At 37.5% G+C, this 72,089-nt stretch overlaps 2 protein-coding genes and 1 pseudogene across 2 annotated transcripts; 2 read left to right on the top strand and 1 right to left on the bottom strand.

The window, feature by feature from the left end:
• The first annotated feature begins 14,813 nt into the window (after nucleotides 1–14,813).
• Nucleotides 14,814–18,953, top strand: LOC143568824 (uncharacterized). The gene is made up of 2 exons (XM_077054879.1): nucleotides 14,814–16,269; nucleotides 17,044–18,953. The coding sequence occupies exons 1-2, from the start codon at nucleotides 14,814–14,816 to the stop codon at nucleotides 18,951–18,953; spliced, it is 3,366 nt and encodes a 1,121-aa protein (XP_076910994.1).
• A 10,151-nt stretch (nucleotides 18,954–29,104) lies between these two features.
• Nucleotides 29,105–31,039, top strand: LOC143568823 (uncharacterized). Its single transcript, XM_077054878.1, has 3 exons — nucleotides 29,105–29,746; nucleotides 30,149–30,478; nucleotides 30,806–31,039. Exons 1-3 carry the CDS (start codon nucleotides 29,105–29,107, stop codon nucleotides 31,037–31,039), a joined length of 1,206 nt encoding a protein of 401 aa, XP_076910993.1.
• A 16,084-nt stretch (nucleotides 31,040–47,123) lies between these two features.
• Nucleotides 47,124–47,864, bottom strand: LOC143568822 (secreted RxLR effector protein 161 pseudogene; annotated as a pseudogene).
• Nucleotides 47,865–72,089: the final 24,225 nt, after the last annotated feature.

The raw sequence follows: 72,089 nt of genomic DNA, 5'->3' as shown, positions 1-72,089 counted from the left end.
AACACAAACATGCGGATTATTTTCAATGAACAGACCCAAATATTTACCTTATGAAAAAGGGGCGGTTGATGTAGGTGATGATGGTGGTTGATGCATGAGAGGGAGGTTGACGATGTTGGGTGGTAATTGGAAGTTAACCGGTGATAAATCAGAGACGAAGAATATGTAAATGAGAGAAATTAAATTAGGGTTTGATGATGAAAGTGTTTTCCATTTTCTCCAAATATGCATGCTTCCTCAAAACAATTCAAATCTCTGTAATTCAGAATTTCAAGAATTATGAAATCTTGCATATATCTAGTTTTTATCTCCCGTATTGCAGGTTCCTTTTACATCATTCGTTTCTAATATCATATATTTTGTTTTGATTTTAATTTAATTTATTGTAAGGAAGTTAATAGTATACTACTAGGGTTTAATGATAAAAGAGTTTCACAAATAAATAAAAAATTATAACCCGGTTTAAAATCTATCTAGGTTTGGTGAGGTCATTGTTTGCTTAGTGTTTTTTACAAAAAATTGTTTCTTAAATATTAAAAATATATTTTTTAAAAAATCTAATATTAATTTTTAGCATATCCCTATTTTATAAGATTTTCATATCAAATATTTGCTAAGATTAATTTTTAATTAAATGAGATGTTATAACCCGTTTAAGAGATACCTGGGTTTGGTGAGACCCATACCCGTGAATTAGGGTCAAATGCATGAGAAGCCTCCATTTACAAATAAAGCAATCTAGTGGCTTGAGAGTATGTAGGCAGCAAACCGAGAGTTTTTAAAGGTCTCGTTTATATATATTTAAGATAAATAAATGATAACTTTCGCACCAAATTATTCAATTTGGTCCCTAAACTTTGGATCTCCATCAAACCGCCCCTTGAGATCTTACGTACCACTCTTATACTTTTTGTATTAACCTTTTGGGTCCTTCAAGTTGGTATTGCACTATGTTTTACACTCCCTCTCAATGCCAACTTCCATTTTTCCTCCAAGATCTTTCATATATTGTAACGCTCGCACTTCCTTGAGCTTAATTCTTGGATTCAACTTTATCACACTACATGCAAGTTTATTTTATCACCGTTTAGAACCACATTACCTGGTTTCAGATGGGAAATAAAGTTTGCTTTCTCAACTTCATGACCAAATATCATGGTACTCAAAGCAATTCTTCCATCCCCACTCGATGCATGCTCGCTCCCTCTAGAACTCAACTTCTTTATTCGTTCATTCATTCGGATCACCTGAACTTTGCATGAACTTCATGCAAACTCCAACATCAACTTTGTTAGTTTTCTGATCTTCAACCTTTTCTGTTCCACCATGATAACCCGTAACATGACATGGTGTAACATATCGGATTTTTCAAACCCGTATTCATTTGCGTATAACCCGACCCGGAAACATTTTTAGATCTTTATTGTTATTGGAAATCAAATATTTATAAGACTTTAAGTTTCTAATATTCACTTTAGGCCCTTCATACTTTAAAAGATGTTCAATTCTTAAATTATGCATAAAAGATTCATTAATTATCTAATTCTCAAACTACAAGGACTAAAAGCATCAAAAATCAAATTCCTCCCAATTTGGCCGGAGCACCACGTGGTGGGATGGCCCTCCCCCACCGCGCGGCGCTATGGGCAAGCTGTTCATATCGTTTTGCTTAAAATCGTTTCCTAGTTCGTTTTTGGCTCGAAATCGCTTATTTTTAGACGAAATCAAGTGTTTTAAGCCTCAAGAAGTCCCTCAAAGCCTGGATACATGTCCATATACATTAACCCTTGTCCAAGAATGAAATCATCTGGTTATTCTATTGATTTGATCATTAAAGGCCCATTCGGTTCTTAAACGAGTAAGTTACCATATTTAGTTCGATTTAGTGAATCCTATATAAACATATCATTATTTCTCTGTCACAAATCATCCCTAAACCATAATACACAAATCCCAGCCGTCACCTACCTCTGCCATACTCCATCTTTTTCGGTTTTCATGTTATTGTTGAAGATACAAGTTAAGATGGTTGACTTTGCTTGCTTTAGGATCTTCGACTCTTCATTTCTCCTGATCCTCTCAATTTTCCGGGTAAGTTGTAAACATAGAAATCATTCATATACATTCCCTAGTTAATAACCTTAAATCAATTTCGGTGGTTGAAGAGTGTTGACTGGTCAAATCGTTTAAAACTCGTTAAAGGGCAAAATAGTCAACAAGTTTGACTTAACGTTTTCTCACACTTCTAATCGGATTTAACGTTTGGTCCAGAAGACTTTTATTCTCGTAACATAATTTTAAGGCTACTGATCAAAACCCGACTTCCGAATCGCTGTTCGGATTCTAGTCAGTACCAGCTCGTTTAATGGTCAGGTTACTAATCAGGTTCTGATCAGGTTCTGACTTGTTGTTCCGACTCGCTGTTCGGATTTTAAGGCTACTGATCAAGTTCTGATCATTAATCTCGTTTGACGCGTAGTGAACGACTCGCTTATTCGTTAGCTCGTTTAATGGTATTTACTAATCGTTTGACATTAATCTAAGGTGAGTTTTATCATTCCCCTATTTTACTCAATTTTCACAATGTTTTGGGGACATATGCGTATGTCATACTATATATATATCAAAAATAGCAAACGTGTAATTGTGTGTGATTAATCAAATATACTTGTTATGTGCTTACTTGTTTATGTAGGCATTCGTTTGGCATATCCCCTTGTGGAGGGTTCACATTGATCAACGCCCGATTCGCTTGGCAACGGTCTTATCATTATTTGCTCATGGTTGATTTACCGGTGTCCAATTCGCTTGGTAATGGTTTAATCGACAACTTATTTGCTCATGGTTTGATTTCATTACCGCATTTATTACGTTTTGCTTAATTCTCTTATTTATTATATTAACATTATTTTATTGCAAAACTGGTGATAAACTCACTCAACACGTGTTGTTGACAAACTCTGTTTTCTACGCAATTGCAGGTTGCTATTGAATTGAAGTTGAAGTATGGACACTTAGAAAGATCTTAGGGTTTTAATGAAGACAAACATGAATATAAGTTTGTTATATATATTTATTTGAATTGTTTTGTGTATTTGTATTGTGTGTATTCTTTGAATAAAATAATTAATTAGATATTGTCATTTATATTCATGATAGTATCTTCGAGCTGTGAGCAATCGGATCACGCCCCGGCATTTCCGCCTTAGGTTGGGGTGTGACACATGGAACTATCTCCTCGTGCACTTCATCCAACACGGTTTCTTTCTCGTCTTGTTCGGTTACTGTCATGGTTACGTCTTGATCAACTGTACGTTCTTCTTCAACCACAATTTCGTCATCATCTAGATTCAAGATAGCAAAAGATGATTCCAAGGTTACCTTCAATTGATTCGATTCTGGCACTTCTTCTGGACTTCTCCACCAGCAGGAGCCTACTTCAAACCATTCATCTCTTAGGTTCGGTTTGAATTCGGTGTCAACTGCGTATTTTTCTTGAACCTCGACCATATTAGCCTCCACATTCCACAGTTCTTCTTCTTTAACAACAGAAGCATTACCCTCGTCCTCAGGTTCTCGAAAATATTTTGCCATATGCCCTTTTCATCCACAGTTATGGCACTTAAAAGGAAACTAATTTGGTTGGTACTTTGATTCCTTGTCTCGGTTCTCTTCATTCAATGAATCTTCTTCAGAGTTTTCAACTCGACTCTTTCTGTTCCATTCTTTCTTCTTCGGTTGGTCACTTTTCTCCCATTATTTACCCTTGCCTTTCTCGTCGTAGCGATTCCGATTCTTATTAAAACGATGTTTCTCCTTTCTTCCGGCATACAAGGCCTCGCTCTCGATTTTAATCGACACACTGGCTAACTGTTTGACAAAGTATTATTTTTTGGCAAGAATATTCCCGAAATCAGTTATACTCGGTTGGGACACCACACTTGAATAACAGTATCAATGCTACGATACTCTGGTCTTAAACCGTGGATGAGTATCCGCTTCATATGAGCATCGCTAACCCGAGACTGTGGATCGAGTTCTCATATCTCGCGACACAGATTCTTAACTTAACGTAAATATTGTGAAATTGAAAGCTCTCCTTGGGAAATTGCCATCAAGTCACCTTCGACTACTTGCAATCGAGCATTGTTCTTCTTAACGAATAAGGTCTCTAGTGTATCCCATGCTTGCTTTGGGTATTCGAGATCTTGAATATGATCAAGAACATCATCATCGACCGTTATCTTGATGATTAACATCGCCCATCCCGCTTTCACCTGCCACTTTCCGATAACAACCATTTATATCGCTTGTGGGTTGCTTCGTCTCGGTTCCGTTAGTTACCTGCCAAAGATCTTGACTTTCCAGATATGATTTGATGCATTCGACCATTGTTTGTAGTTGCTTTAATTCAATTTCTTGATTCCTCCTACCATTTGTAATTTTGTCATTATTCTGGTTTCGTGATTCTGATAACTTCTTTTGTGATTGGTTCCTTCACCACGACTGATTACTTCTTCAATCTCTCTCTCCCCCCCCCCCCCTCTCTCTCTCTCGTGAGAAACAAGTTATCTTCTTGTTAAATTAATTGTGGTGCTTGACTACTATCACAATTTATGATATAATTATGTGTGGCGGTAATGATTATCCACACAACTAAACCAACAATATGTTATAAGATTGAATGGTAGCTTGTAAAGCTGTAAGTTAAATCATGTGGACATAAAACACAATTTGTTTTAAGATTGATTGGTGGCTCACGGATTGAGCACACAAAATACCTCTCTGGGTTTTTTCTTCGATGAAGGCCACACAAATAGAAACGAACTTTTCTTTTACTTGGGATTTAATCGAACAACTAAATGACCAACTGACCTTTTCAAAACATCCGGATTTTTTCCTCGCTTCGGATACGTACCTGCGGATGGCTTCTCAATAAATCTTCAAGTAGCCTCCGGTCTTGTCTGTAATTGGTTTCTTGGCTTCTTATGCCTTTGATTGGAAACTACTACTGCAATCAAGACTTGCCGCTGATTGAAACCACACGCCTGGATTGTTAGGCTTTTGATAAACCTTAGACAAGTGAATCAAGAACACTAAAAACAATATTGCATAAAACGTTTATGTGACTCTTTTTATTAATAATTAACAAGAACATGATTCTTACTACAAACTAAAAATAAAACTTTTGATGGGTTTATATATAACACCCAAAATTCTAATCATACTCAAACTAGAAAGATAGTTAAACTAGACTTCTACTCTATTTAATAATATATAAAAGATAACTTTGGCACCAAGTTATTCAAGTTGGGCCCTGAACTTTGGCTATTCACCAAACCGTCACTTGAGATCTTCCGTACCACCCTTCCACTGTTTGTGTTAACCATTTGGGTCTTCCAAGTTGGTATTACACCAAGTTTTATAATTGCGCCCGGAAACCGGAAAATGCTATGTTTCGCGGGATGTTATATTCGATGAAGCTTCATCATGGTGGTCATGAAATCATGAAGCTTTGCCAGACTCTCAGGTATTGAAAGAAGAAATAGAAAACCGAGTCACAGTTAATTAGATGAACTAGAGATCAAATGCGATTGAAGACGATGAAATTGTTGGCGAGACTGAAGCTGGTACATTAGAAAGAACTCCATGGCAAAATGGTGAAAACAATGGGTGTAACACCCCGGCTTAAGCGGAAATGCCCGAGTGTGACGTATAGATTGTTCAAAACACATGTGACACTATTAAGTGACAATATTATCATTAATTTATTCAAGCCTCAATTACACAAGTTCAAACAAAGAAAATACATTCAATAAAAGAAAAACGGAAGCAACTTGTCCGTTATTTTTGTATCCTAATTCTAGTGTCTTCTTTGCTTCAACCTTTAATAATCGTACATGTAGTATGTGTATAAAATAAAAGGTCAACTAACAAGTAGTCAGTGAGACTCACTCAGTTTGATATAAATACGGAAAGAAATCATACAATTCTATGAACATGTGTAACAACGTAAGCTAGGTCCTTTCCAGTTAGTAGCAACCAACGTACTCGGATAAACGCACGCAAGGGTCCTTTCCAGCTGGTAACAACCAACGTACTCGGATCGGGGGTCCCTTTTCCACTCATAACACGACGGTCTTGAGTGCAAGGGGGCGTATGATCATACTTATCGAAATCACAACTTGAAATTGAATCAACGCAAGTGAAAAAATAAACGCACAAGTACATAATATGAATTATAGTTTGAATAAGGAATAACTAAGTAATTGTTTGAGTAGGATATACATGTGATGCTAGACTGTCGCTATCTAGTAAAAAACAATTAAATTCAGTTTCTAATCACCTAAGCAAGCTAGGGTAAGTAGGATGTCGAACCACAAGGAATATATGGTCAGTAAAACATCAGACTAATTCCTAACCTTATGAAGTAAACAGTTATAAGTGCGAATCACACTAGCAAATGAATTGGTTTTAATATCAAACACGTAATTAAGCAAATTCAATCAATTAACAAAGCAAGTCACACCCGGTAATCCAAGTAAGCAATTAACAATATTCTTATGCAACTTAACAGATTAATTATCCTTAGTCAACTAAAGATTGTTTAACGAGCTAAACCGTAGGCATCAACAATCGCTAACACACGGCACTGGTTATCCAACGGTCCTTACCAGTGTGACTCAATTAAAGGCAATTGTTTGCTTTCTTGCAATTAACTAGTCAACACAACTCTAGAAGCAATTATTATAGCAACCGACAAACTAATTGTTTTGATTGACAAAAACCTAAACCGACTGAATGCACAACAATACTAAACATCAATACTCATAGATTAACTAAATACAATTACAATTAGTTATTCTAGTACATGAGAAAAATATTAAAAGATTACAAACTAAACAACCCGGGTATGACTCGAAAGGATTAGCTACAATTCATCATCTCTCGATCTTCAATCTCGATGTTATGGAGCATATAGATGACTTAGAGATGGTTGGAATTGATGAGATACTTCTCTCCTACTCTGAAAATGATGTGGTAACTGCTTAATGATGATTAGGGTCGTGAAGTTATAATATAAATGAAGCCCTAATCTTTCCCGTCTGTGGGACCCATCGAGTACCGCGATGGGTCCTTTCCTGGTCCATCGCGTATCGTGATGGACCCCATGTCAGCATTATTTTAATGATATTCTCCATATCATAGCGCGTTGCCATTCTGCAATCCCATCGCGTACCGCGATGGGTGGCTTCATCAGCCGAACTTGTTTATCGTCTTGTTTCGCGTGCTGGGCATCCCGGGTCTTCATCCCATGCTCGTACAGGTCCAAATTAACCTATTTAAATACATGTGACCTGAAATACAATAAACACGTATGAAGTACCAACGTTCCTCAACTAAACAACTAAAATAAACATACGAACTATGTACAAACTGAACGAACGTCAGCATATTACCCACAAATGTAAAAACATTTTAAGAAGGGGTGTGAGAAACTCACCTTGATAACAAAGGTAAGCAATGAATGAGTTGAATGATTGGTTGGGTGATTCTCAAATGTTTCTTCATAGAAAAATATATAACAAATAAATCACTAATGGAAACGTAAACAAAGACAACTTTTGGGGATTTAGGTTTCATGTGTTGAATTTGAGGATTCGATTAGATAAACGAAAATGATTCAAGAAACTATAAATAACGACAATAAATGAAAATATGATACAACATTAGTAGTTCCTAAACATTTTATATTTTAAAAAAATATAATGAATATATAAATAAATAAAAGAATACGCTCCGACGTTGGTTCGGTGTTACACAAAAATGTCATGAAATCTTATGTTCATGACTTTTACTAAAGCGATATAACCTTAATTAATTTATTTAAATGGTTTTTATGTCTTCGTTTTACAAACGCTTTAACGAACGGATTTGCGTTGCGATACTAAAACACTTCTTAAATTAAAAACCTAACAACTATAAATGACAAATTACATAAACAACCGAAGTTGGGTTCAATGAGACGACCAAAATGCTTTATATGTATATATATTTTAAAACACATGAAAGTAATAATATAAATAAATAAATAAAAATGGATATGGGGGAGGTTTGAACCCGAGTTCCCATAACCACGTGAACCAGATGCCGGTTTGGTTAAATTGTTAGCAAAAATATGTATAATACAAAGTGAAACAAAAGAAATGAAATATAAAAAAAGAAAGAAAGAAAAGAAAAAAAAATGAGTGTGGCACGGTTTGAACCCGCCCCAATACAGACCACTCAACATCAATTGCGTCAACCATCAGGCCAGCATTATAAGTTGATTCAAAAATCGTTTCAACGTAATAGAACATAACACTCCAAAAAATCCCCCAATACCTAAGGGCCCTAGAAATATAAATCCCCCAAATTGAGTATGATTAGCCCCTTTTGAGTTGAAATTGATATAGGGTTAATGATCGGGACATGATTATGAACCAAAAACATTGGGAGATTTGATCATCTCGAATCGGTCTCTATCAATTTGGTCGAATCGGTCTCTATCATGGTAGCTTTATAAGAACATTCATAATCCGTTCCCTATATTTTGTGAGCGGGTTTTGCAAATTAATTATATGATGTGGTTCGGAGTGGTTGTGAGTAGATGAAAGAGAACATCTCTATCAACACACTAGTAGCAATATATATTTTGGTGTTATGCTTTGAATGCAGGTGTTATCTAGAGATGAGGGTCGCTATGAAAGCATCCTCTCTATCTCTTGAGATAGTGGCATTTTACTTTGGTTTTGTGGTGGTTGATTAATTTATCTAAATTATTACAACCCTTTCTGAATAATTTAGAAGCTAAGTTCGAATCCATGACCAAATTTATCATAAACTCATTTGACAAGTTTTGTCCATCAAAGCAATATTTTATTGGCCATCCCCATATATTTTCGGAATAAAACAAGTTGATGTTACAGTAATTTGGTCTGGCCAAAAACCTAATCCCTTGAAGGCTTTTACATAAACATATATACACAAACATTGGACGCATGCATGTATATATATGAATGGTTTAATGGTCATGTGTGCTTACAGTTTGCATTCTGGTCATGTCATTGTCTGCATGCAGATTCTTGATTTGTGTGTTGAAATACAACAGATGATGGAGGATGCAAAAAATCAATGATTTTGCAATCCATTGCTTGATGATTGACTCCTCCCTGACTCATGACCACAACTCACGTGTCCTCTTTGTGTTTTGACCTACTTGTATTTTGTACTATTAAATTACTTCATTTTCGTATGTTAGGTTTTTCTGCAGCCTTTGGCAATTTGCTTTGTACAGTCTTTGGGTTCCAATGGCCCATTCATTAAAGTCCTTTATTCCCTGTGTATATCTTATCTTCATTTTTTGTTCTGTAAAAGGTCATATTGTGTTAATTCTACCAAGTAAAATGTTTCACTAGGGTTATTGTGAAAACAAAGTTCGTCAAGAGAATAAATGTTAAAGTTCTGGAGTCTTGTAATGACCTTACGATACGTTTCAAAACTCCAAATGGATAAACCTTGGGTGTAGCATATATATAAGCGTCTGAAATTTCCTTGTATGTAATAGAGGTCTCATATTCAAATCATGTTTCTACTAGTTTCCTGTCACGTACACCGCTTTAAAACTATGTTCCTAGCCATGGAAAGCCGCGTTCTACTGGGCCCATCGGTATATAGTATTGGCCAATTTTCTAAATTTTCTGGTAACAGGTTTTCATGATTAAAAAAGAGAGACGATTATGGGTAAGCATCAACTGGCAACCAAGTCCATATGAATAAGTCTTGTCTATAATGATATAACCCTAATCAAAATTAGTAAGATTACTCCTTAGTGTAACATTACCTTTATATTTCGCTTTTTGATGTTTTCTAATTTCATTTTGGTATTACACTTTCAAGGGCGGATTTAGTACGGGTTCCCCGGGTTTACGGGAACCCATTGATTTTCAAATTTTTTGTTAAAATGATATATAAAAAGTATTAGTGAACTCATAAGATTTTTAAAAGATAACCCATATCAAAAAGTTTAAGATGATGTAGTGGTAAACTCCTTCTTTAAAACCTTCCGAATCACTTGATAGGTTTCGATTTCAAATCTTTCAAAGACTCATTTTGATTACAATTTTTTTTTTCTTTTTGGTAAACCATCATTGTATTATTAGTTTGGATTTTACTTTAAAGGTCTTAGGTTCAAGTCTTTTTAAGACCTATTTTGGTAACCTTTTTTTTTCTTTTTAGTAAACCATCATTGTGTATTTAGTTGGGGTTTTAATAGCTAAAAAAAATAACGTTTTCGCTTCCAATTATTTCAAAAGTACCTATTCATACATCAAGCATTCACAACTCATTTATTGTAAATTTTTTTTCATTTTTAATGACCTTACATGCGTTTTAAATTAACATATTGTTTTATTATGGTATAGTATTATATCATATTCTCTTATAAGACCTGACCGGCCCAAAAAATTTAACGTTTGGTTGTGTGAAATTTGAACATTAAAAAAAGATGAACCCATAAGAAAAAAAATCATGGATCCGTCACTGTACACTTTAACAACTGTTCATTGCGCTTACTTTGCCCACGCATAGAAACACAAGAAGCATGCCTTTGACGAATCTTTCTTTGTTTTCTTTTAAATGCTTCTGATTTATTGAAATGCCTTCATCTTATGAACCCATAAGTAATAACTGAAAGGGGTAGGGTGGTACCAAAATTTAATTTGTGGCAGGAAGAATGGTTGGCATTAAACATAGGGAGGTAGTTCTGTGGACATTGGTCTTTCGATCACCTCGGGTGGGCTTTTATATCTATTTACAATTATTTTCATCTTGTTTTATGTATTAAATATAGGTTTATGGGTGAACATGGTGGCAGCCTGGTGTACTATAAGTTGATTTCGTTAGTAAAGTTATTTAAAAACTTGTGGTTCTAGCCCTTGAAAGTTATGGTTCTTTAATGGTGGTACCGCCCTCGAATATTGTTTCTCACTCTTTAATATTGTACTGTTCGCATTTAATCATACTACTGCTAGAAATATGCTTATTAATCATACTACCGTTTGACAACTGCTTTATTAGTAAAAAATGTATATTTCAAAATCTATACCTTAATAAAACCTAATTATCATTTTTTAATAAAACACAACTCCTCTTAAAAAAATAAATAACCCACCCAACACACTACACTTCTATAAAAAATGCATTAATTCAACCGTTCGATGCTCAGTTTTGGGCGATATGCATCCACTCAACTCTCGAGCACCAACCAACCGACTCAATCGAGCACCACCCAACTGACTCAACCGACTCATCTAAACTTCCTGATCGGTAATTTCAACCCCAACTTGGTATCATACATGCAACTTTTAGGGATGCCGAACTTCCCGCCCGGTGTTTTTAACCAACCCACTCAATCGAGCTTCCCGGTCAGTTTTGGCTCGTCTATGTCGGCGACACAAGAGGAGTCGGTGTAGGATACGCAACTTGATCTGTTTACACACGAAGAGCTGGTGACACAGCCCGGTTTGAGTAATGGTAAAAAATTCGACTCGAGCAAGGGTAAAAAAGGGCGCTCACGCAAAAAGAAAGACGAGTCTTGATGTGCTAAAAGTAATCTAATAATTATTAACTAAATTATGCAAATCTAGACACTAAGTAATACCCTAGAATCTCTAAAACTACTAACCGGCAAGTGAACCGATCGACTCTAGTAAAGCTAAGTAAGTCCAATATCGAACCCACGAGACTCTTTAAACTACGTTTATTAGCTAGTTAGACTCAACTACAGACCCGACTTATTTATTTATTATTTGTTTAAGGTGGGTTTTTAATTAAAATAATAATTTAAAACTATTATTAAATACTAATATAAGAAAACAAGTAATTTAAACAAAAACACAAGTTTGTTGATTAAATCAGATAATAATGTAAAACTACCTAGACTAGAATCCCCTAAATTTCAGTTGTTAATTAATCGGGAAAATATTTAGTTATGGACCGGGATTGTAAAATAAACACTTAAAAGAAAACCCGAACAGGACTCCTGACCTTTCTCAAGAAGACACCTACGGGTTTCTAATAAGTTTTAACGCACACCAGTAATAAAAATTAAGTTTTCTTACGGTCACCTAATTAATTATGACTTAGTTCCTTTATACGAAATCCTACCTACCAGCGCGGAAATCAAAGACAATTTAATATATTTAATTGATTCAATAGACAATATTAAATAATCAACCCTAGACGGACTCCTTACGAAGAACTAAATCTAGATAGATTAAATAATAAATACCTATCAATAACCTAACACCTTACAGTTATTTATGCTAGCAACACACTTAGGTTTAATTGATTAATAATATTATTCCTATTATCTTAATGCATATCAATCATAAAATAGTCAAAAACACAAAGTAAATGACCTAATAGCAACCTATCATAATGACAAACAATAATCAAGATAACTATGGAATAATAAAACTCAACAAACAATCCTAAGTATCCATATGCATCAACTTAATATGATTAAATCTTTTACTAAATCATAAACCATAACGATATATGAATCCCAAGTCAAAATCAAACATCAACATAGGTTCATCATAAGCCTAGGCAGTCTATAATGTTTAGCCTAGCATCATAAAAAAAAATCATGGTGAAAAATAATGTATACGAAAGATTAATTGTGATAAAACCCGTGGTCTTCGTTCTTGATCGAGGAGAACTTCACCGGCTAATTCCTTGCCTTCAAACCCGCCAAAATATGCAATCCTAAGCTCCAGGAAACTCGAAATTCGGCTCTGGTTCGCAGGGTATTCAGGTTATGTTTAAGGATAATGTTTAAGGATAAGTTTAGGGGTCTTTATATAGACATTATGGGCCCAAAAACCTATTTTGCGTAGAAGTTTCTAGAATCTGATGCCACTGCGCCGCGTGGCGAGGAAGGCTTGTTGTGGTCGCGCAGCGCTCCGGCAAAATGGGAGGGGCCGGTCTGACCGGTCCGATTCAATTCTGATGCGGTCCGGTTCAATTCTGATGCTCCGGTTCACCGGTTTGACTTGTTGTAGCTCGCTTTTCGCCCTTTTTAACCATGATCAACCTCCGGAAATTACATTATTCAAATATGTTAGTATTATACAAATTCTAATAAAAATCGAACAAAAACTAATAAAATATTATTTAAAATATACAAGGGATTTATATATATTTAGCATTATATCAAGTCTGAACGCTGGTCTAAAAAATTATTTCCTTTTAGGCACCAGATGAGTATTTGTCACCTGCAACGTCGTAGACCGCGATCTCGGAAAACTCCGAATGTGGCAAGTGGTTAATATATATTTTTTATATTACTAATATTTTCTTAGAAAATTAAAATATTAACTATTAGGTCCTGTTCGTTTCAAGGATTTGGAAGGAATTCTAAGGAATGAGATTTTAAATCCCATGAATTGATATGTTCGTTTCATTAAATGAAAGAATGGGAATATAAATTAAATCCCATCAAATCCCATATTTCATGGGATTTCAAAATCCCACCTATTTTAAATGATTGTTATAGAAAATAAAAACCCCTAAAAAAATTCAAAAAAATTAATAAAAAAATCATAACTCAAAATATAAATCAAAAACGAAAAATGTAAAAAAATTAAAACGCTTCATTCGTTGTCCTCGTTCTTCAAAAAAAAAACCCGAGAATGAAGAAGATTCTAATTCCAATACATATTAACCAACCAAATACATGAAAGGGATTCTCAAACATTCCATTCCAATTCCAAATCCAATTCCAAATCCTTTAAAAAAAGTCCGTGAAACGAACGGGCCCTTACTAATATATTTTCTAACTTATCTTTTATATCCAACTATCAACGATTAGGCATATTTTAGGACAAAGTTTGGAACCTTTTTTTTCCAAATTATGGGGAAAAGGGATGATTACGGACCGAAGGATTATTATCGGGAAAAGTGGCCAATATAAATAAAAATTGCCAATGCTTCCAAGGGATTTATAACCGAATTTTTTTTAACAGGTGATTAGTAGTCAAAATGATGCAAACATCATTTCGTAAGCATTGGTGGAGTACCAACAACAAAAGAAGAACTTCCTGTTTTTTAATTGTTGGGAGCATCTTCGTGATCAGCCTATGTGGAATTTCGTAACTCTCGTCAGGTCCGGAAGTAGGCCAAGGGCCAAAAGGTTGAAAACCTGGTCTTCGGTTGATCCATAATCGCCGCAGTCCGATGCTCGAAATTTCGACTTAAACAATGATGAAGTCGATTATAACGAGGATGAGTATTAGGAGTTGCCACGACCAGACGGTAGAAGAAGTCGAGGAAAGGGGCGGGGCCGTCGGCGACAGGTGCGAGTGTCGAAATGAGAGAAAAATTCAATGAAATGTATTAGAATAAGAGCTCAATCATATCATTGATTGGCATCATAATATTGTAAACCGCTCAATCATATCATTGATTGGCATCATAATATTGTAAACCATTTACTATAGCATAATTATAGGAGGATTCCTAGGATGACCATTGACTTGTAACCATTATATATTGATTGTAAATAATGAGATGAGATCAGAGAAAGAGTTACAAACTCTAACATGGTATCACACCTCTAAAACTCCTTTCTTCGATCCTGATAACCTTTCTTCTTGAAATCGCCGGCCACCATCTTCTGTTTTCTTTTCTTTACCCTAAACATGGACCCGAAAACACATCCCGCCATTACCGTGTCCAATATCAAAACATTCATACCTATCACCCTCGAAATGGACAACAGCCAATACTCCTCTTGGGCTGAACTTTTCAAAATCCATTGCCGGGCGTTTCAAGTTCTCCACCACCTCTCCCCACGCATCACAGCCACCTCTTCCACTGAAGCCACCTCTACCAACACTACTGATGATGATGTCTGGGATCGGCTTGACGCCATAGTTCTTCAATGGATCTATGGCACCATCTCTAACGATCTTTTAAGCACCATCATACGACCCGACTCCACCGCTTGCTATGCGTGGGTCGCCTTACAACGCATTTTTCATGATAACCAAGCCACTCGTGCCGTCCTTCTAAAACAACAATTCGCCATTCTGAAGCTTGCTTCCTTTCCCAACATGTCCGCATATTGCAAACAGGTAAAAATAACTTCTGACCAATTGGCGAATATCGGGTCCCCTGTAACCGAATGTGACTTGGTCATTCAACTCATCACCGGATTATCCGAAGCCTATAGTACCATCGGTGCAATCATTCAAAATACCAAACCATTCCCATCTTTTTATGAGGCCCGGTCCAAACTTATCCTTGAAGAAACAACTAAAGCAAACCGAGTCGTCACCGAAACAGCCCTACACACAGCAGACACTCCACCCGAGAACCCTCCTCCACAAACTAATACCACTCCTTCTTACACCCGAAACACTAGAGGACGAGGCCGCGGACGCGGTCGCGGTCGTGGCAGACACCAATCTTCACCACAATGGACTCATTACCCATGGTTTTCCCAGCCGACAACTACCCATAACCGCCCTCCAACTTGGTCGCAACCCACTGGTTATTTTTGGACCTCTCCACCTTGCCCCTATCCCACCATTACACAGTCTCGACCACCAACATCACAGCAAGGAATCCTTGGCCCTCGCCCACAACAGGCTTTCACGGCTTCAGAGACTCCATACATGCCTACAGCTCTTGACCAGGCCTTCAATACTTTCACTTTAAATCCACCGGATCAAACTTGGTACATGGACTCCGGTGCAACAGGTATAATGACTCACAACTCTACTAATCTCACTTCTTGTTTAAATAATGCGTATCAACGAAACATTACAGTCGGTGATGGCAAAACTATACCCGTTCATGCAATTGGTAACCATACATTACCACCACCCTTTCCAAACTTCAAACTAAATAACGTCCTTTTTGCACCAAAACTCATTAAAAATTTAATTTCGGTTCGCCGTTTCACCACCGACAACAATGTTTCAATAGAATTTGACCCGTTTGGTTTTGATGTGAAGGACCTCCACACTCGGAAACACCTCCTTCGATGTGATAGCACCGGTGATCTATATCCGTTAACTCCACCATCAAGTTCCAAAGTTCAACCTTCTAATGCTCAAGTTTCTTCCTTTCTAGCCGTGACCCAAGACATTTGGCATCGACGTCTTGGCCATCCCGGAAATAATATTCTACGTTGTTTAAAGTCTACTTTAAATTTGTCTCGTAATATTCAACTTTCTTCTATATGTGAACCTTGTGTGTTTGGCAAACAAATAAAATTTACTTTACATGACTCACATTCACATACACATTTACCATTTGACATTGTTCATAGCGACTTATGGACCTCACCTATTCTTTCCTCAACCGGATGTCGATACTATGTCCTATTTTTAGATGACAAAACAAATTATTTATGGACATATGCTCTCACTTCCAAATCACAAGTTTATTCTAAATTTCTAGCATTTCACAAATTAATAAACACCCAATTTCAAACCACAATAAAATGTTTTCAATGTGATAATGGACGCGAGTATAACAACTCTTCTTTTCATCAATTTTGCACTTCTAATGGCATGCAATTTCGATTTTCATGTCCATACACCTCCGCTCAAAACGGAAAATCGGAGCGTAAAATTAGATCAATTAACAACATCATGCGTACCATCCTATCACATTCATCCGTACCTCATTCTTTTTGGCCCCATGCACTCGAACACGCAACATATCTATTAAACATCCTACCCTCCAAAGTTCTAAACAACTCCACTCCCACTTTCTGTCTCTATCACCGCCACCCTTCTTATGACCATCTACGCATTTTTGGTTGCCTTTGTTATCCCCTTCTACCTTCCAACACAATCCATAAACTAGCCGACCGCTCCACTCCTTGCGTTTTTTTAGGCTACCCTTCACATCACCGAGGCTACAAGTGCTACAACATCAAAACCAAACAAATTCAAATCTCACGAGATGTCATTTTTGATGAAACAGTGTTTCCTTTTGCAACTCAAACACCACCCACCTCCTCTTATGACTTTCTAACCTCCACTCCATATCCCTTTCACTGGTCTACTTCTACAACCCCAACTCCATTTCCTCCAAATACCTCGTCTGTCCCAGCCAACCCTCCTCACATCCAACACCAAACCAGCCCAACACCCACACCAAACAGCCCAACAACCAGCCCATTAACCACCCCTACGGCTCAACACCAACCCACACCATCGCCTTCACCTTCACCACCTCCACCCCCACCGACTCGCACCATGAACACCCGCTCCATGTCGGGTATCTTCAAACCTAAAACTCACTTTAATCTAAACATGTCAACCACACCTCTCCTCTCTCCTCTACCAAAATCAACCACCGAAGCCCTTTCCAATACGAACTGGAAAAATGCCATGACCGACGAGTTTCGTGCACTTATTGATAACAAGACTTGGGAATTAGTACCCAAACAACCTGGTATGAATATTGTTCGTAGCATGTGGATTTTTAAACATAAAAAGAAAGCAGATGGCACACTAGAACGATATAAGGCCCGGTTAGTGTGTGATGGTCGTTCCCAACAAGTTGGTGTTGATTGTGGAGAAACATTTAGCCCCGTCGTTAAACCGGCAACAATTAGAACAGTGTTATCTTTAGCTTTATCAAAGTCGTGGCCTATACATCAACTCGATGTCAAAAATGCTTTTCTACATGGGAACTTAAATGAAACGGTTTTTATGCATCAACCAATGGGCTTTCGTGATCCAACTTATCCTAATCATGTTTGTCTACTCAAAAAGTCTCTTTATGGCCTCAAACAAGCACCGAGAGCATGGTACCAACGGTTTGCGGATTTTGTTTCACAAATGGGTTTTCAACATAGCCAATGTGATCATTCATTATTCATCTTTAACCAAGGTCCTCAAATGGCATTCATATTATTATATGTTGATGACATTCTGCTGATAACATCTTCCGATGACTTAAGAAACAAATTCATGACTCGGCTTTCTAAAGAATTTGCAATGAAGGATCTCGGACCCCTTAGCTACTTCCTTGGAATCTCGGTTACACGGAACTCAAACTTTCTATTTCTTTCGCAAGAAAAGTATGCTCGAGAAATCCTTGAACGAGCCGGCCTCTCGGATTGCAACCCAGCAGCCACCCCGGTTGACACACAGAACAAATTGAGCAGTAATAATGGGACACCGGTTGACAATATTACACAATACCGAAGCCTCGCCGGCGCGTTACAATACCTCACCTTTACCCGACCGGACATCTCATACGCAGTTCAACAAGTATGTCTTCATATGCACGCCCCTAAGACCACTCATTTAAATGCTCTTCGAAGAATTCTAAGATACATTAAAGGCACAATCTCATATGGTCTTCACATTCAACCATCCTCGACATCCTCTCTCACTGCTTATACCGATGCCGATTGGGGAGGGTGTCCCGACACACGGCGTTCAACATCCGGTTATTGTGTATATATGGGTGACAATCTTCTCTCATGGTCCTCCAAACGTCAACCCACTTTGTCCCGCTCAAGTGCCGAGGCTGAGTACCGTGGCGTCGCTAATGTGGTTTCCGAAATTTGCTGGCTTCGCAATTTACTACTAGAACTCCATCACCCTCTACAACGCGCCACCTTAGTCTACTGTGACAACGTGAGTGCTATCTACCTATCTGGTAACCCAGTTCAACATCAACGCACAAAACACGTTGAAATGGATATTCATTTCGTTCGTGAAAAGGTCGCCAAGGGTGAAGTTCGAGTTCTACATGTCCCATCACGGTACCAAATAGCCGATATTTTTACAAAAGGGTTGCCAAAGGTTCTATTCGACGATTTTCGAACCAGCCTCAACATCCGTGATCCTCCCGTTTCGACTGCGGGGGAATATTAGAATAAGAGCTCAATCATATCATTGATTGGCATCATAATATTGTAAACCGCTCAATCATATCATTGATTGGCATCATAATATTGTAAACCATTTACTATAGCATAATTATAGGAGGATTCCTAGGATGACCATTGACTTGTAACCATTATATATTGATTGTAAATAATGAGATGAGATCAGAGAAAGAGTTACAAACTCTAACAAAATGAACTGTCGACTCGCCGAGATACACGAACTTATGAGTCTAAGTTATGAGTTTATACAGCAAAATTCTCAATCGAATAATGTGACATTCGTCAATTTTGTTTTTGTATTTGAATTCGGATTTGTATTCTTTAACCCGACCCATTAGGTCGTTTCGATGTATTTCATTTAAGATCCATTAATAAAATTCATTCTCGATGATTCAAGCATATTATTCGTTCATTATTTTTTTTAAATGATTGACAAGACTCCGACAACTTATAATCGATTCTCGAACTTCACGGGCTTACTTCGTAAATACCTAAATGTAATATAATATTACAAAGTTAATTTATAACATTTAAATTCATCTCAAAGTTAAGGGTTGAAATGGAAATACAACTTAAAATCATGTTTAAAAGGTGAATCAAACTTAAGGGTCTGCTAGTGTAAACTTAGATTCAAAATAATAACATAATAATATTAATAATATAACAGCCAGCCCCACCCCCTTACCCTTGCCCGGTTTTCCAGCTAGGACCTCCGGCCGGTGAGGCTCGAACTTCGGCGACCCTATAACGACCAAAAACGCATGATTTAATACAATTAAATGACTAATATTGCTATCTCCACTAACGTCTAACCTCTTAACGACTCAATTAACGTATATTAACACCGTATAATGTCGGAATTAAGGGACCAACGGCCGGAAATTTTATTAACTCGCAATAACTTCAATTAATCATGCAACGGCTTGATTTACACTATAAATAGGACTCAAATCATCGACCAAACTTGCTCATACCAACGTTTCTCACTAAAACAATCTCTAAATAATCTAATTCTTTCGGCCAAGTAACAGTTCCGGCGATTCCCTGTTCAACCTCAATCAACTTCGTTTCCGGGTAAGTAGGTTAAGGCTTTTACTCGTCTTTACCAGTATAATGAATCCCCTAACTAAAAACAATCGAACATGGAACAGTTTAAGAGAATTGGAATTCTAGGGTTTACTATGAAGAAGATGAACTATTAACCTGTTTATATACTTTTGTTTTCATTTCTATAAGGAATGATGGCTTAGTGCAGCCAGTTAAATGGTGTTTATGTGGTAATGGGTACTCGGGTTCGAAACCCGAGGTCTGTATACATTTTTTGAATTGTTCTTTTTCAGCATTTAATATATATATATAATATATATTTAGTTAATAAATCAATTAAAAATCTTTTAAATTAAATAAAAACTGTTATAAAATAAGTTAAATTAAAACTCACAATTTTCCATATAAAAACCATTTTCTAAACACTTCTAACCGTTAATAAAAATTCGTTTCATTAATGTTAAGTCGTTAATGACAAACTATTAAAAATTCGTTAATTCCGTTAGAGAAGTCATAAATTGTAACTGTTAATACACGACTTATAACTCGTTGTATTTCTCATAGTCACGTAAGAAGTTATTAAAGTATATTAAAATATTATTAAAGTAATCAAAGACTTTAAAATAGTAAAAATTATAATAAAACAATAATTAATTTCCCAATAAATCTATACAATAATCAACCTTATTAATTCCATTAAATCGTCGTTAAAAACTCGTTCTATTTTACTTATAACTCGTGAGGTTCAACCGACTCGATTCACTTGACGCTTTTCGGCATTGACTTACTTTTCACTTCATATCAAAGGTGAGTTTCTCACCACCCGTTTTTAATGTTTTAATGTTTTGGGGTTGCATATGTATCCTTATATAAATTCAAGTATTGTTTCTTCTATTACAAAACTACAACTCGTATATGGACTTGTGTGTTACTCATATTACTTGCACGAATATTACCTGCATGATTAGGAAGCCTCATTAAGTATGATCATACCCCCCCCCCCTTTGCACTTCGGTCCATTTGTATCGAGTGGAAAAGGGCCTCATTATCCGACTACGTTGATTGCTATCAAACGGAAAGGACCTTACTTGCGTGATTACCCAAGCCGTTGGTTGTTATCAATTGGATGGGACTTACTTGCTTGTTTATCACTTGTTCCTGAGTTGTATGGTTTTTTGTATGTATTTAAAACTGTGGAAACTCATCGGCTATTTATAGCTGACTTTATTTTATACATATGTTACAGGTACCGTGATTAGATGTTGAAGCTTGAAGACACTTAGATTGTTTAGGTTATTTAATAAATGAGACAAATTTGTTATGTTTTGAATCAATTTGTTTTATTTGAACTCGTGTTACTTGGCTTATAAATGAATTAATGTTATTATGGTCACTTAATAGTGTCACGTGTGTTTGAGCAATCTGTACGTCACACTCGGGCGTTTTCGCTTAAGCCGGGGTGTTACAGATTGGTATCAGAGCCGTGGCTATAAGATAGGGCATTAGAAGTAGTGTTCTAGTTTAGCTATAGCTTAATTGTTGAACGCACGTACTATTATTGCCGTATTGCTTAATTCGTTTACGCCTTATGTACACAAGAGCACACACAAGTCCAAGGCTTATGCCTAAAAGCAAAAATCTTTCAAAACTTTCAAATCATTTTTTTTACTATGGTGTTCCGATAATTCTCTGCTTAAAGATGATTCGTCATGGCGGATATGTAGTAACTGAAAGGGGGACGTGCTTGTTTCCCGAAATCTTGACACCAATGTTCATTAAACCTAAGGATAAGCAATGCGCATATATCCAATCAGACGTTGGACCCGATTGCTTACCTGGAGAGTTCGGGAAGGGCACGAACATTATTAGGCCAAAGCGTACCACCCAAACGCCATACGAGTCACCACTTTATGTTTTCAACCGTGATCACGTCCTCTTTGTGATAAGGATATGGTTGCTGTCACACCCCAACCTAAGGCGGAAATGCGGGGGCGTGATCCGATTGCTCACAGCTCGAAGATACTATCATATATAAAATGTGACAATATCTAATTAATTATTTACAAATATTACACACATTATTCAAATATTACACACATTATTCAAATATACACAACAATTCAAATACACAAATATGAGTTCATATAACGATTATCTTGATTGTCCGATTCAATCTTCAATACAAGCAACCTACATATGCGTAGAAAATGGAGTTTTGTCAACAAACATGTTGAGTGAGTTTACCACCAAGTTTTGAAACCAAAAATAATGTTAATATAATAAATAAGCAAAACGTAATAAGTGCGGTAATGAAATCAAACCATAAGCAAGTAAGTTGACGATTAAACCATTGCTAAGCGAATCGGGCGCCGGTAAATCAACTAAAAGCAAATAATGAGAATAAGACCGTTGCCAAGCAAATCGGGCGATGGTCAATGAGAATGGGAACCCTCTCCAAGGGGATATGTCAAGCGAATCAATACAATAACACATAAGCACATAACAAGTAGATTTGATTAATCACAGACAATTACACGTTTGCAATTTTGATATGTATGTATATATAGATATGTATATATAGTATTATATACGCATATATCCCCAAAAAGTTTATGAAAATCGAGTAAAATAGGGGAATGATAAAACTCACCTTAGACGGAAGACAAGTGATTAATAAATTCGACAACGAACTAATGATTTAAGCAAGTCGTCCAATACGCGTCCAACGAGATTAATGATCAGAATCTGAAACTTTGGAATATGAAATTATAAATGAAAAAAAACTTAATTCCGCCGAAATCAATCCAAACGGATGGGTAGAACTCTAATTATATTGATTTTAATGTTTAAGCGAGCTGGTATAGACCAGAATCTGAACAACGAGTCGGAAGTCGGGTTTTGGGCAGTAGCCTTAAAATTACGTTACGAAAATAAAAGTCTTCTGGACCGAACGCCGAATCCGACCAGAAGCATGAGAAAACGCAAAGTCAAACTTGTTGACTGTTTTGCCCTTTAGCGGGTTTTCAACGAATTGACCAGTCAACACCCTTCAATCACTGAAATTGATTGAAGTTTATTGACTAGGGAATATTTATGAACGATTTAACAGTTTACAACTTATCCGGAAAGTGAAAGGATTGACGAGAAACGGAATTCAAAGGTCCTAAAGCAAGCAAAGTCAACGAACAAGTCTTGAATCTTTAACAAACATGCAAAAACCGAAGGGTTTACGAGCTGAGCAGAAGGTAGGACGGATGGAGTATGATCTTTAGGGTTTAATTAAAGTTTACAGCAGATGGTTATGTCTTGTTTATATAGGAAAACATAAAACAAACTAATTATAGGCTTTTTGGCCCGTTTAAGCAAGTAAATACGTTTTAAGGAAAGAATCATCGAAATATCCATAAAGATCTGATATTGGGCAAGGGAAAACGAAATAGGGGTTGCATTTTAGTTATATGATGTTTACTAGGACCTTAATTCACTCAAACATGCCTAAAATAAACGATTTTATACCTTAAACGAGTTAGGAAACGAACTAAGGCTTAAATGATCTGACCAGTTGTGCCATAGCGCCGTGCGGCGACCACCACCCATGGTGGTCCCGCTGCACCCGACCCTCTATGGGTGTATGTTTCAATTTTACATATTTAGTCCCTATACTTTGTTAAATGAGCATTACTTGGACTAGTTTTAGTATAATCTGGTCTTGAACCTTGATTGAAGTACAAGGTCCTAAAGTGAACACTAGAAAACTTATTTACTTATATTTATTTGATTTTTATTAATATTAAATGTCTAAAATGTTCCCGAGTCGGGTTATATGCAAACGAATACGGGTTTGAAAATCCGAAATGTTACAGTCTCCCCTACTTTAGGGAATTTCGTCCCGAAATTAAGGAAAAACCAAAACATCATCGTTTTGAAAATGATTTAAACTTTTAAGGAAAATATCATAACATAGAACTTCTAATAACCGAAGCAACGCTTCAAATGACAATCCGATAAGGGCACTTATATATAGGATGTACCAGCGGCGTATCCACCATGTCCTTATCATCTCATCATTCGTACCGTTACCCAAGCTACCTTAGGTTCTAAAACATGACACACAATCTTACGTATTATGATTTCCCTGCGAGGACTTTGGTAATTACGTGTCGACCCATAATTACTTAGATCGTCGGATGGTCCGCATAATCCATTCTATCATGTGGGTTATAAAACGTTTTAAATAAAATTTTTAAGAAAAAACAATTGTTTTGATAATTCTAAATATAATTTCAAATTAATAAATGTTCAAGTTGAATTAATAAAACCTTGAGATTTCGAAAACCTCTTTTGCTTTTAAAAATAAAATTTTGAAAATTGAAAAAAACAGATTTGGTAAAACAGATGTTATTGTGATAATCGAGATTAAGGGAAATGAGATAGAGATACAAGATCCTAATAATTTAACTTTGATAAAGGAATTTTATTCAGGGGATGAATTACGCAATGGTTTAATTTATAACAAATTTTAAAATAGTTAATAGCATGCAAAGTCCTTAACGATCGTATTCTTTAGGAATGAAGTTCTTAAGATCGAGAATATAAGTTAAACATAGTTAATGGAAATTTTGGTGAGTCAAGTTTGGTTAATTTAAGTACTTATGAGTTTAAAGAGAAGTTAACATAGCTTTTTAAGTTGGTGATTTTGAGATTAGATTAATTCGATTAAGATATTCTAAAATATTATAATTGTTAGTAATTACTAATTTAAATATTAATAATAATGCGAAAATATACGTATTTAAATTAAATTGTAAATAGATTAAACTGGGAAGCGGATATTCCCGAATCACCGAGATATTCCTATTCCAATTAAATCCTTAAAATTAGATAAAATATAAAGTAGATAATTAAATTAGATTAAATTGGAAATTCATAGATTTTTCCTTTCTCATAAAATCGTTATAAATATTAGGAAGTAAGTAATTTGAATTATCAATAATGGAAATTTGAGTAATAATAAATTCTAAATTAAAGTGAAGTATATAATAAATTGAGATAAATGCGAAACTAAAAATGCATGAACCACCATGACTATTCTAACAATTACGAATTTATCATTTAAAACGTTCAAAATTTTCAAAAATCAAAGTATGGAGTTGAAATATTTACGATGAATGTTCAGTCAAAAGGTCAATTTAATAATAAAAGTTAAATTAATTAATGGAGAATTTTTAATTTAAAAATGGAAATTAAATTTAGAGAATACATAATTTATTTTAATAATAATAAAATTTATAATAATTGAGTTTTAATAATAAAGATTTATAAAGTGGAAAATAAGTTGTGAAAACCATCATGATATTAAGGAAAAGAAGAGGTAATAAAATATTTATAGTTTAAAGTTGAGAATAAGGATCTAAATGTACTTAGAAATTTATAGTTGAGGATATGGATATAATTTAAATAATATTTAACGGATATGAGTTAGTATAAGATTTCTTGTTCGATGTATTTTAGTTTTGTCGAGATTGGCGGTCGTTTGGTTAAAGGAATACAGCAGCAAACTCTTTGTCGATTCTAGTAGCAGCAAACCCCTTGTCGATTCTAGTAGCCGAATGGAAATCACGAGAAGCAGGCGAACATTGTGGATTGCGATGATTTCCTAGGGAAGACATTCTACGAGGACCAAGGATGGAATTTTAATGAAATGATGGGTAAGTTGTGGAAATGAGTTGTTTGAAATAATGGGGATGCGTATGTATATGTAGTAGTACTAGTGAAGACTCGATGACGAGTCAAGAATTAAAATAATATATATGAGTTGGAAGCATTTAAGTAAATAATGTTTTATAAGATTTTCCAAAAATAAAATAACCAAGCATATCAAACGAGTTGACCTCCCATGAGTTTTCCATAGCAATTTGAATGACCCAACTAAATAAACAACATAAAGTTTGTGAATTGTCCTTCCATGAGCGTTCCATGGCAATTTAATGGCCCAATTCAAATAACGTGTAATAAACAATTGAGTTGTTCAGCCCATGAGCGTGTACATGGCATTTAACTGACCCAACTAATTAACAAATTATCGAATCAATGGAGTTGTTCGGACCATGAGCGTTACATGGCATTTAACCGACTCAACTAAATATCGAATCAACGAATCAAATATAAGTAGTTGGTGTATCTCGGGAACCACCCCGGACGATACGTTCCAACCCAAAAATCAAATTGAAAATGATTCAAGAAATGGATAGTTGGAGTGCCCATGGATTTCCATGAATTTTTCACCCAACTAAGCATTTAAAATAATTTAAAAACATAATTCGGAAGTATAACCGTTTAGCTGGTTATGTTTACCACTTAACCGTTTAGCCGATTATGGGTACCACTTGAAGTTATGGTTATACGAGATTTGTCATACTCTCACGCTTCAAGGTGAAGAAACGAAACAAAACACGGGCATTCTTAAGGAATTTCCCACAATAAAAGATAATCTACCAAAATTAAGAGGATTTAAAAATATTTTGAAAGTTGAGGCGTAATCTCGGAATTTGTGTGTGTGTGCAACAATTAAACAACATAAATACAATTTAAATAATTAATCTAAGCAAGCTGTAAACAATTTATTAAATAGCACGTAAGGCAATTCAGATAAGCACGTATAGGGTTCCTAACATATGTCTAGGACCATTTCTAACGACCTATCTTATAACCTTCGGCTCTGATACCAATCTGTCACACCCCAACCTAAGGCAGAAATGCCGGGGCGTGATCCGATTGCTCACAGCTCGAAGATACTATCATATATAAAATGTGACAATATCTAATTAATTATTTACAAATATTACACACATTATTCAAATATACAAAATTATTCAAATACACAATATGAGTTCATATAACGATTATCTTAATTATATCCTAAGGTCTTGTCTACGTGTCCGGCTTCAATCTTCAATTCAAGCAACCTGCATATGCGTAGAAAATGGAGTTTTGTCAACAAACATGTTGACTGAGTTTACCACCAAGTTTTTACACCAAAAATAATGTTAATATAATAAATAAGCAAAACGTAATAATTGCGGTAATGAAATCAAACAATAAGCAAGTAAGTTGTCGATTAAACCATTGCCAAGCGAATCGGGCGCCGGTAAATCAACTATGAGCAAATAATGAGAATAAGACCGTTGCCAAGCGAATCGGGAGATGGTCACTGAGAATGAGAACCCTCTCCAAGGGGATATGTTAAGCGAATCAATACAATAACACATAAGAACATAACAAGTAGATTTGATTAATCACACACAATTACACGTTTGCTATTTTGATATGTATGTATATATAGATATGTATATATAGTATTATATACGCATATATCCCCAAAAAGTTTATGAAAATCGAGTAAAATAGGGGAATGATAAAACTCACCTTAGACGGAAGGCAAGTGATTAATAAATTCGACAACGAACTAATGATTTAAGCGAGTTGTCCAATACGCGTCCAACAAGATTAATGATCAGAATATGAAACTTTGGGATACGAAACTATAAATAAAAACGAACTTAATTCCGCTGGAATCAATCCAAATGGATGGGTAGAACTCTAATTATGTTGATTTTAATGTTTAAGCGAGCTGGTACTGACCAGAATCTGAATAGCGAGTCGGAAGTCAGGTTTTGGACAGTAGCCTTAAAATTATGTTAAGAAAATAAAAGTCTTCTGGACCGAACGCCGAATCCGACCAGAAGCATGAGAAAACGCAAAGTCAAACTTGTTGACTGTTTTGCCCTTTAGCGGGTTTTAAGCGAATTGACCAGTCAACACCCTTCAATCACCGAAATTGATTGAAGGTTATTGACTAGGGAATATGTATTAACGAATTTACAGTCTACAACTTACCCGGAAAGTGAAAGGATTGACGAGAAACGGAAGTCAAAGTTCCTAAAGCAAGCAAAGTCAACGAACAAGTCTTGAATCTTTAACAAACATGCAAAAATTGAAGAGTTTACGAGCTGAGAAGAAGGTAGGATGGCTAGAGTATGGTCTTTAGGGTTTGATTAAAGTTTACAGCAGATGGTTATGTCTTGTTTATATAGGAAAACATAAAACAAACTAATTATAGGCTTTTTGGCCCGTTTAAGCAAGTAAATGCGTTTTAAGGAAAGAATCGTCGAAAGATCCATAAAGATCTTATCTTGGGCAAGGGAAAACGAATTAGGATTGTATTTTAGTTATATGATGTTTACTTGGACCTTAATTCACTCAAACATGCCTATAATAAACGATTTTATACCTTAAACGAGTTACGAAACGAACTAAGGCTTAAATGATCTGACCAGTTGTACCATAGCGCCGCGGGGCGGCCACCACCCATGGTGGTCGCGTAGCTCCCCGGACCTCTGTGGGTGTATGTTTCAATTTTACATATTTAGTCCCTATACTTTGTTAAATGAGCATTACTTGAACTAGTATTGGTATAATCTGGTCTTGAACCTTGATTGAAGTACAAGGGCCTAAAGTGAACACTAGGAAAACTTATTTACTTATAATTATTTGATTTTTATTAATATTAAAGGTCTAAAATGTTCCCGAGTCCGGTTATACGCAAACGAATACGGGTTTGAAAATCCGAAATGTTACAGTTGCATCCCTTAGGATGTCACACAAATCATGGTGGTTCATGCAACATGTGACTCCGACCCTCTATGTTTTACAATGTGTTTTAACCGAAAGTCTGTCAAGTCGTGGTGATACACGAATACCCAGCTTTTGGTTTGATTTATTTTCAAAATTTCGATTTTGTGTTGGAACATAAGAGTCCATGCTGGTTCATGACAACTCTAAGTTCCTTACAACACTTATTATATTTATGGTTTTCATATTTTAACAAACTTTACAAAAGATTTATTTTCATTATATATATCATGCACTATTCCGAGTCTCACGATTTTCGTTACCTTTGTTCGCAGAATGGCTTCCCGTAACCTTAAGCATCTATCATCTAGAACCTCTAGCCGCAAGATAATTTCCTAGATCACTAAGCACCTGACAGCGGTCCTCCCCAATATCATGACCCAGATGCACCAGAACATCATGGCCAACGTTAACGCTCCTCCTCCTCCGCCTCCAGCTCCTGTTATGACTTTTAAGAACTTTACTGATGCCAAACCTACCAAGTTTAATGGAACTCAAGGTGCCACTGCCCTACTTCGGTGGTACGAAAAGATGGAAAGCGTGTTTCACCAAATTGAATGTCCTGATGATAAGCGAACCCGATTCGCTACAGGTATGTTCGAGGAAGGCGCACTTACATGGTGGGTCAAGGAAAAGACGAAACGTGGTACCGAAGCTGCTATGGCCTTGCCATGGAACGAATTGAAGGATCTCATGACCCAACAGTATTTTCCTCCAAAGGCTGAGTTTTGCAACCTCAAGCAAGAGGGTGGTGAGCACTCCGCTTACACCTCTCGTTTCAATGAACTTAGTGTGTTGGTGCCGCATCTTGTTACCCCTACCTCGCGTGCCATCGAGAAGTACATTAGGGGACTACCGAGACAAATACAAGACAGCGTTTTCAGTAGTTTGCCTAAAGAACTTGGCGACGCAATCAATCTGGCCGCTACATTAACCGACAACCATGTCAAAGCCTGGACTTTGACATTAAAATCATCCAAGAAACCGATTGATAAGCCTACTGCTGAACCCAAAGAACCCAAACCCGAATCATCCAAACCTGTATACTCCTCCCAAAACCGCAACAAGAAGCGCAAGAACTACGCGCTAACCTAACAAACCGCACCGCAGACTCAAGCCAATCCCGCACCACCACTCAAGAAACCTTATAGCGGACCCCACCCGTTTTGTAGCACCTGCCAACGTCACCATCCCGCCTATGCCTCTTGCCGACAGTGCACCCATTGCAACCATTACGGGCATCTTAGCCCCACTTGTCGTGAAACCACCATAGTGGCTCCCCCGCGGGCTGCTCAACCGAATCCCCGACCCTTACCATATGCCCAACCCATCAACCAAATGAGAGCTTGCTATAATTGTGGCGACCCTGGCCACTTCCGCAACGCGTGTCCACGACTCGCAAACGTGAACACACTCTGATTGACTCCTGCTCCACAATTCCAGCTCCAAGCTTACCAAGCCTACCAAGCTATCCAACCGCAAATCCCTCAATTGGCGGCTACTCAACCGTTAGTTATCCAAGCACCCGCACCTCAAGAAGGTCAAGCCGCTCAAGCCGTTCAAGCTCCGCAAGATAACCTTGGGCGTGTTTTCATGATGAATGCCCACCAAGCGCAACAGAACGGTGATGTGGTGAACGGTATGTTTCTTGTAGACGATCACTTTGCATCTATATTATTTGACACCGATGCCGATATGAGTTTTGTGTCTTTTGAATTTGAGTCCTTGCTTGCTAAAACTCGGTCTAAACTTAAGAACTCGTACACTGTTGAAGTAGCAAATGGTAAATCCGTGGCGATCGATTCCATTATTCGAAGTTGCAAGATGAATCTTAATGGCCACACGTTTTTAATCGACCTCGTCCTGATGCAATTGGGAAGTTTCGACATCATAGTAGGCATGGATTGGTTGTCCTCTCACCGCACTGAAATCTTTTGCTTCGAGAAGATTATTCGTATTCCGATTGCCGATGGTCAAACTCTTTGTGTTATTGGTGAAAATCCCTCTCCTTCGAGCCTTAACCTCATAACTTGCTCTCAAGCCCAAACGTACTTACGCAAGAAGTATGTGGCATTTGTGGCTCACGTTGTTAAAAAGAAGGAGAAAAAGATTGAAGACATTCCGGTTGTTCGCGAGTATCCCGAAGTATTTCCTGATGACGTTTCTAGTCTTCCTCCCGTTCGAGAAGTTGAATTCCACATTGATCTCGTGCCTGGTGCAACTCTGATTGCGAAGGCTCCATACCGTCTTGCACCATCCGAGATGCAGGAATTGTCTACCCAACTCCATGAACTATCGGACAAAGGGTTCATCCACCCTAGTACGTCTCCATGAGGCGCACCAGTTTTGTTTGTCAAGAAGAAAGATGGTTCCTTCCGTATGTGTATCGACTAACGTGAGCTCAACAAGCTTACGGTCAAGAATCGTTATCCCTTGCCTCGCATTGACGATCTCTTCGATCAACTTCAAGGAGCTTCTTGCTTCTCCAAGATTAATCTTTGTTCGGGTTATCATCAATTACGTGTACGTGAAGATGATTACCCAAGACCGCCTTTCGAACTCGATATGGACATTACGAGTTTAGGGTTATGCCCTTTGGGTTAACAATGCACTCGCGGTATTCATAGACCTCATGAACCGCGTGTGCAAGCCATACTTAGAAAAATTCGTGATTGTCTTTATTGAGGATATCCACATATATTCTAAGTCCAAAACCGAGCATACAAAGCACCTTCAATCCATCCTTGATCTCTTGAAGAAGGAACAACTTTTCGCAAAGTTCTCGAAGTGTGAATTCTGGTTGAACGAAATTCCATTCTTAGGACACATAGTAAACGAAAAGGGTATTCACGTTGACCACGCCAAAGTCAAAGCCATCAAGAATTGGAAGGCTCCAACCTCTCCCACCGAAGTTCGTTCGTTTCTTGGTCTTGCGGGTTATTATCGTCGCTTCATCCTTAATTTTTCCAAGATCGCTTTGCCCCTAACCGCCTTGACTCACAAGGATAAACCTTACGTGTGGGGACCAAAGCAAGATGAAGCATTCCAGACTCTCAAACGTATGCTTTGCGATGCACCGATCCTTGCTCTCCCCGAGGGCAACGAGGATTTTGTCGTCTATTGCGATGCTTCCAATCAAGGCCTCGGTTGTGTCCTCATGCAACAAGGTAAAGTCATCGCTTACGCTTCACGGCAACTCAAAGTTCATGAAAGGAACTATACGACGCACGATCTTGAACTGGGTGCTGTCGTATTCATATTGAAAATTTGGAGACACTACCTTTATGGCACTAAGTGTGTGGTATTCACCGACCACAAGAGTCTTCAACGTATTTTCGACCAAAAGGATCCAAACATGCGGCAAAGACGATGGGCCGAATTACTTAGTGATTACGACTGCGAAATTTGCTACCACCCTGGTAAAGCGAATGTTGTAGCCGATGCTCTTAGTCGAAAAACCCATGTGAAATCGATTCTGCTTCATAGTGTGACCGTTCAAACCGATCTCCAACTCCGAATCTTTGAAGCCCAACATGTCTCGATCACCAAGGGTAATATGCACGACGAAATGTCCTGTGGCGCTGAGCTTCAACTCGAAACTAAGCGTGATGGTTTGTTGTATTACCTTAATCGTTTGTGGGTTCCCAATCCTGACGATCTTCATACTTTCATAATGGATGAAGCTCATAAGTCACGATATTCTATTCATCCCGGTGCGGATAAGATGTATTTCGACTTACGGTCCACATTTTGGTGGCCCGGCATGAAGAAAGACATTGTGTTGTACGTCGCAAAGTGCCTTACTTGCGCTAAAGTTAAGGCTGAGCATCAGTGACCATCTGGTTTACTCGTGCAACCACACATCCCGATTTGGAAATGGGAAGATGTGACCATGGATTTCGTGTTTAAACTCCCAACCACTCGAAACCGCCACGACGGAATTTGGGTTGTTGTTGACCGTTTGACTAAGTCCGCGCACTTCATTTCGATCAACGAAAAGTTCTCGCTTGATCAATTATCGTGTGTCGTCATGGTGTACCCTTGCGTATTATTTCCGATCGTGATAGTCGTTTTACTTCCCGCTTTTGGTCATCTTTGCAAACTGCGTTGGGAACTCGTTTGGACCTTAGCACCGCCTATCACCCTCAAACCGATGGGCAATCCAAGTGAATGATTCAAACGCTTGAGGATATGCTTAGGTCTTGTGTTTTGGATTTTGATGGAAACTGGGATTCTCATCTTCATTTGATTGAGTTTTCATACAATAACAGTTTTCATATGACCATCGGTATGGCTCCATTCGAAGCACTCTACTGTTGTAAGTGTCGTTCTCCGATTTGTTGGAATGAGATTGGTGAAACCCAAATCACCGGTCCCGAACTTGTCCAAGAGACTACTGATCGAATAGCGCAAGTTCGACAAAATATTTTAGCCGCTCATAGTCGCCAAAAGAGCTATGCTGATAACCGTAGACGACCTCTCGAGTTTAATGTTGGATATCGTGTTCTTCTCAAGGTATCTCCTTGGAAGGGTGTTGTTCGTTTCGGTAAGAAGGGTAAACTATCTCCTCGATATGTTGGACCTTTCAAAATTCTCGATCGTGTTTGTAGCGTGGCCTATACTCTTGAACTTCCGCAAGAGCTCGCGAATGTTCATCTGACGTTTCATGTGTCGAATCTTAAGAAATGCTTAGCCGAGGAAAATCTTCACATACCACTTGACGAAGTGCGTATCGATGAATCCATGCACTTTGTTGAGAAACCCGTGGAAATTATGGACCGCAAGGACAAAGAGACCAAACGTAGCCGTATACCAGGTAAAGGTTCGTTGGGAATCTAAACGAGGCGCTGAATTCACTTGGGAACGGGAAGACAAGATGCGAACAAAATATCCTCATCTTTTTTATACGGATTCTCCTACTAATTTCGGGACGAAATTTTCAAAAGTAGGAAATGTTGTGACATTCGTCAATTTTGTTTTTGTATTTGAATTCGGATTTGTATTCGTTAACCCGACCCGTTGGGTCTTTTCGATGTATTTCATTTAAGATCCATTAATAAAATTCATTCTCGATGATTCAAGTATATTATTCGTTCATTATTTTTTTTAAATGATTGACAAGACTCCGACAACTCATAATCGATTCTCGAACTTCACAGGCTTACTTCTTAAATACCAAAATGTGATATAATATTAAAAAGTTAATTTATAACATTTAAATTCCTCTCCAAGTTTAAGGGTTGAAATGGAAATACAACTTAAAATCATGTTTAAAAGGTGAATCAAACTTAAGGGTCTGCTAGTGTAAACTTAGATTCAAAATAATAACATAATAATATTAATAATATAACAGCCAGCCCCACCCCCTTACCCTTGCCCGGTTTTCCAGCTAGGACCTCCGGCCGGTGAGGCTCGAACTTCGGCGACCCTATAACGGCCAAAAACGCATGATTTAATACAATTAAATGACTAATATTGCTATCTCCACTAACGTCTAACCTCTTAACGACTCAATTAACGTATATTAACACCGTATAATGTCGGAATTAAGGGACCAACGGCCGGAAATTTTATTAACTCGCAATAACTTCAATTAATCATGCAACGGCTTGATTTACACTATAAATAGGACTCAAATCATCGACCAAACTTGCTCATACCAACGTTTCTCACTAAAACAATCTCTAAATAGTCTAATTCTTTCGGCCAAGTAACAGTTCCGGCGATTCCCTGTTCAACCTCAATCAACTTCGTTTCCGGGTAAGTAAGTTAAGGCTTTTACTCGTCTTTACCAGTATAATGAATCCCCTAACTAAAAACAATCGAACATGGAACAGTTTAAGAGAATTGGAATTCTAGGGTTCACTATGAAGAAGATGAACTATTAACCTGTTTATATACTTTTGTTTTCATTTCTATAACGAATTATGGCTTAGTGCAGCCGGTTAAATGTTGTTTATTTCGGAATGGTGACTCGGGTTCGAAACCCAGGGTCTTTATACATTTTTTGAATTGTTCTTTTTCAGCATTTAATATATATATAATATATATATTTAGTTAATAAATCAATTAAAAATCATAATAAATTAAATAAAATCATTTTAAATTAAATAAAAAATTTTATAAAATAAGTTAAAATAAAACTCACAATTTTCCATATAAAAACCATTTTCTAAACTCGTCTAATCGTTAATAAAAATTCGTTTCATTGATGTTAAGTCGTTAAACTATTAAAAATTTGTTAATTCCGTTAGAGAAGTCATAAATTGTAACTGTTAATACACGACTTATAACTCGTTGTATTTCTCATAGTTACGTAAGAAGTTATTAAAGTATATTAAAATATTATTAAAGTAATCAAAGACTTTAAAATAGTAAAAATTATAATAAAACAATACTTAATTTCCCAATAAATTTATACAATAATCAACCTTATTAATTCCATTAAATTGTCGTTAAATACTCGTTCTATTTTGCTTATAGCTCGTGAGGTTCAACCTACTCGATTCACTTGACGCTTTTCGGTATTTTCTTACTTTTCACTTCATATCAAAGGTTAGTTTTTCACCACCCCTTTTTAATGTTTTAATGTTTTGGGTAGCATATGTATCCTTATATAAATTCAAGTATTGATTCTTCTATTACAAAACTACAACTCGTATATGGACTTGTGTGTTACTTGTATTACTTGCACGAATATTAGTTGCACGATTGGGAAGCCTCGTTAAGTATGATCATACGCCCCCCTTTGCACTTCGGTCCATTTGTATCAAGTGGAAAAGGGCCTCATTATCCAACTAAGTTGATTGTTATCAAACGGAAAGGATCTTACTTGCGCGATTACCCGAGCCGTTGGTTGTTACCAATTGGAAGGGACTTACTTGCTCGTTTATCACTTGTTCACGAGTTGTATGGTTTTTATGTATTTATTTAAAACTGTGGAAACTCATCGGCTATTTATAGCTGACTTTATTTTATATATATGTTACAGGTACCGTGATTAGAGGTTGAAGCTTGAAGACACTTAGATTGTTTAGGTTATTTAATAAATGAGACAAATGTGTTATGTTTTGAATCAATTTGTTTTATTTGAACTCGTGTTACTTGGCTTATAAATGAATTAATGTTATTATGGTCACTTAATAGTGCCACGTGTGTTTGAGCAATCTGTACGTCACATTCGGGTGTTTCCGCTTAAACCAGGGTGTTACAAATAAGGGCTTAGCCGATATATTGAAAGACAAGCAAATGGACAAGCAAGACTTCAACTGAATCACCGACAATGTCAGGAGACTAGCCGAAATAAAAGGGGATAGAATTATAAAAAGTATATGGGCTCGTTAAAAAAAAGACTAAATATTTTATTTTATGTACCTTTGATGTATTTTTTTTATATTTAGGTATTTGTTTTAGTTTTATCTAATTTTCTTTTTTTATATGAAAGGTGTTTTTGTATTTTATTTTTATTAAAAAATATAAAAAAATGGGGTAATGACTGAGGGTAGGTTAAAATACAAAGTAAACAAAAAATGAAAATTGTGAGAAATAATTTAGTCTATTTATTTTTAGATTTGAATGATTGTGATTAATTTGAGAATAAAAAAATGATGAAAATGACATACATGGAATACTTCATATTTGTTATACTTTCTCTCTTCGCATGCAAGTCACATGTCAATTCTCCTATCATTTCAATACGTTCGTAACTTTTTCATAACACAATTTTTTAAAAAAAAAATCATCATAATAACAAGCGTTTTTTTATCTTTAATATAAGTATGATCATATTGTTATAACAAATAGTGGGTTTTTATACATTGTGTTATTAGTTGCCATTGTGTTTTTTTAATTGGGTTTTCCACATTTTGTTATAGGTTATAGTCATTGTATTTTTGTTCAATATATCGGTACTCGTATTAAAAATAAAATTTAAAATAAAAATTATGTTCTTGTGTATTTTGTTCAACGTGTCTTTATACTCATCATTTTGTCTCTTGTGCGCTACATGTGTCTGTCTACTCATAATTGTGCATTGCGTTCATTGTGTATTATGTATTTACCATTATGTTTCACGTTTCAATTAATTGTGTATTATGTATTCACCATTGTGTTTTACATTTCATTTTATTTTGTAATATGTATTCATTATTGTGTTTTATGTATTAGATAAAGTTGTTATTTTACCATTAAATTTACGTATTAGGATTACACAATGATGTTATTTCACTATAATAATTCTCAGATTTAATCACTTTTGAAAGAAAAAAAAATACAATAACAAGCATAAAAACACAATGATAAATAGAGACACAATGACAAACAAAAGACACAATGACGTAATTTTTTTCTATAAAACGAAGTCTCATTTAAAGATAAAAAATGCTTGTTATTATGGTGAACTTTTTTTATATAAAAAATTTCGTACATAAAAGTTATAGACGTTTTAAATGATGGAGGAATTGACATGTGTATTGCATGTGTCTAGAGAAAATATGTGTTTTTTCTTTTATGCCCTTTCACCTTTGTTTCTCACTTGACACAGGGCAATCAATTATGGTTTCTCATCCTTTTCATTTTTGTAATATTTTGTAGAATAACTCAACCCATGAATGTGAGGGGCATTTTCCACTACACATCTTATGTGTATAATGCCCCTATGATGACGTGACATCACATGGAGCACAACGCCCACATAGGGGCATTATCCAATACACACGTTCTTAACCGACGACATCCACTCTAAGGATTAGAGGTGCACAAAAAACCGGACCCGAAAAATACATGGAACCGGTTTTTATACCCGAAATACCCGAATCCGTGCCTGACCCTACCCGTAAGGTACGGATAGGGTATGCATTTTAGTACCAATACCCATACCCGGAATCGGGCCCGATTTATACCCGGTAATACCCAAAAACCGGAACCGGTTCCATACCCGGAACCGGGTTTTTCCAATACCCAAAACCGGGTTTTCCAAATACCCGATCTATACCCGAAATTATCCGGAAAATACCTGAAAAATACCCAAAAACACCCTTAAAATCGTAACCCCTTAAGAAAATCCAATCTATACCCGGAGAAAACCCAAAAATAGGGGTTTTCAATACCCGGAAATAGGGTATCCAAATACCCAGTTTTAGAATACTCGGTTCTATACCCGACCCGAACCTGATGCATAGGGTATGGTTTTTAGAGACAATACCCGAACCCGACCTGAGTATTACCAATACCCGATTTTCCAATACCCGGTCATACCCGAACCCGGTTCCATACCCGAGCCCGGATATTTGAAAAACCCGATCTTTGCACCTCTATTAAGGATCATTTTGTTTATGCTTTAGTGTTTTTGAAGTTGGGGACCACACTTGCAATATAGGTAAATCTTAGGAGCCATCTGTGTGGTTAACTCTACAACAACAATCATACTAATTATACTGGTGAAATCAATAGCTATACGTAAGCCTTAAGGAAATTGCCTAAACGGCTCCAAACTATATCCAAGCACACAAGTAAATTAGGAGCATAGGGTGCTACTTAAGAAATCTAAATACTAGAAAAACAAAGAGTACTAAAAAACAGTATTAGTAAGATACTAATAATAGAAAAATGATGAAAAATATAGTAGTAACAGATACAACATCTTAGATAGCGTTTGGTATGTAGGAATGATAGAGGGAATGGAATGATTCATTGTATGGGAATGAAAAAAGTGGTGTTTGGTTGCTCAATGGAATGGAATCATCCATTACACATGGAATCTCATTTCATCAAAACCATTACTTCCCACCCCCCCCTTTTTTTTCATTCCATTCCTTCTACGCCCTACTTTCTCAACATCACCACTACCTAACAACAACAACCACCACTACCATCGTCACCACCAACACCTAACCGCCACCGTCACCACCACCTCCGCCACCACCACCCTACCACCAGTGCAACCACCCTCACCGCCGCCGCCACCATTGTCACTGTAACCACAGTAAACAATTTCACCTCCACCACCACTTTCACTGCTTGACCACCACCACCGTCGCCACCATCACTACCAATGCTATCACCACCACCCCGCCGCCACTGCCACCACCATTTTCGTCGCCAGAGCTAACCCCACCACAGTCGTCATTGATTTTTTATTTTATAATTTTTTTTGCTAAAAAATATTTTTGGATAGGAGTATTTTTATTATTTCTATTTCATTCATACAATTTTTTTTGGATACCAAATAAAATTAAGTAATAATTCATTTAATTCACATAGGTTAACCAAACAAGACAAAGTAATGGAATGATCCATTTCATTCCATTCTCCATTCCATTCCTTCTCTCATTTCATTTCCCCTTCATTCCATTACCTCCAACCAAACATACCCTTAGAGATACGAATACAAGAAGTAATTTGTAGGGGCCACAAAAAAATATAGGAAAAGCAAAGTCTATAAGACAAAGTTTAGTAAAATCTTTATCCTCCCCTTAAAATCCTTACCATTAATCCTATGCATTCATGAATTTCTATCCTTACCACGTAGGGGTGGAAGTTTGGATAAGTAACTCTAAAAAGAAAGAAGTTATAGAAAATCTAAAAAAAATTAAAAAGCATAAAAAGAAAGAACTTTGAGAAACTTTTAAAGAATAAAATGTATAGCTTAATTGCTACTACATATGAAAGTTGGTTATTTCTTTTTAAACATATATTTTATAAAAGTTGGAATTTTACAGCTAAAAGTGTACATAAAGAAACAGTAAAAAAAATCCATATGTTGGAATATTCTTTTCAGTACAATTCTTTAACAGAAGCAATATGATGATTTGGGCCGATGTTTAGTGCATTACAACGTGAAAGCCCAGAACTTGGGGGACCGGGACTTAGAGTTGCACGAATCGGGGTTTTCATATACCCGGTTTTGGGTATAGAACCGGGTGGGTTCGGGTATAACCGGTATTGAAAAATTGGGTATTAGCAATACTCGGGTCGGGTTCAGGTCCGGGAATTGTCTCTAGAAACAATACCCTATGTATCCTGTTCGGTTCGCGTATAGAACTGAGTATTCTAAAACCGGGTATTTGAATACTTTATTTTCGGGTATTGAAAAAACCCTATTTTTCTGCTTTTTTCGGGTATATATTGGATTTTTTAAGAGGTCGCATCTTTTAGGATTATTTTTCCATGTATTCTTCAGGTAATATCGGATATAAATTGGGTATTTGAAAAACCCGGTTCCGGATCTGGAACCAGTTCGGGTTTTCGGGTTGTATCGGGTACAAATCGGGTCCGGGTACAGTTTTAGATACTGAAATGCATACCCTATCCGTACCTTACAGGTAGAGTTGGGGACGGGTTCGAGTATTTAAAACCTGAGTATAAAAGAACCCGGTTCCGGTTTTTTTTGGGATCCTATTCCGGCTATTTTTTTTTCGTGCTCGGTTCTGGTTTCAGTTTTTTGTGCACCTCTACCTGGACGTACTTCTACAACTAAATACAACTTTTTATTCTTTTTAATTTAAATTTTAATAACCCAAACCATTAGTCATTGTCTGATAATAATTTACAATGATAATTTAACAAATGACACTTCAAGCATACACCTTAGTTGCCAAGAGCAAACAAACTCGCATAATCATCATAAATTTCCACCCGATTTCGATCACATAGATGATTTATGAGTGAAATGGGAAACTTACCTTCTTGTGAGTAAAATAGAGTAGAAGCCTATAATGATTATATATTGGAATTGATATTATTTCGTTTTTATTCTTTTGACTTCTGCCTAGATGTGTCCTAAATCACAGCCCATGATATGGGCCTTTCTTATTTTTAGTATTATGTACCCTTTATATCTTTGCTGTAATACTGAATGAAATATAATGATACAACAAGTTTCCTTTGAACCATTGAATTTTATATGGTATCGGAGCGGGACTAACATCGCTCATGCATACAAAACCCTAGCCATCAACCATGACCGGCGATGCTGAAACTCAAACGAAGAACAAAGGGGCGCCGGACATGAATTTACTGTTCTATAACCAGGCCTCAAATTGTCTAAAGAAGAAAGATATAAAGAAAACCGATGCGGTCGATGAATGCACCTTTTGTGGCAGAGACGGTCACTCACGAGACAGATGTTTCAAAAGGATTGGCTACCCGGAATGGTGGCCGGGAAACCGAAAACGAGAAGAGAAGCCTAAAGCAACAACACGTGTCCAGAATGAAACTAGTCCCGTTCCGGGTCTTACCAACACTCAATACAAGATGTTTCTAAAGCATTTTGCGGAGAATGGAGGTACGGTTAAGGAAACTACAACACCACAAGCAAATATGGCCAATAAAAATGATGATGATTGGGTACTTGACTCGGGTTCTACCGAGCATATAACTTATGATGCCAACATCCTTGAAAATAAGATCAAACACCGTTTTGCAAACCCTGTTGTTATTCCAAACGGGGATGCAATACAAGTCGAAGGGAAAGGGGAATGCAACCTACAAAACGGGATAAAAATAAAGGGTGTCCTTTACATCCCTAAATTTACATGCAACCTTCTATTAGTTAGTTGATTGAGCCAAAACCTCCAATCAGCCATAACATTTTTTCCTGATTTTTGTGTCATGCAAAAACTTAATACGAGAAGATTGATTGGTGCGGGTGAATGTAGAAGTGGTCTTTACCGAATGGGGATGTTTGGAAAAGAAAAGAAAGCAATGATGGCTACTGTGGATGTTTGGCACAAAATATTGGGTCACGCTTCCGGTGATAAACTCACTCAAATAAACTTTCTTAGTGATTTATCGTTTAATAAAATGTGTGATTCGTGCTCTAAGGCAAAGCACACTAGACTCCCTTATTCAAACAGCAATACCAAGACGGTCGATTGTTTCGAATTATTACATTGTGACGTTTGGGGAAAATACCGGATTCCCACTTTCTCAGGTAAAAGTTACTTTTTGACTATTGTTGATGACTATAGTAGAGCAGTGTGGATTTTTCTATTAAAATTCAAAACCAAAGCAAGCCAATATTTGATAAACTTCCATAAAATGGTTAAAACACAGTTTGGAAAATCCATCAAAAAAGTTAGAAGTGATAATGGTGGGGAGTTCACGTCAAATGAAATAATAAAATCTTATAATGAAGAAGGTATTTTGCATGAAACGACTTGTCCCCACACCCCACAACAAAATGGAGTTGTAGAAAGAAAACATAGGCATTTACTTGAAACCGCGCAGGCCTTACTGTTTGAAGCTAACTTGCCTAAAAGATTTTTGGGGGAATGTGTTTTAACTGCCGCTTATACCATCAATAGGTTGCCATCAACGGTCCTTGGTAATAAAACCCCATACGAGCTAATTTTTAAAAAGTCGGATTATGATGGCATGAAAGTATTGGGCTGTCTTGCTTACTATAAGAGCACCGAAACCAAAGGAGACAAATTTGAAATGAGGGGGAGGCTGGGAGTATTTTTGGGATACCCACCCAGAACAAAGGGCTATAAGATTTATGATTTAGAACATAGAAAAATCGTGGTATCTCGCGATGTCAAATTTCACGAACCCATTTCCCTTTCGAGAAAGTTGTAAATGAGCAAGAACGGGCCGATACCATACAACCCATTATTTGAAATGGGAAAATATGCAGATGAAGGCCTAGATGAAGTTTTGAGCCATAATGAGACACTTGCCGCCCAGCAAGAAAATGAGACAATGGGCTTGAATCAAAATACAAATGAGGAAGATCAAATTGAAGGGTCTGTTACATCAAATGCTACAACTAATGGCCCAACACCCTTGACCGATGACGTTTTAGTTGAATCTAATAATATACATGTGCCCACAACCGAGGTTTCCACTCATGACCTTCCACAACAATCTGGTCCAAAACCAAGTAGATCCAAGCAACACCGTGTTCAACCAAAACATCTTGAAGACTTTGTTGTCCATCTTCCCCCTTTAGTAGACAATACGCATACACCACCTCAAGCGTCCTCGACGGTATATCCCTTATCCAACTTTGTTTCATATAAAAATTTTTCCACATCTCACAAAGCCTTTCTAGCATCAATCGATGCCACCGGTGAGCCGAAACTTTTTTCATCAGGCCATTAAAGACGAGATATGGAAAGAAGCTATGAAGAAAGAGATACAAGCACTCCAAGAAAATGGGACTTGGACACTCGAAAACCTTCCCAAAGGAAAACGCGCCATTGATTCCAAATGGGTTTATAAAGTTAAAAATAAACCCAATGGAGAAGTTGAGAGGTACAAGGCCCGACTCGTGGCAAAAGGATTCACACAAATTGAAGGAATAGATTACCATGACACCTGTGCTCCGGTGGCCAAACTCATTACCGTTCGGACCCTTTTGGCCATTGCTACCAAAAGAAGCTGGTTAATTCATCAACTTGACGTGAATAATGCTTTTCTCCATGGGGAATTAAATGAAGAGGTATATATGAAGATTCCACAAGGGTTTGCTAAGGAAGGAGAAACAAAAGTTTTCCGCCTTAGAAAATCTCTTTACGGTTTGAAACAAGCCTCACGGAATTGCCAAAAGTTCACCAATGTCCTTCTTGAACTTCGTTTCAAACAATCAAAGGCCGATCATTCCCTTTTTATTTATCGACAAGGACACGTCTTTATAGCGGCTTTAATCTATGTCGATGACGTTGTTATTGTCGGAAATGATCCCACCAAAATTTAACACACCAAAGATGAACTCAACCACAAATTTAGCATAAAAGACTTAGGAAACCTTAAATACTTTCTTGGCATTGAGGTCGCTCGCACTACCGACGGTTTGGTTCTTAGTCAACGAAAGTACACTTAAGATATTTTGGAAGATTGTGGCCTACAAGGATGTAGGACGAGCTCCTCTCCTATTGAACAAAACCACAAACTAAGCAAAAATGAAGATGAACCGAAAGTCGATGTTAGTAGCTACCGTCGAATCGTTGGACGGTTACTTTATTTACAAGCCACTCGCCCGGATATTGCATATGCCGTGAATATCTTGTCTCAATTCGTGGCAGATCCGATACGAGCTCACATGGAGGCTGTTCTTCGGGTTCTACAGTATTTAAAAGCCACACTGGGTCAAGGTGTGCTACTTCCAAAAGAAGGAGGTTACAATCTCACTGCATTCGGTGATTCTGATTGGCTCGGATGCCCATATACAGTGGCGGACCCAAGATTTTTTGCCAATGAGGTCCCATATTTTCGGTGTTCAAATTTTTCGGGTCGGTCGTTGTTCAGGTCGGGTCGAGGCGAAGAACATAATAAAAAACAATATCATAATAAAACTTTCTTTTCAATCATCACTACCTGAACGGGTCAAAATGGGTCGGGTTGACACATAAACACTTTGTTTTCCCTTTCTTAAACATTTTTGAGATAGAACCTAGATCCACCCTTTCATAAGCATGTGTTGAAAACCATTAACTTAAACTAGTGAAAAATAAAACTGATATTTTAAAGTGTTTGAATGTTTCTAAAGAAAACCATGCATAAAGTTGAAAACAATGATATGTATTTTAGAGGTGTTTGAATGTTTCCAAAGTTATCATTGCAACTAAGACTTGAACCCATGACCTTTCAAAGATAAAACAAGGGACTTTCCACCAGACCACATCAACATTAATAGTATGGGTTCCAAGTATTAAATCTTATGGGGTCCTCAAAAAATTTAATATACCGCTTCTAATAAATTTTTAAAAAACATTGGTGTCCCGGGACCCCGATCCACACTATGTGGGTCCGCCCCTGCCCATATACAAGGAGGTCTAGGACCGGCTATGTTCTACTCCTTGGCGGAGCACCCATTTCTTGGAAAACAAAAAAGCAGCCTGTCGTCTCCCGTTCTTCTGCTGAAGCAGAGTAACGTTCCATGGCGTCTACTGTCAGTGAAGTCTTATGGGTTCGATGGCTAATGAAGGAATTAAATGTCGCTTTCGCTGAACCAACCCCTTTATTTTGTGACAATCAGGCTGCTCGCAACATAGCCAACAATCCCGTCTTTCATGAACGAACCAAACACGTTGAAATGGATTGTTTTTTTGTTCGTGAACGTGTAGACTTTGGCGAGATCAAGACGTTCCCCATTGACTCCAAGATGCAAATAGCCGATCTTCTCACAAAGGGGCTTGGAAGTCAACAATTACAGTTTCTTCTTGACAAGTTGGGCGTTAAAAATTTACATGCTCCAACTTGAGAGGGAGTATTGGAATTGATATTATTTCCTTTTTATTCTTTTGACTTCTGTCTAGACGTGTCCTATATCACAGCCCATGATATGGGCCTTTCTTATTTTTAGTATTATGTACCCTTTATATCTTTGCTGTAATACTGAATGAAATATAATGATACAATGAGTTTCCTTTGAACCATTGAATTTTATATTATATGGGTGGCATTGTTCTTGGCTATGAAAATAAAAGTTACTGAGTGTTACTTGTAAAATTATTAGTATGAATTATTATCTATAAGTCATGGTATAGATTTTTAAAACCCAATATTCCTATATATCTAGTAAAGTTATGTTCCTTTTTTACCATGAGAACCGCACTACTGAAAATTCAGGAGATTCATTAACACCTTGCTAAACAAAAGATCATTTAAATCGCAGTGTGTGCTATGTTTAAGGTAATTAAAAATTGGACGTTTAGAATCACACTTTTTTTTATTGTATTATTAAATGGTGTTTTAGATAAGATTAGAAAATTTGTAAAATCGCCGTACTCTTTGTTGTTGGTTTGCCCTCGCATAGACTTTCTTTATTCTATTTTTTTCAAATTTGGTAAATTAATTATTTGTTTGTTTTTTAACGGACTTTTTTTATTTATTTGTTAAAAAATTGAGTTAAAATAGTTATGTTAATTACTGAAGTAATTTTTTTAAGTTGTGGTTACTGAAATAGTTAATGACTTAGAATTTATTTTTATTTAATTTTAAGTTGTAACTATTGAAATAGTTGATAACTTATGCCAGTATGGAGTTAGCCCAAGTTTAAAAAAAAGAAAGTTGATGTCTTAGAAACAATTAAGTTTTTGTAATTAAGTTTTTTATTTAAAATGTTTTTGTTATTGAATTATTTGGTATAGCTAAGTTGAAAGTGTGTATGTTAATTCTTTATTTATTATTATTTTTTAATGCCAAGCTACTTAAAATGTTAAACGTGTAATTTGTGCCGGACTTGTCAACATTATGGACGAACACGTAACTAGATGTATTTTTTATTTTCAAAAGATGAATGAGAAAGATAGTATTAAATAGATTATGACCCACCCCGCGTTGCTAGGACGGTCGGTTGATTTGAATGTTTTTAAATTCGATAGGTCGGTTCATGTGTATGAAACTACTGATTTCTTTTGACTTCATGTGGGTCACAAAGCCATTGTAAATACATAGAAACTTAAAAAATAAATACCACTTTTAACACATGAAAGCGTTTCGACTTAAATTTTGAAACTTTTCAAAAAAATACCCAACATTGTGAAGAAGTGAAGCCAAAACTCACATATTATGAAACAAACAAAACCACACATGCAGTGACACACTATCCAAACTAATAGCACTTAAGACAATAACAAATAAGATGAAGATACATATTAATTATCACAGCATTCACATACAGGTAATGATATATGAACCCAATTATTAAAAAAAAAATCTAAAAGTAATAACATAATGAAATCATGCCACATTTATGGACAAAACCATAGAAACCCAAAATCTAAAAGACCACCAACTTAAAAAGAGGAAGCACATCTACTTGCAGAGAAAAAATATCAACCGGAACAAACAATGCAAATAATCACCCAACCCCAAGCCACCGCACCAAGGGTCGGCAAATCGAATCAGGGAACAGCTATGGGATGGATCGGAGAGTGGTTGAGGAACGGAGGCGACAGGTGTGTCGGAGAGCGCAACAGTAGCAGACGGTGGGTACAACACACAGAGATCCGGCTTCCGCCACCACCATGAACAATCACTGGCAACACCGTCTTGCGCTGTCGCCTAGGGTTCAAAAATGGAACACGGCAACAACACAACCAAACCGTCCATCATCATAAACAATCGCCATCGTGTGTCGTCTCCTAGGGTGAACCCGGCAACAACACAGATTATGATGGTATTAGAGAATGATATGTTACGAATATTAAAGGAACAAGAAGAGGAATCAGAAATCAAATAAAACTGTTATTGATCTCATAAATTGAGTACATAACATAAAAGCAAAGAGACTCTTTAAATAGGGGAGCAACCAACGTTAAACTCCTACAAACTAGGACTTGATAGAATAAATCAAACAAACTACTAATTCAAACTTATTCAAATAAAATAACGATAAATCGGAACAACTTCACGTGCAGCAGGACTTCTTCAACTTTATTTCTTTAGCACGTGCATAGGAGAGTTTGGGTCATCATTTAATACCCTCCTTTGATTCAAATTCTTGTACTCCAAGATGATAGCGAAAATATGCATATTTTTCTTTTGCAAGGGGCTTTGTTAGCATGTCTGCCAATTGATCACTCGTACTGCAATACTCCAAACTAACTTGTTCGTGATTCACCATATCTCTAATAAAGTGATACTTGAGTTCAATGTGCTTTGACCTGTTGTGCATAACTGGATTTTTTGACAAGTTGATAGCAGACTTACTGTCACACATGATAGCTGTTTCTATATTATGCATCATTCCAATATCTTTTAGCATCCTTCGCAACCAAATAGCTTGACACATAGCGCCCGTGGCTGAAATGTATTCAGCCTCTGTGCTCGACAAGGCAACAGTGTTTTGCTTCTTTGAACACCAGGTTATAGCTCCATTACCCAAAGTAAACACATTGGCTGAAATGCTTTTACGATCATCTACACTACCAGCCCAATCACTATCAATGAACCCCACAAGCTCAACTTCATTTTCCTTCTTGTACCACATACCATAGTTCACTATACCAGCTATGTAGCGCAACACTCTTTTCACTACTCCCATATGAACACGAGATGGAGATTGCATGAATCTTGACAAAAATTCCACCGAGTAAGCCAAGTCTGGCCTAGTGTGAGTCAAGTAAGTTAGACCTCCGACCAAGCTTCTATACATAGTTTCGTTAACTTTTGGCTCACAATCTTCACTCTGTAGTTTCTCATAAGGACTCATTGGCACATCTTATGTATTACACTCCTTCATTCCGAACTTCTCAAGCAAATTGAGGGCATACTTCTCTTGACATACAAACAAACCATGCATGGTTTGTTTCACTTCTAACCCCAAGAAGTACTTTAAGAGGCCCATATCAGTCATCTAGAAAACCCCTTTCATACCTTGCTTAAATTCTTCAACTAGATTACTGCATGAACTAACACAAATAATATCATCTACATATAGACAAACATAGATTATATCATTTGTGTTCGTTTTCTTTACAAATAAGGTGGGTTCATTTTGGCTTTGATCATATCCGTTACTAGTGAAATAGCCATCAATCTTATCATAGCAGGCACGTGGAGCCTGCTTCAACCCGTACAATGCTTTTTGTAACTTGTATACCTTATCTTGCCGGTCTTGGACAACATAGCCCTTTGGCTGCTCAACATAAATCTCATCAGTCAACTCACCATTTAAAAAAGCCGATTTGACATCTAATTGATGTATTAACCAGCCCTTTCTTGCTGCAACTGCCAGAATCAATCGAATTGTTTCAAAACGTGCAACTGGAGCGAACGTTTCTTCGAAGTCTATACCCTTCTGCTGAGAATATCCCTTGGCTACAAGCCTGGCCTTATAGCATAGGATTTTTCCATCAGCCCCAAGTTTGGTCTTTTACAACCACTTTAGACCAACTAGGTTCTTTCCGGAAGGTAGGCTAACAAGCTTCCAAGTATTGTTCTTTTCTATGGCAGCTAATTCATCTACCATTGCTTGTTGCCATTCCCTCTCTTGGCTGCTTCTTCATAAGTATAGGGATCTGAAATGGTTAAGGCAAATTGACAGTTGAAATAGTCTTCAGGAATATCTTTTACCTCTTTTGTAGTGACATACAGATCACTCAGAGTTCTGACCCGTAGAGGAGTTTTGGTGGAACCGGAACTTGAACCATGTGCATTTTAAGAGCTATTGTTTGAATCAGACACATTGGATTGTGGTGTTGTACCCATAGGGTTAGGTGTAGGTGAATCATTGTTTCTTGGTTCAACACTAGATGGGGTAGATGGATCATTAGTGGTGTTAAGTGAGTCAGTAGAATGGAACTCACTAGTAGGGACAGGAAATGGATCCACATACAACCTTTCAAATGCTTGATGATCTGACTTGTAGCTTTCTCTCCAGTTCCATTTTGCTTCCTCAATAAATACTACATCTCGCCTAGTCAGAAACTTCTTAGTGTCTGGATTGTACAACCGATACCCTTTGCTGTTAGTGGAATACCCTATAAACATCAACTTTTCTGACTTGTTATCAAGCTTTCGTCTTCCATGCGCAGGAATTAGGCCGTAAGCAATGCACCCAAACACTCTCAGATGAGAGATTTTGGGCTTTCGATTAGACCATACCTTTAAGGGAGTTTGATCTTTAATGGCTGTGGTTGGAGAACAGTTGATCGCATAGACAGTTGTGGCAACTGCCTCAGCCCATAGAAAATTTGGTAATTCTTTGTCTTTCAGCATGCTTCTAGTAAGGCCCATAATTGTTCTGTTTTTGCGTTCCACAACAGCATTATGTTCTGGAGTGTAGGGTACGGTTAACTATCTCTTGATGCCATGTTGTTCACAAAAGGAATTGAATTCTTGTGAACAAAATTCCCCACCATTGTCGGTACGTATGATGTGCTTGAAATAGTTTAATAATTATTAACTAATTTAACTAAAAATAGACATTAAGTAATACTGTAGACTCTCTAAAACTCGACTAAACTACTAACCGGCAAGTGAACCGATCGACTCTAGTAAAGCTAAGTAAGTCCGGATATCGAACCCACGAGACTCTTTAAATTACGTTTATTAGCTAATTAGACTCGATTACAAAACACGACTTATTAATTATATTTGTTTGGGGGACTTTTAATTAAAATACTAATTTAATACTATAATTAAAAACTAATTAAGAAAACAAGTAATTTAAACGAAAGCAAAGTTTGTTATGAAAATAAGATGATGATGAGAAAACTACCTAGGCTAGACTCCCTTAAATTTTAGTAATGACTTGACTCGGGAAAATATTTAGTTATGGATTGGGATCGTAAAATGGATACTTAAAAAAAACCCAAATAGGACCCCTGACCATTCTCAAGAGAAAACCTATGGATTTCTAACAAGTTTTAACGGACACCAGTATTAAAAATCAAGTTCACTTAGGGTCACCCAATTGTTAATAATTTAGTTCCTTTATACGAAATCCTACCTTACAGCGCGGAAATCAAAGGCAATTTACTATACTTAATTGATTTGATAAAAAAATAATAAATAATCAACCCTAGACGGACTCCATACGAATAACTAAATCTAGCAAGATTAAATAGTAAAGACTTATCAATAATCTAGCACTTTACAGATTTTAGATTAGCAGCACACTTAGGTTTATTTAACAATATTATTCCTATTATCTTATCGTGAAATCAAGTCATAAAATAATCAAGAACACAAAATAATTGACCTAATAGCAATCCTATCATATGACAAACAACAAACAAGGAAAACTATGGAATCAAACTTATCAAACAATCCTAAGCATCCATACGCATCAATTAATTATAGACAATCTTTTACTAAATCATAAAAACCTTAACGTAAATAATCCCAAATCAAATCAAAACGTCAAGATAAGTTCATCATAAGCCTAGGCAGTCTATAACGTTTAGCCTAGCATCTTAAAATTAAACGAAACAAACAAGTAATAATTCATGGTGTAAAATAAATGAAAACGAAAGAAATAACAAATAGAACCCGTGTTCTTCGCCTTCAACCACTATGCGCAACACCAGCTGATTCTCCGACTCCAAAGCTGCTGAAAACTCGTCTCAGTCACCTCGAAACTCACCAAATTCGGATGGAAGATTAAGATATGATTAATGGTGAGTTTAGGGTCTTTGTATAGGCAACAGGAGTCCAAAAATAGGTTAAGTCGGCCAAAAACCAACATTCTGGAAATCCGGACACCGCCACCACCCGCCGCTCCGCACGACGAGCCTCTTCCCCTTAGCCGCGCGGCGCACCGGCCTAGGGGAGCTGGTCACCTCGCTGGTCCGGTTCACTTCCTGGTTCGGTCCGGTTCGTTTCCTGATGCGTCGGTTCTCCGGTTCGGCTTGTTTTTGATCGTTTTTCGCCTTATTTTCACCGGAATTAAAACCCGAAACCTAAAACAGACAACCATGTTAGTAGTATACAAATATTACGAGAAACCGAACTAAATTATTAAAATATTAAATAAAATGTACACGGGATTTAATGAATAATAAACGTTATATCAAATATCCCCACACTTAACCTTTTTTCGTCCCTGAAAAAGTCTCATTGCAACGGAATCAGAATCGGAGAAATACAATATTACTAACATATAGATTATCTTAAAAATTTTTAGAACCAACGCAAAAACTGCGATCACCGATATTGTTGTCCACTTAAACCAATGCCTTTGTCTTTACCGGGACAAGTAAGATCCGACTATTATTATTATTATTATTATTATTATTATTATTATTATTATGTATATAATCTAGTGGAACCCACAGTCATGACCAACTTTATTTTAGATTTTACCAGATCAAACCACCCTAATTTGTCTTAAACCTCATAATAGCAGATTAAAACATTGTTGCACATTTTTCATAAACAGCTAAGACGATCAAGGATATTGTTTATCCACCTAAATTTAAACATCAAAGTATACCAAGCAGCCACTAGATACGATTAAGGTTCAATTATTCAACTATCTAGCAAGTGTCCCCCACTACATGACATACCCCCGTTATCACAATACCCCGGACCCATTACCACACGTGATTTTACAAGTTTCCATCTGTCGGTTTACATACGTCGTGTCTCTAGTTGATCATGTTCTTAATGGTATAGGACGCAAGTAAGAGGACCACGTATGACTAACAGCGAGATGATCACTGGATCATCAAGATTTTACTTCACTGTATTATCATTATTATTATTATTATTACCAATAATATTTTTATTATTATTATTATTATTATTATGCCAATAAAACTCTTAAAATAAAATAAATTAAAATAATTTGCTTTAAACAATTCCTAAGCTGTGAGGCTATTATATTATCATCAAGTTATTTTGACTAGCGACATCTATTCTTCTAAAGCGTCGACCAAAAAAAAATCTTTTACACTAATTTTTTTTCTCTCTCTAAGTTTTCCAAACTTTAGCACTAGCTAAGGATGTATTTTTATCATGCAAATTATTATTATAATTTTCTTTAAGTTACAAAAGCATCACGTTTTTACAACCAATTTTCACAAACTTGAACGAATTTCAAACGATCATTTCTTTTCCTTTCTTTGCCAATGCCAACAAGTTTCAGGTTAAGAAATCATACTACCACCCCCAAAATAACCTTCATACCACCACCCACCTTCGAGAAGACAATCATCGCAAACTACCCTTTTGTTTTTCTTTCTTCCTTCTTCATGTTTATAAATATATTATTCTGTTTGGATGTAATCGAAATAATTCTTTGTATCGGATTCTTTCGAAATTTGTTTATATTGATTTTCGTTAATCGTTGATTAGTGAGCTATTCTTATACATCAATCATTGTTGCATTTTTTAATCGATTTACTTTCTCGTGGTCTATAACTGATTTCCCATAAACGTTTAAGTTGGGACTATAAACATGTTTATATATGTTGAGTTTATTATTACACGAATCGATTTAATTGTTTGATTTTTCTATTTCCTCTCAATATTTTATTCGAGTTGTTTTGTTATTCTTGATTTCAATATTTCATTAATTTGATCAATGTTTTATGTTGATCTTGAAGTTTCAATTATTTTTTTTTACTTTAATATTTTATCAATTTGAGACGAATGTTTCACTTTGATTTTGAATTTTCAATTATTTATATTGTGATTCTTAATCTCAATGTGGCCTTTATTCACATTGATACTTTATTGGAAATTTTCATTTATTTAACGAGTCACTATTGACTCCAAGAAATTACTCTATTTTGTTACTAAAGTTTCGTTTATTTATCTTATTTTCGGACCCAATGCTTTACCGAATTTCATGTCTGTACTTGTTAGCTCAATGCTACGTTTATTTACCTTGTTATTCTCAACCTCATTATCTCATTTATTGAGATATACATCACTTCAATGGTTTTCATTCGTTATTCTAATTATTTGGTGTTACTCAAGAGTTCGCTCATTTCGTTATATGTTTGATAACATCGTTTATATCATTTAAAACTTCAACGATTTCATTTGGGCCTCATATTTTCGCTTATCCTTGGTCTTAGGGATTTGTTTATACATTTTGTTAATTTTGATTTCTATATTTCATTGTTTTTTTGATTTCCAAGTTTTTATTTATTGTATGTGTTTTAAAACCCACACAATGGGACGAATTATGTGGACCATCCGACGATAAATGTAATTATGGGTCGACACGTAATTATCCAAGTCCTCGCATGGAAGACATAATAAGTACGTTGTATTCAATAACTCGAAACCTGGAATGATTTTGAAAGACGGGACAAATTCAGTATGTTAAGGGCATGGTGGATACGCCGCTGGTACATCCTATATATAAGTGTCCTTACCATATTCCCATTTGTGGCGACTTTTGGGTCATTCAAAGATCGACGTTATTGTTTTTATTTAACTTTGTATTTCTAAAAATTGTTAACTTTTAACAACTTCATCTACTAGTTGTTTTCTTTTAAAATTTTATTTTTATTTTAATATCGGGGCGAAATTTCTAAAAGTTGTGAATCCTGTAACATTCGTTACTTTTTAAACCCAAAAACCCGACCCATTTCAAAATTTTCGGTACTTTTTATTGTATATATATATGTATATATATGTATATATATCTCAAGTGTCGCTTAATATATTTTATAGTCGTCGATTTTATTTCGCGTATTCTTGTTCATTATTCATCAATAATATTATATTCACGATGATTACGTTTATCGTTCGCTCGTTTTCTTTTCATTCAATAAACGAAACATTGGGATTTAAAGTTTAAGGCTTTAAAGATTTAAACAAAATTGTTAACTATTCGAACATTATCCAAGTATATTAACTTTTGTTTCATTCCAAATAATTTCAAAAGTCTGAGATTCAATTTGTAGATTTTATTTTAATCTTAATACAATTTCGTTAATACAATTTCAAAGTTAAAGGTCCTCCTCTTTGTAAATTTAAATCTTGATCTTAATATAATATGAAACCTAAAGGTCTTTAATGTAACATTTAAATTAAATATGTTTTAAAGCCTTTTTAAACTTCAAGGACCATAATGCAAATTCTTTAAATTTTATTATTATAACCAACCCACCAGCCCACTTCCCCGTTTTTCCGTCACTCCATTCCGGCCGCCGGAGTTCGGCGCCGTCGAGCCTAAATAGCCCTTAATAAGCGTCCTTTTGACCCGAAATCTTAGCATAATATATTTGGCAACAATAATCATCATCTATTAACAAATTAATTGCATTATAAACGACCTTAACCGTCTTTAAAATCCCGCTAATCTCGCCGGATTCTCGGCCGAAATCAAAGTAATATAATTAACGAATACACGCTCCAATACTTAGTATAAATACCATCCAAATCAACAACCAAACTCCTCACAACAATAATCTACACTAGTAATCTCTCTATAAATCATAAATTGTTCATCAATGGCGTTTTCCGGCCAAGCCTTAGTTCTCCGTCATTCCTTAATCATCACGGGTAATTACTATATGCTTTATATTAGTTTTCAGCCGCGAACTTAAACCCCTAAACTAATTTATTCATACATGGTCAGAATTAAGGATTGCTGTTCTAGGGTTTGAATGAATTGGGGATGAACATGAACTGATACATATATATTATCAGCTTCAGTTTTATAACAAATGTTTAAGCTGGTCTGTTGGTTAGTCCCTTTGGGTTTGAATTCCAAAACCCGGGTTCGAACCCGGGCTAGCGCGTTTTTTGTCCTTTTTTAATAAACTTGTATTAAATCAATTTAAGGTTAATAAATTTAATAAAAATCAAATAAAATTATTATTTTTTTAATCAAATAAAATTTTTATAAAATATAGATTTCTATTTCAACTAAAACACAACTAACACGTTAGTTAAACCATCAAAAATAATTTATGATTCCGTTACTTTAATTTATTAGCTCGTTAACTTTTATCCGTTGAAGCTTCGTTAAACCCGTTAAACATAATATTTTATTATTTATTGTTCCGTTAAAATCTATATACGCTAAGTAACCATATTAGGAATAATATTAGACCGATAAAATTCCTAAATAGTAAAGTTCTCTTATTAAAAATAAATTATTAATTGAATAATATTAAAATAATTTAAACCGTTAAAAATTAAGTTTATATTTCCGTTACGTTAAAAGTTAGTCTATAAATTCGTGAACCTTAATCCGTTAGATTTAAATTCATTAGCTTGTAAAATCATTAAACTTTATTTTTGTTAACTAAAATTTGGTATATTTAAATTTCATCCAATAACATAATTATTTTCAAGGCATGACTCGTAAATACCGTAACCTTTGTATGGGTGTTAAAATTATAACATTTAAATAATATAGTTCGTAACTTTAATATTAGTTTCGTTAGCTTTTATTCCGTTAAACTTTAATTCGGTAATAATAATTCGTTAACCATTATAATTCAAGATTAAAATTATCATCTAAAACCCGTAATATGCAAACATTATATTTCTCTTAACTGTGAAGATATTAATCAAAAATAAGTTAAAATGATATTTAGTTCATTAAAAATGCCGTTAAAATTAAACATAATATTATCCCGTAAAATACTATTAAAATATTCTAAAATATTGCAATACCTTGCTAACCAAATATTTACAACTTTACTAATCCCTATAGCTAGTCTTGATTTCCCTTGCATTTTCATTTATAGTTCGTGACGTTTGATCGCTTCGGTTTCATTATCATGTTTTCGACTTATATTACAAGTTGTCTTCAATTTCGAGGTGAGTTTTTCACCACCCCTTTTTAACGTTTTATTGTTTTGGGTAGCCTATGTATGCGTATTAAAATTCAAGTATTGTTACTTCTATTACAAAACTACAATTCGTATATGGACTTGTGTGTTACTTGTATTACTTGCACGTTGGGAAGCCTCATTAAGTATGATCATACACCCCCTTTGCACTCCGGTCCATTTGTATCGAGTGGAAAAGGGCCTCATTATCCGAGTACGTTGATTGCTATCAACTGGAAAGGACCTTACTTACGCGATTACCCGAGTACGTTGGTTGTTACCAATTGGAAAGGACTTACTTGCTCGTTTATCACTTGTCCATGAATTGTATGGTTTTTACGTACGTACTTAAACTGTGGAAACTCACCGGCTATTTATAGCTGACTTTATTTTATACATATGTTACAGGTGTAAAGATATGAGGATGAAAGTTAGAAGACACATAGCATGCCTATAGGATATTCAAAGAACAACTTATCATTTTATTATTTATTTGTGACAACTTGTATTATTTGATAAACTTGTGTTGCATGAAGATTTAAATGAAATAATGCTATTATGGTCACCTAATAGTGTCACGTGTGTTTGAGCAATCTGTACGTCACACTCAGGCGTTTCCGCTTCAGTAGGGTGTTACATCCCAACAATACAGGATTTAAGGCTATAAAACCATACGCCTATGAAGTGTTAACCACTAAAGCTAGAAGTGCACATTTTAAGTTTATATCACAGGTTACATGGTATACTTTAATGTTTAAACCTACCCAAGCATCGTATGATAGCATATTCATATTTCTTTAAAATTCATAATTTTCTACAATCGAACTAAAAATGAGGCTTGAGTATGGCAGACCTTTCATCTCGTATTTTATACAGACTCAACATGTTTCCCACTAAAAATCATATTTTATCGATTAAAACCAACTATCAAACTGTCCTTTCATTCTTAAGGCTAAGCCTACCGGCACATCCCAAGTTAAGTACGTGTTCTTTAATTATATCTTATTATTAATAGTTTGAAAAACCAATTCCCGATAGGTATCCTCATCTCCCATTTATACGCAAAAAGAAACACATTCAAGGGACATTTTTCAAAACTTTTTATTTTTTTATAGATAAGTTAAAAACATGTGTTCCTATCCCCACACTTAAAATTTTCATTGTCCTCAATGCAGGAATGGAAACACGACTCAAAATTTTAAAAATAAAACCTAAAAATACAAAAATAAATAAGAACAAAACAAAGCTAAAAATTTATAAAAACAAAGTAAAAAGGAAAAGACTTAGCTGGTAATATGCGAGTGAAGTATGATGCTAAATTCTTCTTCCATAAATGCCCTTCACCTCCGAACGTGCTCCACAACCGGCATCTCTTTTCTCTCGTACACAAACGGAAGCGGCAACAATACAAACAATATCGAAAAATTCATCTTATCAACCTCGATAGATATAATCATTCAAAGTATGGAACCGGACCAACCAACCAAACTTATAAACATGAATAAAAGCAGCAAATAAATAATCAGAAAAGTATACTGCTCCAGCTGCTCCATCCCCACACTTGAATGGTGCATTAAACTTCAAGGGGATCTTCACACCATCTTCCTTCAAAACTTATAAAAACTTAAAAATAAAGAAAAACTACAAAAACTACGTTAGTGACTCGAGGAAAAATAAAAAGAAAATAGAAATAAAAATAGGAAAGAATATACAAACTCTACACTTGAGTTTTCACTCAAGAACCTCGTGTGACAATTCACTACGACGGATCGAGAGGAGTGTCCTCCCCTTCGATAGATTCCTTCTGTCCTCCAAGATAATGCTTCAAACGATGACCGTTCACCTTCCAAGACGTTCCATTATCCGGATTCTCCAGCTCCACCGATCCATACGGGAAAACTTCTTTCACCAAGTACGTTCCCGACCAACTTTCCTGCAAACAACTTCAAACGAGAGTTAAATAATAGTACCTTATCTCCTTTCTTGAACTCTTTTCCGCCTTTTAAACGTCGATCGTGTAACGCTTTCGTCTTTTCTTTGATGTTCAATGATCGAGAATATGCCGCGTCCCGAAGCTCCACTCATGAATCTGAAAGTATCTTTTCCTCGCGGCCGCGGTAAAATCAACATTCACCATCTTCAACGCCCAATAAGCACGATGCTCCAACTCAACCGGAAGATAACAAGACTTACCGTAAACAAGCATAAATGGTGTAGTACCCAACGGAATCTTGTATGCGGTTCGGAATGCCCACAACGCATCATCTAACTTCTCCGACCAATCCTTCCGACTTACCCCAACCGTCTTCTCCAAAATCCTCGTCACCCCTCGATTTGCATTCTCGACTTGACCAATCGTTTGAGAGTGATAGGAACTAGAGGTTCGATGAGTAACCCCATAACAAGCCAATGCTTTCTCCATGACGGTATTTCAAAACTGGGTTCCCGATCACTAATAATAGCTCTCGGAATACCGAAACGAGTAAACAACTTCTTAAGAAACCACACAACCACTCGTGCATCATTTGTAGCCAGCGCTTGGGCTTCCACCAATTTTGACACATAATCAATCGCCATTAAGATATACTTGTTACCATTTGACGTGGGAAACGGTCCCATGAAGTCAATGCCCCAAACATCAAATATTTCAAGAATTTGTATGGGGTTTTGAGGCATCTCATTCTTGGATGAAATATTACCTGTTCTTCGGCACGCATCACAAAGCTTCACAAAATCTTCAGCATCTTTAACAATTGTCTGCCAATAGAACCCACTATCAAGCACCTTCTGCGCGGTAGCATACGCACCATAATGACCTCCAATCAACCCTTCATGAACATGCTTTAAGATATCCCAACCTTGCTCTTTTGTTACACATCTCCTCAAAATCCGATCACCACCAATATTAAACAAGAATGGATCATCCCACACATACCTATTCACATCCCGGAAGAACTTCTTCTTTTGTTGCGTAGTCATACTCTCCAAAATAAAACCATTAGCCAAATAATTAGCAAAATCAGAGAACCATGGCATACCTTGCTTCTCGGCCGCAACAAAGTCGATCGACTCGTGAGGGTATGTATCTCCAATCTCCTCCTCACGCAACTCTTCTCTCCTCGGGTCCTCTAGACGGGATAGATGATCGGCCGCTACGTTTTCCGCACCCTTCTTATCTTTGATCTCGATGTCAAACTCGGAAAGTAGAAGAATCCACCGTATAAGACGAGGCTTTTCGTCTTTCTTCTGAAAAAGATTATGCAAGGCTGCATGATCGATAAAAACGGTGGTCTTCGAAAGCACGAGATAGGAGCGGAACTTGTCAAATGCAAAAACAACGGCTAAAAGCTCCTTCTCGGTGGTGGTGTAGTTCTCTCGGCCGTCGTTCAAACGTTTTACTAGCATAATAGATGGGGTGAAAATGTTTATCTCATCTTTGCCCCAAAACCGCTCCAACCGCATAATCACTAGCATCGCACATGAGCTCGAACGGCATACTCCAATCGGGTGAATGATGTGTTGTAAAACACTCGTATTTTCCGCACGTTTTATCTACGTATTATATTATATTTTATATGTTTTAACTCGTTTTAGATAGGTTTTACATACATTTATTAATCTTGTAGGTTTTGGGTGAAAGAAAGAAGAAAGTCGGGACTTTTCGAGCATTCTACGAGCCTTTTTACGCATACAAGTTCAAGACAAAGCTCAAGGCCCGACCCGTATGCATCATGGAGGCCCAAGACCATATTATATTATAACATAAAAAAAATAAAAAACCCTAAGTAGCAGCAGGAATTCCGATCGGACCAGGAGCAAGGAAGAAAAGAAAGAAAAAAGTTTTGTGTGCTAGGGTTTGGAGCTTGTGACGGCTTGGGAAGGAAGAAGACACAAGAATCAAGCCTCGGGATCAGTCACCATCAGTTTTTATAGCCAAGGAGCAACCCGGAAACACCCATATCCTTACATCTTTTTCATTGTTCATATACTTTGATTTACTTGTTCAATTGATTAGTAGTTTTACAATTACTTGAGAGATTGACTTGTTATTGATTAGTATTGATTATTGAATGTTTGAATTGATGTTTGGTATGAGTTTATTAATGGTTTTATTAAATGTTCATGGCTGTCCAATGAATATGCTAGGCTAATCTTGTTAGTTCTACCTAGGAATGATGATTCTTGTTAGTGTTTGATGAGCTTGTTGGATTGTTTGATTAATAGACTTGAATTGCTATTGTAAAGTTTGATTTAGACATGAAATAGGTTGTTTTTAAGGGCTGGAAATTTTGGTGATTCATTGCATAAACCTCGTGTGTTGATTGATTAGTTTTGTATTGATTGATCGGTGCATTGTTTGATTCTAGACTTTGTGTTTAGGGTTTGTTTGCGGTAGGAACAACCTTAGGGTTTTGTTGCGGGATTAATCGGATTAAGTACAGTGGTTAAACACCTTCCTTGAGACCGAGAGGTGATAGGAAGTTAGGGTTGTCTCATTGCCTTTGGATGCTAGAATAAGGATTGCGCGAGAGCGAGTTCTTTTCTTGTCAGGTTTAGGAGTTTTGAGCGACTAGTTGATCTATTTTGGTTTAAGTTGAATTGTTCCTCTATCCTTGGTTGTGTAGTATTCATTTCCATTAGGGTCGAGTGTTGGTGAGACCGAGAGGTGATCCTTCATTAGAACACGTTAGCAATTGTTTCCCGGTTTGGTTGTTTTAGCCGATTTTGAGTAGTTAGGGTTTGTTGTGTGAGACCGAGAGGTAATCCAGTGAGCCCGAGCGATCCTTAGTCATGTCATCTTTAGGGACCGGTGTCTATATATCATTCAATCCATTAGCTTGGTAGGCCTACAGTTTGATTCAGACCTAGGTAGAGGTTTTTCTCCACCCGAAGTCAACTCAGTTAGTTCCCCGTTAAGTTTTCTATTTTAGGTAAGTTTTGTTACTTCGTCCAGTTAGTCCAGTCAAGTAATTAAAAATCAAAAATCAATTAAATATTATTCTAAGGTAGGTCTTGTCTAAGGTTAGTGATCTTTAGCGTTCTGACGTGTCCACGTGTTCGATACTCGGACTTCCTAAGTCTATACTACTTACGATCGGTACACTTGCCGGTTGTGTGTGGTTTTAGGATTTTCGTTTTAATATTAAAGCTTAGTTGTGAGGGTCATATTTATTGGGTTATTAGACACACATCAGTGAACAAAGAATAGGAGCACTTATGAGCTTCTCTTTCAAATACGTGAACGCCTTCACACACTCATCATCAAACACAAATGGCACATCTTTCTCAAGGAGTCGGGTCATTGGGCGGGTAATTTTGGAAAAATCTTTGATGAATCACCAATAGAACCCCGCATGGCCCAAGAAACTCCTAATCGCCTTCACGTTCGTCGGTGGAGGAAGTCTACTTATGTATCAATCTTCGCCCGATCCACCTCAATTCCATCTCTAGATATCTTATGACCCAATACGATCCCTTCCGTCACCATAAAATGGCATTTTTCCCAAATAAACCTATTCAACATCTTCTCAAGATTAGCCAAACATTGATCAAAGAATTACTGTAAACCGAAAAATCATCCATAAACACCTCCATGGACGTCTCTATCATATCTTGAAAGATGGCCACCGTACAACGCTGAAATGTGGTCGGAGCGTTACATAGTCCAAACGGCATGCGACGGTACACAAACGTGCCATAGGGACATGTGAAAGTCGTCTTCTCTTGGTCTTCCGGTGCAATGGGAATTTGAAAATAACCTGAAAAACCATCAAGAAAACAATAAAACTGCTGACCTGCCAAACGCTTCAACATCTTATCAATAAACGGCAACGGGAAGTGGTCCTTTCGGGTAGCATCATTCAACCGCCGATAGTCAATACACACTTGCCAACCGGTAACCGTACGCGAAGGGATAAGCTCATTCTTCTCATTCATCACCACGATCATACCTCCTTTCTTCGGGACAACTTGAGTCGGGCTCACCCATGGAGAATCAGAAATCGGGTAGATCATTCCGGCGTCCATCAACTTTAACACCTCCTTCTTTACCACTTCTTACATATTCGGATTAAGACGTCTTTGTGGTTGCACCACCGGTTTGTACTCATCCTCCATTAAAATCCGGTGCGTGCAATAAGCGGGGCTAATACCTTGCATATCGGACAATCTCCATGCAATCGCCCCTTTGTGGAGCTTCAACACGTCTATCAACATAGTCTTTTGTTCTTCCGTCAATTTGGAAGACATAATAACGGGCAAGTTCGAGCCCTCATCAAGATACGCATACTCCAAGTGTGAAAGGAGTACTTTCAATTCTAACGGAGCGGGTTTCTTCTTAGAACCCGCCACACTCTCACAACTAATCTCATTCACCTCTATCATCTCGGGCAAACCCGAAATCTCAACCAACTCATCACAAACTGAATCGTTCTCACACAACTCATCCTTACCCAAATCATCACAATCGACCAAACCATTAGTTCCTACGAGAACCGTACCACAAATGTAATCGAAACACTTATCCACACCTACAATAAAAGAGTTAATAAAATAAACCGAATGGCATGGACCAGTGAAATCATCTTGATTACTTGGGTGCTTCATCGACCTCACGACATCATAAGTAACATTCTCATCACCAACCCGAAGCGTGATCTTCCCATCATACACATCGATAAGTGCCTTTGCAGTACGTAAGAACGGACGACCTAGAATAATCGGATCCTTCTCATCGGCCTCCATATCGAACACCACAAAAATCAACCGGAAAAACAAACTTATCCATCTTTACTAGCAAATTTTTGATAATACCTCGCGGATACTTAACCGAACGATCAGCCAATGATAAAGACATGCGAGTTGGTGTACGCTCGCCTAACTCCAACTTTTCATACAAAAAATACGGCATCAAATTAATACTCGCACCCAAATTCGCCAATGCATGGCTCATCGCATCACTACTAAATACAACTGGAATCGTAAACACACCCGGATCCGACAACTTCTCGGGCATGCGGTTCAACACTATCGCCGAACAATCTCCCATGAGGGGAATCGATGACACCTCTCCCAACCTATCTTTCCTCTTCAACAGGTCCTTCAAAAACTTCGCGTATTTCGGCATGTGTTGTATGGCTTCAATGACCGGGAGGTTGATCTTCAATTATCATAACATATCAAGAAAATGGTGTCCGTACTCCCGCGTATATTTCTGGTTTTTTGCGCAAGCGGGATACGGGAGATGAGAGTGAGCAATCAAAGGTGATGGCCGGATTTCAACCGGCTTCTTCTCTACTAGCGGTGCAACTGGTGCGGTGTTCTGCACTTTACCCGGTACTTCTATCTCGATCTCTTCATCCATCACCGCCTCGTCTTCCACTTCAACCTCATTCCTTCGAACCTCGGGCCCCAAAACCCCACCGCTACGAGTAGTAATCGCCTTTATCTGAGCGGCCGGATTCTGCTGAGTAGAACCTGAAAACTGTCCCGGGGGTCTTTCATTCAACTGTCAAGCAATATCACCAATGCATCGCTGCATGTCGAGCATAGCTAATTGTTGATTCTTCAAAAGCAGATCATGGGCGGCAAGGGTCTTTTGAGTGACTTGATCTCTATTAAGGATTTGCTGCATCATTCCAATCTTCCCATTCCACCACTCGAATCTTTCCCATTACCCGAACCTTGCTCATTAGAACTTCCACTGTCTAATAACCCTATAAATATGAACCTCACAAATAAGTTTTAATATTAAAACGAAAATCCTAAAACCACACACAACCGGCAAGTGTACCGATCGCAAGTAGTATAGACTTAGGAAGTCCGAGTATCGAACACGTGGACACGTCAGAACGCTAAAGATCACTAACCCTAGACAAGACCTACCTTAGAATAATAATTATATTGATTTTTGATTTTTAAATACTTAACTGAACTAACTAGACTGACTGACAAAACTTACCAAAAATAGAAAACTTAACGGAAAACTAACTGAGTTGACTTTGGATGGAGAAAAACGTCTACCTAGGTCTGAATCAAATTGTAGGTCTAACAAGTTAATGGATTGGATGATATATAGACACCGGTCCCTAAAGATGACACGACTAAGGATCACTCGGGCTCACTGGATTATCTCTCGGTCTCACTCAACAAGCCTAAACTACTCAAAATCGCCTAAAACGACCAAACCGGGAAACAATTGCTAACGTGTTCTAATGAAGGATCACCTCTCGGTCTCACCAACACTCGACCCTAATGGCAATGAATACTACACAACCAAGGATAGAGGAACAATTCAACTTAAACCAAAATAGATCAACTAGTCGCTCAAAACACCTAAACCTGACAAGAAACGAACTCGCTCTCGCGCAATCTTTATTCTAGCATGCAAAGGCAATGAGACAACCCTAACTTCTTATCACCTCTCGGTCTCAAAGAAGGTGTTTAACCGCTGTACTTATTCCAATAAATCATGCAACAAAACCCTACGGATGTACCTACCGCAAACAAACCATAAACACAAAGTCTAGAATCAAACAATGCACCGATCAATCAACACAAAACTAATTAACCGACACACGGGGTTTATGCAATAATTCACCAAAATTTCCAGCCCTTAAACACAACCTATTTCATGTCTAAATCAAACTTTACAATAGCAATTCAAGTCTATCAATCAAACAATCCAACAAGCTCATCAAAACCTAACAAGATTAGCCGAGCATATTTTTTGGACAGCAGCAAACACTTAACATAATCATCATTAAACTCATACCAATCATCATAATATTCATCCAACAATCAATACTAACCAATAACAACTCAATCCTTAAAGCAATTGCAAAACTAGTTAACAATTCAACAAGTATAAGAAAGATTGATGAACAATAGTTGAAAGAAAGGATATGATATGGTATCCGGGTGCTCTTTGCTGCTGTAAAACTAATGTAAAATCTTCCCGAGGCTTGGTTCTTGCTTGTTCTTCCTTCCCTAGCCATCACACGATCAAACCCTAAGCCGAAAAAAACTTTTTCTTCTTCCTCCCTTTTGCTGCCTGGTCCGATCGCAGTCTAGCTGTGTGCTTAGGGTTTTTTTATTTTTTTTTATGTTATAATATAATATGGTCTTGGGCCTCCATAATGCATACGGGTCGGGCCTTGAGCTTTGTCTTGAACTTGTATGCGTAAAAAGGCTCGTAGAATGCTCGAAAAGTCCCGGTTTTCTTCTTTCTTTCATCCAAAACCTACAAGATTAATAAATGTATGTAAAACCTATCTAAAACGAGTAAAAACACATAAAATATAATATATTACGTAGATAAAATGTGCGGAAAATACGAGTGTTTTAAAACACATCAAGAGACATCGTCCCGTTTCACCCTTGTCCACTTCTTCATCCGTTGACCCCGACGATAGGGATAGGATCATGGGCGACATTCCACCGAGGAGGACAGTTGCGGACTGGGCCCGACCGGCCAATGCTGGCGCGAGATCTAGCATCGCACCACCCGCCATTGGAGTTGCGACGAACTGGCAGATCCCGTCGAACATTCTGAATACCATTGCTCATTCTGCTCAGTTTCACGGGTTGCTTCATGAGAACCCGCACTCTCATCTCACTCGCATCGTGCGTATTTGCGACACTTTCCATCTTGCGGGCGTTTCCGAAGACGCCGTTAAGCTCCGCGTCTTTCTGTTTTCACTCGCTGATCAAGCGAGTCTATGGCTCGAGTCCTTCCGACAGGGCTCTATAGCTACTTGGGCTGCCATGCAGACCCAATTTCTTGAAAAATACGATCCTCCGGCTAAGGCCGCTCGTTTGCGTAACCAGATACATTCTTTCCAGATGGAGGACACAGAGAGTTTTTACGAGACCTGTGAGCGGTTCAAGAATCTATTAGCGTTGTGCCCCAACCACGACTTGCAAGATAGGCGGTCGTCGAAAAGTTCTACAATGGAGTGACGTACGCGACGCAGAGTATGCTCGACACGGCGGCCGGAGGAAATCCGTTGACAACAAAGGACGCCGATGAGTGTATCGCTTTATTCAATGGGTTAGCTATGAGTGGGTACCAGAGACCACCCGCTAGAGGAGGTAAGACCGTCGATTCCATCTCACGAGGCATGCATTCGGTGGACACGACCACCGCACTGACGGCACAGGTCGAGGCATTGGCGAAGATGGTGAAGGACATGCAGACGAAGAGCAAATTGTGTGAGATCTGCAGAGGGGGGCATGATACCGTTCAGTGCCCAGTGAGTTCCCAAGAGGAGGCCGTAGACTTCGTAGGAAATCCAAACCGAAATCCAAATTCTTTCAATTCTTATAATTCGGGATGGAGAGGCAATCAGAACTCCAACTGGAGGAGTGGCGACAAGTCCGGTTTTCAGCAACGCCAGAGTTTATTTCAGGATGCCGGTGAGGGAGCGAGCAGTGGGGAGAAGAAGCCCAGTTTGGAGGAGATGATGGTGCAACAAACACAGATGCTGTCACAGCTTATGTCACGAGAGGATTCCCGACACAAAGAGACGCAGGAGAAGCTTCGCGAGAACAAGCAATTCATGAGGAATCAGGGAGCGTCAATTCAGAGTCTCGAGCGGCAGATGGGAGAGATAGCAAGTAGGTTGAATGAGAGGCCGCAGGGTTCACTACCAAGTAACACCGAGCAGAACCCAAATGGATTCGCTAAAGCTGTGACAACGAGGAGCGGTGTAGGGGCACGAGAGGAGCCCGGGATTCAGCAGAGAGGAGTCGTCGAGGAGCCTGCAGTAATTGTAGAGGAGCAGGTGGATGAGGAGATTCAGATGGACTCTCCACCGGCCCAGGTGCATCGGAGAATCAGCCCAGGGAGTTCAGCACAGGCTGAGAGACAGCAGCTACCGAGCGAGCCGCCGAGAGTCTACAAGCTCAGAGTACCATACCCCGGAAGACTCCGCCGAGACAGAGATGAGGAGCAGAGTTCCAAATTTCTTGATCTTTTGAAGCAGCTTCACTTTAACATTCCTTTCCTTGAGGCACTGACTCTGATGCCTAAACACACTAAATTCCTCAAGGATATTCTTTCGAATAAGGAAAAGCTTGCTGAGGTCGCTTCCATCCCATTGAGTGCTAGCTGTTCTGCTGTCTTACAGCAAAAATTACCGGAAAAGATGGCCGATCCAGGGAGTTTCACGATCCAGGGAGTCTTACAGCGAAAATTACCGAATGAAAAGAGGAAGTTACCGGTTATTGTCGCATCTGCTTTGACGGAGGTCGAGAGAGAGAGATTGTTGAGGGTGCTTCGAGAGCACAAGGAGGCCATTGCATGGAAGATTATCGACATCAAGGGTATCAACCCTTCGTTTTGCACGCATAAAATCCTCATGGAGGATAATTATAGAACTGTCGTTCAGCCGCAGCGGCGGCTTAATCCGAAGATGCAGGAGGTCGTGAAGAAGGAGATCATCAAACTCCTTGATGCGGGGATCATTGTCCCCATTTCCGATAGTTCGTGGGTTAGTCCAGTCCAAGTGGTTCCCAAAAAGGGTGGCATGACTGTCGTCACCAATGAGAGGAACGAGCTGATTTCCACTAGGACTGTGACCGGTTGGAGAGTATGCATCGATTACCGCAGACTGAATGATGCCACGAGGAAAGACCACTTTCCTCTACCTTTCATTGATCAGATGTTGGAGCGTTTGGCAGGTCAGTAGTACTACTGCTTCTTAGATGGTTTCTCCGGGTACTTTCAGATTCCTATTGCTCCCGATGACCAGGAGAAAACCACGTTTACCTGCCCATACGGTACGTTTGCCTATCGACGTATGCCGTTCGGACTGTGTAACGCTCCAGCCACATTTCAGAGGTGCATGGTGGCTATATTTCATGACATGATCGAGGACTCTATGGAGGTGTTCATGGACGATTTTTCTGTGTTTGGGAGTTCTTTCGATCAGTGTCTCTCTAACCTCGAGAGGATGTTGGCCCGATGCGTTGAAACCAACCTAGTACTTAACTGGGAGAAGTGTCACTTCATGGTACGCGAGGGCATCGTTTTGGGGCATCGTATTTCGAGTGCGGGGATAGAGGTTGACCAAGCGAAGGTCGATACCATCTCTAATCTTCCCCCGCCCACTTCCGTGAGATCCATCAGGAGTTTTATGGGTCATGCTGGGTTCTATCGCCGGTTCATTAAAGACTTTTCTAAGATTGCGAGACCCATGACCAAACTCTTGGAGAAGGATGCCCCATTCGTGTTTTCTGAGCAGTGTATCGAGGCGTTTGATCTTTTAAAAGACAAACTCGTTAACGCCCCGATCATGATTGCTCCCGACTGGTCGCTTCCCTTTGAGTTGATGTGTGATGCGAGCGACTTCGCAGTCGGAGCGGTTCTTGGACAGCAGAAGGATAAACACTTCCATCCGATTTACTATGCTAGCCGGACCCTGAATGGTGCACAGGAGAGTTACACCACCACCGAGAAAGAGCTTTTAGCTGTGGTGTTTGCATTCGACAAATTCAGGTCCTATCTTTTTATGTCCAAGACGATTGTGTACAAGGATCATTCTGCAATTCGTTATCTCTTTAGCAAACAGGATGCTAAACCACGCCTTATCTGATGGATCCTGTTGCTTCAAGAGTTTGATATTGAAATCCGTGATAAGAAGGGGGCCGAGAATGTGGCGGCCGATCATCTTTCGCGTCTTGAGGGAGCTGAGTTAGGGGAGCCGGGGGTCAGGATTAATGACCACTTTCCGACAGAGAGTCTTATGTTTGTTTCGGCTCAGGATGAAGGTTTCCCATGGTTCGCCGACTTTGCGAACTATCTTGCTGACGGGTACTACCCGAAGATGTCTTACCAGCAAAAGAAGAAATTCTTTGCTGATGTCAAGTTTTACCTGTGGGACGACCGGTATCTTTTTCGTATAGGTGCTGACCAGTTGATCAGGAGGTGTGTTGACGTTAAGGAGGGATGGCAGATTCTAAGCCATTGCCATGTTGGACCGACAGGAGGTCACCACGGTGCGAGTTTGACGGCAAAGAAGGTGTTTGATTGTGGATTTTATTGGCCTTCGATTTTTAAGGTTGCGCACAGCGTTTGTGAAGAGTTGTGATCGTTGCCAGCGTGCTGGCAACATCTCGTCGCGAAATGAAATGCCCCAGAATGCTATTCAGGTTTGTGAGGTTTTCGATGTGTGGGGCATTGATTTCATGGGACCGTTTCCATCTTCGCGTAGGAACAAGTATATACTCGTGGCGGTTGATTATGTCTCGAAGTGGGTTGAAGCCAAGGCCTTACCCACTAATGATGCCCGAGTTGTACTACGTTTTCTCAAGAGCCTTTTTGCTCGTTTTGGTGTCCCGAAGGCGTTGATCAGTGATAGAGGAACTCACTTCTGCAATGCGCAGATGGAGAAGACGTTGCGTCGCTATGGGGTCACCCATCGGCTTGCAACCGCCTACCACCCACAGACTAGTGGGCAGGTAGAAGTGAGTAACCGGGGGATCAAACGTATTCTTGAGAAAACGGTTGGTTCGAATCGTCGGGATTGGTCCGGCAAGCTGGATGACGCGTTGTGGGCCTTCCGTACAGCCTACAAGACTCCGACCGGTTCCACACCGTTTCGGATGATTTATGGGAAGGCCTGCCACCTGCTTGTTGAGTTAGAGCACCGTGCTTCTTAGGCTCTACAGAGGGTCAACTTCGATATGTCTGCCGCAGAGAGCACTCGTTTCCACCAGTTGCACGAGTTAGAGGAGCTGAGAGATCACACTTACGCGCAGTCATTTAGGTATAAGGAGCGGACGAAGGAACTGCACGATAGGAAGTTGAAAGGTAGCAAGCAGTTCAAGTGTGGGGATTTGGTTTTATTTTATAACTCCCGGTTGAGGTTATTCCCGGGAAAGTTGAGATCCCGATGGTCGGGACCGTTCACGGTCACTGAGGTTTTCCCGTACGGCACTGTTGAAATAGAGGATAAAGGTGGGAAGTTTAAGGTGAACGGTCACAGACTGAAGCACTACATAGGAGAGCCGGTGACTGACCAGACGTTCGAGGTATTCTACCATGACGCGCTCTCCGAGACTTAGACGCGATGGATGCACACTCGGGAGACTGCCCGAGTTGTAGAGTTTGTATTTATGTATTTGTGTGATGCTATCTGTTTTCTTTGTTTTTTCTATTTCAGGTTGTTCCAAGATGAAACCGCTCGTACTCAATCTCCATTCGAGTAAGTTGATTTAAGGAGTATCCTATATATATATATATATATATATATATATATATATATATATATATATATATAAAATTAAAAATTAAAAAATGTTTATTTCTTTATGTTTTTGTTTTCCGTATTGTACGCCGCTACATGCGAGCGAGTTTGAGTTTTGCAGGTTACATTATGCGCATAGTAGCTATGGTGGCGTTTTCAAACAGGTTCTCCCGAGGTTGCGGCCGCGAATGAAATGCTATACGGTCGTTTGGATACTACTCAGCTGTTGAGGATTCAGCACACAAACCAGGGGAGTAACCCGTTCTTTGTTTTTACTCTTGTATACTTTATTTTTATTTTCTGGTTTATTTTTATTTTATTTTATTTCTTTTCCTTATACTCATCGAGGACGATTTCGTTCTAAGTGTGGGGATGGGGTTTATTTTACTTAGTTGTAGGAAAATTTTTGAAAAAAAAAAATTAAAAATAGTCCCTTGAAATTTGTTTTCTCTACGTTAAACAGGAGATAATATTGTTACTGAGTAGTGGTTATTTTATAACTTCTTGGTGTTTTCAAAATATATTTATATAATAAATAAGAACAGTGCCCATTAGACCCGCACGTAATGTATGGTAACCGAACGGTTTAGACTCAGCAATCATGTGTCGGTAGGCTCAGCCTTTAAGAATGAAAGGGCGGTTTGGTTGTTGACCTAATTGAACCTCTTGAATGGCCTGACTTTAGTGGGAAACATCTTAGGGGTTTTGTTTGTTTAACTAAGCTCGTGACAGAACTGGAATGAAAAGCCGGGTCATACTCAAGCCTCGAGTCACATGATCGTCTGTATATATTAGTTGTTTTATCTTTTGTATTTGTTTCTGTTCATGCAAAAGCCATATAATATGAGTATAAAAAATAAAAATAAAAAATAAAAAAATTGCAAAAAGCCAAAAGGCAGAAAAAGAAATAAAAGAAAGAATGCATTTGTAATTGCGTGCACTTGAAAGAGAGCTAGAGTTTATAGTTTGTATATGAGTCGAAATGTTTAATCATGTGGCAAAAGGTTTAAGTCAAGTTGGGATGGCTCGGCCCGGTAAAACCATAATGGAATTGGTGAAGTGGCAGCAAGGCTTTAAGGTGTGGGTTCCATTTAGTCATACAAATTAATAGAATCGTCACACCTTATTTGCCTCGGTAAGTATTAGGGGCATGGGTTTAAAGTGGACAGCAATACCGGCAATCGACCTGATCTAGCTTATTAGGTGAAAGTTGGAAGGGGTAACGGGTCACTTTTTCTAATACTTTAAAAAGAAGAAAAAAAATAATATATTAATAATAATAATAAATAAATAAAACCAAGAGTTGTCGGTTGAACTCGGATATGATCCTGTGTAATATTCTTTTTCAGGGACGAAAAAGTCTTAAGTGTGGGGATATTTGATGTGTTGTAAAACACACGTATTTTCCGCACATTTTATCTACGTTACATTATATTTTATATGTTTTAACTCGTTTTAGATAGGTTTTACATAAGTTTAATTACCTTGTAGGTTTTGGGTGAAAGAAAGAAGAAAACCGGAACTTTTCGAGCATTCTACGAGCCTTTTACGCATACAAGTTCAAGACAAAGCTCAAGGCCCGACCCGTATGCATCATGGAGGCCCAAGACCATATTATATTATAACATAAAAAAAAATTAAAAAACCCTAGCTGCTACAGTTGCTGCGATCGGCCAGAAGGAAAAGGAAGAAAAAAAAGTTTTTCAAGCTAGGGTTTGGAGGTGTTGGCTGCTAGGGAAGGAAGAGGAAGGCAAGGACAAGTCTCGGGATCGTTCACCATCGATTTTGGCAGCAAGAAACAGCCCCAATTCATCTATATATCCTTTCATTCATTACTTTGTTCATCAAACTTTATTTTCTTGATCAATCGTTAATTTGTTTTGCAATTGTGTTAGAGATTGAAGTGTTTATGATTGTTATTGATCGTTTAATGATTATTAT

Source organism: Bidens hawaiensis, unplaced genomic scaffold (assembly GCF_021521415.1).
Source record: "Bidens hawaiensis isolate Kalapana, Puna unplaced genomic scaffold, B.hawaiensis_p1.1 tig00024231_1, whole genome shotgun sequence".
NCBI lineage: Eukaryota > Viridiplantae > Streptophyta > Magnoliopsida > Asterales > Asteraceae > Bidens > Bidens hawaiensis.
This window is presented reverse-complemented; position numbering and strand designations above follow the sequence as displayed.

Bases quoted from the DNA above. Each gene is read 5' to 3' on its own strand.
- LOC143568823 (XM_077054878.1), top strand. From the start codon at position 29,105: ATGGCCAACGTTAACGCTCCTCCTCCTCCGCCTCCAGCTCCTGTTATG. The intron at 29,747-30,148 runs GTATACTCCTCC...CCACAATTCCAG, and splicing joins AACCCGAATCATCCAAACCT to CTCCAAGCTTACCAAGCCTA. The intron at 30,479-30,805 runs GTAGCAAATGGT...GTTAAAAAGAAG, and splicing joins AGAACTCGTACACTGTTGAA to GAGAAAAAGATTGAAGACAT.
- LOC143568824 (XM_077054879.1), top strand. From the start codon at position 14,814: ATGGACAACAGCCAATACTCCTCTTGGGCTGAACTTTTCAAAATCCAT. The intron at 16,270-17,043 runs GTAATATTCAAC...TTGATGAAACAG, and splicing joins GTCTACTTTAAATTTGTCTC to TGTTTCCTTTTGCAACTCAA.